The sequence below is a fragment of the Microcebus murinus genome, chromosome 8 (assembly GCF_040939455.1).
Source record: "Microcebus murinus isolate Inina chromosome 8, M.murinus_Inina_mat1.0, whole genome shotgun sequence".
NCBI lineage: Eukaryota > Metazoa > Chordata > Mammalia > Primates > Cheirogaleidae > Microcebus > Microcebus murinus.
In genome coordinates, this window is record NC_134111.1 from 109191638 (window position 1) to 109258291 (window position 66654).

The 66654-nt window shown below is 62.9% G+C and overlaps 11 non-coding genes and 6 pseudogenes across 11 annotated transcripts; all 17 read left to right on the forward strand.

Annotated features, from left to right (window-relative positions):
- The first annotated feature begins 1440 nt into the window (after positions 1 to 1440).
- Positions 1441 to 1559, forward strand: LOC142872561 (5S ribosomal RNA). The gene has a single exon (XR_012920818.1). It is a non-coding gene; the product is annotated as a 5S ribosomal RNA (ribosomal RNA).
- Positions 1560 to 5315: 3756 nt separating this feature from the next.
- LOC142872602 (uncharacterized) lies at positions 5316 to 5434 on the forward strand (annotated as a pseudogene).
- A 3800-nt stretch (positions 5435 to 9234) lies between these two features.
- LOC142872562 (5S ribosomal RNA) lies at positions 9235 to 9353 on the forward strand. The gene has a single exon (XR_012920819.1). It is a non-coding gene; the product is annotated as a 5S ribosomal RNA (ribosomal RNA).
- A 3767-nt stretch (positions 9354 to 13120) lies between these two features.
- LOC142872603 (uncharacterized) lies at positions 13121 to 13239 on the forward strand (annotated as a pseudogene).
- A 3800-nt stretch (positions 13240 to 17039) lies between these two features.
- Positions 17040 to 17158, forward strand: LOC142872563 (5S ribosomal RNA). Its single transcript, XR_012920820.1, has one exon. It is a non-coding gene; the product is annotated as a 5S ribosomal RNA (ribosomal RNA).
- Positions 17159 to 20925: 3767 nt separating this feature from the next.
- LOC142872604 (uncharacterized) lies at positions 20926 to 21044 on the forward strand (annotated as a pseudogene).
- A 3793-nt stretch (positions 21045 to 24837) lies between these two features.
- On the forward strand, positions 24838 to 24956 carry LOC142872564 (5S ribosomal RNA). The gene has a single exon (XR_012920821.1). It is a non-coding gene; the product is annotated as a 5S ribosomal RNA (ribosomal RNA).
- A 3786-nt stretch (positions 24957 to 28742) lies between these two features.
- LOC142872565 (5S ribosomal RNA) lies at positions 28743 to 28861 on the forward strand. The gene has a single exon (XR_012920822.1). It is a non-coding gene; the product is annotated as a 5S ribosomal RNA (ribosomal RNA).
- A 3759-nt stretch (positions 28862 to 32620) lies between these two features.
- On the forward strand, positions 32621 to 32739 carry LOC142872605 (uncharacterized; annotated as a pseudogene).
- Positions 32740 to 36534: 3795 nt separating this feature from the next.
- LOC142872566 (5S ribosomal RNA) lies at positions 36535 to 36653 on the forward strand. Its single transcript, XR_012920823.1, has one exon. It is a non-coding gene; the product is annotated as a 5S ribosomal RNA (ribosomal RNA).
- A 3782-nt stretch (positions 36654 to 40435) lies between these two features.
- Positions 40436 to 40554, forward strand: LOC142872568 (5S ribosomal RNA). The gene has a single exon (XR_012920825.1). It is a non-coding gene; the product is annotated as a 5S ribosomal RNA (ribosomal RNA).
- Positions 40555 to 44321: 3767 nt separating this feature from the next.
- Positions 44322 to 44440, forward strand: LOC142872606 (uncharacterized; annotated as a pseudogene).
- Positions 44441 to 48234: 3794 nt separating this feature from the next.
- On the forward strand, positions 48235 to 48353 carry LOC142872569 (5S ribosomal RNA). The gene has a single exon (XR_012920826.1). It is a non-coding gene; the product is annotated as a 5S ribosomal RNA (ribosomal RNA).
- Positions 48354 to 52139: 3786 nt separating this feature from the next.
- LOC142872570 (5S ribosomal RNA) lies at positions 52140 to 52258 on the forward strand. Its single transcript, XR_012920827.1, has one exon. It is a non-coding gene; the product is annotated as a 5S ribosomal RNA (ribosomal RNA).
- Positions 52259 to 56044: 3786 nt separating this feature from the next.
- LOC142872571 (5S ribosomal RNA) lies at positions 56045 to 56163 on the forward strand. The gene has a single exon (XR_012920828.1). It is a non-coding gene; the product is annotated as a 5S ribosomal RNA (ribosomal RNA).
- A 3765-nt stretch (positions 56164 to 59928) lies between these two features.
- LOC142872607 (uncharacterized) lies at positions 59929 to 60047 on the forward strand (annotated as a pseudogene).
- A 3797-nt stretch (positions 60048 to 63844) lies between these two features.
- LOC142872572 (5S ribosomal RNA) lies at positions 63845 to 63963 on the forward strand. Its single transcript, XR_012920829.1, has one exon. It is a non-coding gene; the product is annotated as a 5S ribosomal RNA (ribosomal RNA).
- The last annotated feature ends 2691 nt before the right edge of the window (positions 63964 to 66654 follow it).

Here is a 66654-nt window from a genome sequence, read left to right on the forward strand (position 1 = left end):
GCCCTGGGTCGGGCAGAGCCCCAGCGGGCCATGCCCACAACCTCTCTCAGCACCGGTCCCCCAGAAGGCTCCTTTGGGACCAGGATTCTCTTGCGGTGACTCTTTAAGGTCTGGCCCCTGGATGGAGGGGCACCAGGAGTAGAGGAGCAGGAAGGGGAAGGGGGTGGCCATGCGAGGGGACACTTTGAGGCCAAGTCCCAGCTTCAGCCTGATCCTCCTGGGAACCCCGCTCTGAGACAAGGAGCCGGGCTTCGCATTCCCACAGCAGCCAGTCGTGGGCTGAGGACACCTGGGGCGTTGGGAACTCCCTGGCTTCTCCTTGGTTTAACATCTAGAGCTGCTTGTGAATCGCGCCGCCACACACACCCGAGCGCAGGTGTCTTCCGCACAGACTGCGGGCCTCGCTCTTCTGAATGCCGCTAGCTCGCCACCCACCCACGGGTGAACCTGGTCAGGGTGCTTTCTCTAAGGGGCAGACTCTTTTCCGGGCGGGCTACCGGTGTCTCTGTTTGCTCGTTTCTTTCTTCCATTTCGGGAAAGGCTTCCTTGCTGGGTGTGGAAATCTCCTATGCCTTCCCTCGCCTATTCTGTCAGCTTTAAAATTCTCTTTCAGTTGCCACCCTCACAGATGGATTAGGAAACTCTTTCCGGTGCACTCATTAGTGAAATGACCTCCAGGAAGCTGGAATCCAATATCTAATGGCCGATTTTTAGCGAGTCCACACGCCAGGGTGGTCGGGGTCCAATGCAGCCCCGGCCAGGCCCAGGCCCCTTGGACTGGGCCACCGGAGGACACGGAGGAGGGTCCCGGCCCCCACGAAGCGGTGCCGGCAGTTCTCCACGGGCTTGGGCGTTTTCCAGAGGTAGGAGATGGAGGGGACTGATTTCTTCAGCGCCCCCCAAACCACGCCACCCCACCCCACCCATGGGACACATCCCCAGAGAGAGACGCCCCATACACTGGCTGTGCCCCAGCCCTGGCCCGGGGGAATAGGCGGCAGCCCACCCACAGGGCGAGGGGGGGGGGCGCAGCTGAAAGGGGTTGTGGGGGAGGGCGGCCCCTGGCTGGGGTCAAAGGGCGAGCGTCCCGCGCGTGCGCAGTCAGCGGCAGGCAGCGACGCGCTGGGGGTGGGCAGCGGGTAGGTGAAGGAGGCCGGGCGAGGAGACGAGGGGGGCTGGGAGGGCTCCACCTTGGCGAGTCCAGCCGTGGAGGCGCATCTTGTGTGAGTGTGAGTGAGTGTGAGTGTGTGTGTGTGTGTATAGAGAGACAGCCCCCCGCCCCGCCCCGCCCATCACCCCCGTCCCTGGGAGCCCGCGGGACCCGGCCGGCCGGAGAACTCAACCGGCCCGGCCCGGCGCGGGGCCTGGGGCGGGAGGCGGCGGCGGGGAAGCCCAGAGAGGCTCGGCTTCTTGAGCGGGGCAGGGGCGCCCTCCGCCGCCGTCTAGGGCCACACCACCCTGAACGCCCCCGATCTCGTCTGGTCTCGGAAGCTAAGCAGGGTCGGGCCTGGTTAGTACTTGGATGGGAGACCGCCTGGGAATACCGGGTGCCACAGGCTGCTGCTTTTTTTTTTTTTTTTTTTTTGCCTCTTGTTCTGTCCCCTTTCTGGGAGCGCGGCGGCGGCCCGGGGTGGGGGTCACCCCCACCCTCAGCGCCCGCGCGGTGCCTGGCGCCCCAGCCCGCACCGTGGGGCCTCCTCTTGTCCCAAGCCGCGACACCGCCGCCACGCGGCAGCATGCGTGGCATCTGGACTGTCAGGTCTCAGACCAAAGGTCTGCTCTGTGGGAACCGACACGCTGGAGGAAACCTTGAGAGTCTGAGAGGGGAGGGAGTTCCAGAAGAAGGTCAGGATGTCATTTTGAGGGAGTACGTGACCAGAACTCGTCCCGTTGCTTTTGGGGTTCTATGGGCTACACGCAGGAATCTTTGGTGGTGGCACCTGATGTTGGGGGATCCGGAGTCACACCCAGACCTGCTCCACAGGCCTCCTTTTACTTTTCTCTTCGGATTCATTATTTTTAAAAAGTGTCTCTTACCTCTAGGATTGCATTTTCTTTTCTCTCTCTCTTCAAGCAGATGATGGGAGTACAAGTATTCAGGTGACATGTGTTGCCCATGACCCCCTCCCGCCTGTGTTCTTTTTTTTTTTTTTTTTTTTGAGACAGAGTCTCGTTTTGCTGCCCAGGCTAGAGTGAGTGCCATGGCGTCAGCCCAGCTCACAGCAACCTCAATCTCCGGGCTCAAGCAATCCTGCTGCCTCAGCCTCCCGAGTAGTTGGGACTACAGGCATGCACCACCACGCCCGGCTGTGTTTTTCTATATATATTAGTTGGCCAATTAATTTCTCTCTATTTTTAGTGGAGACGGGGTCTCGCTCTTGCTCAGGCTGGTTTCGAACTCCTGACCTGGAGCAATCCGCCCGCCTCGGCCTCCCAGAGAGCTAGGATTACAGGCGTGAGCCACCGCGCCCGGCCCCCCCTGTGTTCTTATTCATATACCTCTCATGTTGTTCCAGCGTATTGTGGGGGTACCAATGTTAAGGTCGGGTGCCTTGCCCTCTCCAAGCCTCCCCCCCTCGGGTCAGAGCTTCAAGTGCGCCCATCCCCCAGTCGGTGCGCACCCACCCCATGCCTAATGGATGTGTATGCCCCTCCCCTCCCCCCACCCGCCCGACACCCACCCGATGAAGGTGATTCCTCTCTGTCCACTTAGGCGTCCATCCGTTCGTACCAATTTGCTGGTGAGCGCGCTCACGTGGTGCTCGTGTGTCCATTCTTGGGCTACCTGGCTTACTGGAACGGGTTCCAGCTCTGGCCAGGAGAACACGAGAGGCGCCCCCTCACCGCTGCTCCTCACAGCCGAATGGCACTCCGTGGTGTCCACGCGCCACATTTTATTGATGCACTCCTGGATGGATGGGCACTCGGGTCGCTTCCACGTCTTTGCGATTGTGAATTGTGCCCTAACTGTCACCCTAACCCTTACCCAGCCCCCGTCTCCTCTGCCCCTGCCTGACGCACTCCTCCCCGGCCAGGCCCGTCACTGTCCTGGGCCCCCGCCTGACCGGCTCCTCCCCGCCCGGCCTGTCACCGTCCTCTGCCCCTGCCTGACATGCTCCTTCCCGCCCGCCCGGCCTCTCACCGTCCTCGGCCCCTGCCTGACCGGCTCCTCCGTCGCCTGGGCCTTCCAAGGGCTTGGTGTGGACGCTGCTTCCAGGAAGCCCTCCAGAAACCCGGCAGCAGGGTGGCCGCAGCAGTCTCCAGCAGCCGTCCCTAAGTCGCGTGAGTGCGGGGGACGTGCCCCCGCTGTGCCGCGGGGGCCCAGCCTGGTGTCTTCCCTGAGGCCCTGCGGCTGCCGGCTGGGCTGCCGCTCCCCGCAAGGGGAGAGCCGCGGAGGTGGGGACCGCCTCCTGATGGGGACGTACACGCAGCTCTCCACGTCGGATTCCGGGGCTCTCTGTCCTGCCCGAAGGCCCAGCTGGCCTGCGGGTCCTTAGAGTGGCAAAAACATCCGAAAACTGAGATTGAGGGTCCGGTGGGTGTCTGCACTTTTGTGCTGGGCACCCCAGGGAGGCCCGGGGGCTGGCTGGACAACGTGGTCTGCTGGGCGGGGGGGTTGGAGGAGCAACTGATGCCCTTTGCACTTTGGGTAGCAAGAGTCTGAGGTGTCTCTGAGCCCTGTGCCCTGTGGGGGGGGGCCGGGGGGGAGGAGGAGGAGGAGGAGGAGGTGGGAAGGGCCGGGGCCTGCAGTCCTGTTCCCGGGGTGGCACGGCAAGTGGCTTCTTCCACAGGCTGCTTGGCCTGGGCTCCCTGCACCTGGGCCTTTGGAGGACCGGCCCTGTGCTTGCCAACACTTCCTGCAGGGACCCAGAGCTGGGAGGTGGCATCTCTCAGCCCTGGGTCGGGCAGAGCCCCAGCGGGCCATGCCCACAACCTCTCTCAGCACCGGTCCCCCAGAAGGCTCCTTTGGGACCAGGATTCTCTTGCGGTGACTCTTTAAGGTCTGGCCCCTGGATGGAGGGGCACCAGGAGTAGAGGAGCAGGAAGGGGAGGGGCGTGGCCGTGCGAGGGGACACTTTGAGGCCAAGTCCCAGCTTCAGCCTGATCCTCCTGGGAACCCCGCTCTGAGACAAGGAGCCGGGCTTCGCATTCCCACAGCAGCCAGTCGTGGGCTGAGGACACCTGGGGCGTTGGGAACTCCCTGGCTTCTCCTTGGTTTAACGTCTAGAGCTGCTTGTGAATCGCGCCGCCACACACACCCGAGCGCAGGTGTCTTCCGCACAGACTGCGGGCCTCGCTCTTCTGAATGCCGCTAGCTCGCCACCCACCCACGGGTGAACCTGGTCAGGGTGCTTTCTCTCGGGGGCAGACTCTTTTCCGGGCGGGCTACCGGTGTCTCTGTTTGCTCGTTTCTTCCTTCCATTTCGGGAAAGTCTTCCTTGCTGGGTGTGGAAATCTCCTATGCCTTCCCTCGCCTATTCTGTCAGCTTTAAAATTCTCTTTCAGTTGCCACCCTCACAGATGGATTAGGAAACTCTTTCCGGTGCACTCATTAGTGAAATGACCTCCAGGAAGCTGGAATCCAATATCTAATGGCTGATTTTTAGCCAGTCCACACGCCAGGGTGGTCGGGGTCCAATGCAGCCCCGGCCAGGCCCAGGCCCCTTGGACTGGGCCACAGGAGGACACGGAGGAGGGTCCCGTCCCCCACGAAGCGGTGCCGGCAGTTCTCCACGGGCTTGGGCGTTTTCCAGAGGTAGGAGATGGAGGGGACTGATTTCTTCAGCGCCCCCCAAACCACGCCACCCCACCCCACCCATGGGACACATCCCCAGAGAGAGACGCCCCATACACTGGCTGTGCCCCAGCCCTGGCCCGGGGGAATAGGCGGCAGCCCACCCACAGGGCGAGGGGGGGGCGCAGCTGAAAGGGGTTGTGGGGGAGGGCGGCCCCTGGCTAGGGTCAAAGGGCGAGCGTCCCGCGCGTGCGCAGTCAGCAGCAGGCAGCGACGCGCTGGGGGTGGGCAGCGGGTAGGTGAAGGAGGCCGGGCGAGGAGACGAGGGGGGCTGGGAGGGCTCCACCTTGGCGAGTCCAGCCGTGGAGGCGCATCTTGTGTGAGTGTGAGTGAGTGTGAGTGTGTGTGTGTGTGTATAGAGAGACAGCCCCCCGCCCCGCCCCGCCCCGCCCCGCCCATCACCCCCGTCCCGGCGAACTCAACCGGCCCGGCCCGGCGCGGGGCCTGGGGCGGGAGGCGGCGGCGGGGAAGCCCAGAGAGGCTCGGCTTCTCGAGCGGGGCAGGGGCGCCCTCCGCCGCCGTCTAGGGCCACACCACCCTGAACGCCCCCGATCTCGTCTGGTCTCGGAAGCTAAGCAGGGTCGGGCCTGGTTAGTTCTTGGATGGGAGACCGCCTGGGAATACCGGGTGCCACAGGCTGCTGCTTTTTTTTTTTTTTTTTTTTTTTTTTTGCCTCTTGTTCTGTCCCCTTTCTGGGAGCGCGGCGGCGGCCGGGGGTGGGGGTCACCCCCACCCTCAGCGCCCGCCCGCGGTGCCTGGCGCCCCAGCCCGCACCGTGGGGCCTCCTCTTGTCCCAAGCTGAGACACCGCCGCCACGCGGCAGCATGCGTGGCATCTGGACTGTCAGGTCTCAGACCAAAGGTCTGCTCTGTGGGAACCGACACGCTGGAGGAAACCTTGAGAGTCTGAGAGGGGAGGGAGTTCCAGAAGAAGGCCAGGATGTCATTTTGAGGGAGTATGTGACCAGAACTCGTCCCGTTGCTTTTGGGGTTCTATGGGCTACACGCAGGAATCTTTGGTGGTGGCACCTGATGTTGGGGGATCCGGAGTCACACCCAGACCTGCTCCACAGGCCTCCTTTTACTTTTCTCTTCGGATTCATTATTTTTAAAAAGTGTCTCTTACCTCTAGGATTGCATTTTCTTTTCTCTCTCTCTTCAAGCAGATGATGGGAGTACAAGTATTCAGGTGACATGTGTTGCCCGTGCCCCCCTCCCCCCTGTGTTCTTTTTTTTTTTTTTTTTTTTTGAGACAGAGTCTCGTTTTGCTGCCCAGGCTAGAGTGAGTGCCATGGCGTCAGCCTAGCTCACAGCAACCTCAATCTCCGGGCTCAAGCAATCCTGCTGCCTCAGCCTCCCGAGTAGTTGGGACTACAGGCATGCACCACCACGCCCGGCTGTGTTTTTCTATATATATTAGTTGGCCAATTAATTTCTCTCTATTTTTAGTGGAGACGGGGTCTCGCTCTTGCTCAGGCTGGTTTCGAACTCCTGACCTGGAGCAATCCGCCCGCCTCGGCCTCCCAGAGAGCTAGGATTACAGGCGTGAGCCACCGCGCCCGGCCCCCCCTGTGTTCTTATTCATATACCTCTCATGTTGTTCCAGCGTATTGTGGGGGTACCAATGTTAAGGTCGGGTGCCTTGCCCTCTCCAAGCCTCCCCCCTCGGGTCAGAGCTTCAAGTGCGCCCATCCCCCAGTCGGTGCGCACCCACCCCATGCCTAATGGATGTGTATGCCCCTCCCCTCCCCCCACCCGCCCGACACCCACCCGATGAAGGTGATTCCTCTCTGTCCACTTAGGCGTCCATCCGTTCGTACCAATTTGCTGGTGAGCGCGCTCACGTGGTGCTCGTGTGTCCATTCTTGGGCTACCTGGCTTACTGGAACGGGTTCCAGCTCTGGCCAGGAGAACACGAGAGGCGCCCCCTCACCGCTGCTCCTCACAGCCGAATGGCACTCCGTGGTGTCCACGCGCCACATTTTATTGATGCACTCCTGGATGGATGGGCACTCGGGTCGCTTCCACGTCTTTGCGATTGTGAATTGTGCCCTAACTGTCACCCTAACCCTTACCCAGCCCCCGTCTCCTCTGCCCCTGCCTGACGCACTCCTCCCCGGCCAGGCCCGTCACTGTCCTGGGCCCCCGCCTGACCGGCTCCTCCCCGCCCGGCCTGTCACCGTCCTCTGCCCCTGCCTGACATGCTCCTTCCCGCCCGCCCGGCCTCTCACCGTCCTCGGCCCCTGCCTGACCGGCTCCTCCGTCGCCTGGGCCTTCCAAGGGCTTGGTGTGGACGCTGCTTCCAGGAAGCCCTCCAGAAACCCGGCAGCAGGGTGGCCGCAGCAGTCTCCAGCAGCCGTCCCTAAGTCGCGTGAGTGCGGGGGACGTGCCCCCGCTGTGCCGCGGGGGCCCAGCCTGGTGTCTTCCCTGAGGCCCTGCGGCTGCCGGCTGGGCTGCCGCTCCCCGCAAGGGGAGAGCCGCGGAGGTGGGGACCGCCTCCTGATGGGGACGTACACGCAGCTCTCCACGTCGGATTCCGGGGCTCTCTGTCCTGCCCGAAGGCCCAGCTGGCCTGCGGGTCCTTAGAGTGGCAAAAACATCCGAAAACTGAGATTGAGGGTCCGGTGGGTGTCTGCACTTTTGTGCTGGGCACCCCAGGGAGGCCCGGGGGCTGGCTGGACAACGTGGTCTGCTGGGCGGGGGGAGGGGGGTTGGAGGAGCAACTGATGCCCTTTGCACTTTGGGTAGCAAGAGTCTGAGGTGTCTCTGAGCCCTGTGCCCTGTGGGGGGGGGGCGGGGGGGAGGAGGAGGAGGAGGAGGAGGAGGAGGAGGAGGTGGGAAGGGCCGGGGCCTGCAGTCCTGTTCCCGGGGTGGCACGGCAAGTGGCTTCTTCCACAGGCTGCTTGGCCTGGGCTCCCTGCACCTGGGCCTTTGGAGGACCGGCCCTGTGCTTGCCAACACTTCCTGCAGGGACCCAGAGCTGGGAGGTGGCATCTCTCAGCCCTGGGTCGGGCAGAGCCCCAGCGGGCCATGCCCACAACCTCTCTCAGCACCGGTCCCCCAGAAGGCTCCTTTGGGACCAGGATTCTCTTGCGGTGACTCTTTAAGGTCTGGCCCCTGGATGGAGGGGCACCAGGAGTAGAGGAGCAGGAAGGGGAAGGGGGTGGCCATGCGAGGGGACACTTTGAGGCCAAGTCCCAGCTTCAGCCTGATCCTCCTGGGAACCCCGCTCTGAGACAAGGAGCCGGGCTTCGCATTCCCACAGCAGCCAGTCGTGGGCTGAGGACACCTGGGGCGTTGGGAACTCCCTGGCTTCTCCTTGGTTTAACATCTAGAGCTGCTTGTGAATCGCGCCGCCACACACACCCGAGCGCAGGTGTCTTCCGCACAGACTGCGGGCCTCGCTCTTCTGAATGCCGCTAGCTCGCCACCCACCCACGGGTGAACCTGGTCAGGGTGCTTTCTCTAAGGGGCAGACTCTTTTCCGGGCGGGCTACCGGTGTCTCTGTTTGCTCGTTTCTTTCTTCCATTTCGGGAAAGGCTTCCTTGCTGGGTGTGGAAATCTCCTATGCCTTCCCTCGCCTATTCTGTCAGCTTTAAAATTCTCTTTCAGTTGCCACCCTCACAGATGGATTAGGAAACTCTTTCCGGTGCACTCATTAGTGAAATGACCTCCAGGAAGCTGGAATCCAATATCTAATGGCCGATTTTTAGCGAGTCCACACGCCAGGGTGGTCGGGGTCCAATGCAGCCCCGGCCAGGCCCAGGCCCCTTGGACTGGGCCACCGGAGGACACGGAGGAGGGTCCCGGCCCCCACGAAGCGGTGCCGGCAGTTCTCCACGGGCTTGGGCGTTTTCCAGAGGTAGGAGATGGAGGGGACTGATTTCTTCAGCGCCCCCCAAACCACGCCACCCCACCCCACCCATGGGACACATCCCCAGAGAGAGACGCCCCATACACTGGCTGTGCCCCAGCCCTGGCCCGGGGGAATAGGCGGCAGCCCACCCACAGGGCGAGGGGGGGGGGCGCAGCTGAAAGGGGTTGTGGGGGAGGGCGGCCCCTGGCTGGGGTCAAAGGGCGAGCGTCCCGCGCGTGCGCAGTCAGCGGCAGGCAGCGACGCGCTGGGGGTGGGCAGCGGGTAGGTGAAGGAGGCCGGGCGAGGAGACGAGGGGGGCTGGGAGGGCTCCACCTTGGCGAGTCCAGCCGTGGAGGCGCATCTTGTGTGAGTGTGAGTGAGTGTGAGTGTGTGTGTGTGTGTATAGAGAGACAGCCCCCCGCCCCGCCCCGCCCATCACCCCCGTCCCTGGGAGCCCGCGGGACCCGGCCGGCCGGAGAACTCAACCGGCCCGGCCCGGCGCGGGGCCTGGGGCGGGAGGCGGCGGCGGGGAAGCCCAGAGAGGCTCGGCTTCTTGAGCGGGGCAGGGGCGCCCTCCGCCGCCGTCTAGGGCCACACCACCCTGAACGCCCCCGATCTCGTCTGGTCTCGGAAGCTAAGCAGGGTCGGGCCTGGTTAGTACTTGGATGGGAGACCGCCTGGGAATACCGGGTGCCACAGGCTGCTGCTTTTTTTTTTTTTTTTTTTTTGCCTCTTGTTCTGTCCCCTTTCTGGGAGCGCGGCGGCGGCCCGGGGTGGGGGTCACCCCCACCCTCAGCGCCCGCGCGGTGCCTGGCGCCCCAGCCCGCACCGTGGGGCCTCCTCTTGTCCCAAGCCGCGACACCGCCGCCACGCGGCAGCATGCGTGGCATCTGGACTGTCAGGTCTCAGACCAAAGGTCTGCTCTGTGGGAACCGACACGCTGGAGGAAACCTTGAGAGTCTGAGAGGGGAGGGAGTTCCAGAAGAAGGCCAGGATGTCATTTTGAGGGAGTACGTGACCAGAACTCGTCCCGTTGCTTTTGGGGTTCTATGGGCTACACGCAGGAATCTTTGGTGGTGGCACCTGATGTTGGGGGATCCGGAGTCACACCCAGACCTGCTCCACAGGCCTCCTTTTACTTTTCTCTTCGGATTCATTATGTTTAAAAAGTGTCTCTTACCTCTAAGATTGCATTTTCTTTTCTCTCTCTCTTCAAGCAGATGATGGGAGTACAAGTATTCAGGTGACATGTGTTGCCCGTGCCCCCCTCCCCCCTGTGTTCTTTTTTTTTTTTTTTTTTTTTTGAGACAGAGTCTCGTTTTGCTGCCCAGGCTAGAGTGAGTGCCATGGCGTCAGCCCAGCTCACAGCAACCTCAATCTCCGGGCTCAAGCAATCCTGCTGCCTCAGCCTCCCGAGTAGTTGGGACTACAGGCATGCACCACCACGCCCGGCTGTGTTTTTCTATATATATTAGTTGGCCAATTAATTTCTCTCTATTTTTAGTAGAGACGGGGTCTCGCTCTTGCTCAGGCTGGTTTCGAACTCCTGACCTGGAGCAATCCGCCCGCCTCGGCCTCCCAGAGAGCTAGGATTACAGGCGTGAGCCACCGCGCCCGGCCCCCCCCTGTGTTCTTATTCATATACCTCTCATGTTGTTCCAGCGTATTGTGGGGATACCAATGTTAAGGTCGGGTGCCTTGCCCTCTCCAAGCCTCCCCCCTCGGGTCAGAGCTTCAAGTGCGCCCATCCCCCAGTCGGTGCGCACCCACCCCATGCCTAATGGATGTGTATGCCCCTCCCCTCCCCCCACCCGCCCGACACCCACCCGATGAAGGTGATTCCTCTCCGTCCACTTAGGCGTCCATCCGTTCGTACCAATTTGCTGGTGAGCGCGCTCACGTGGTGCTCGTGTGTCCATTCTTGGGATACTTGGCTTACTGGAACGGGTTCCAGCTCTGGCCAGGAGAACACGAGAGGCGCCCCCTCACCGCTGCTCCTCACAGCCGAATGGCACTCCGTGGTGTCCACGCGCCACATTTTATTGATGCACTCCTGGATGGATGGGCACTCGGGTCGCTTCCACGTCTTTGCGATTGTGAATTGTGCCCTAACTGTAACCCTAACCCTTACCCAGCCCGTCTCCTCTGCCCCTGCCTGACGCACTCCTCCCCGGCCAGGCCCGTCACTGTCCTGGGCCCCCGCCTGACCGGCTCCTCCCCGCCCGGCCGGTCACCGTCCTCTGCCCCTGCCTGACATGCTCCTTCCCGCCCGCCCGGCCTCTCACCGTCCTCGGCCCCTGCCTGACCGGCTCCTCCGTCGCCTGGGCCTTCCAAGGGCTTGGTGTGGACGCTGCTTCCAGGAAGCCCTCCAGAAACCCGGCAGCAGGGTGGCCGCAGCAGTCTCCAGCAGCCGTCCCTAAGTCGCGTGAGTGCGGGGGACGTGCCCCCGCTGTGCCGCGGGGGGGCCCAGCCTGGTGTCTTCCCTGAGGCCCTGGGGCTGCCGGCTGGGCTGCCGCTCCCCGCAAGGGGAGAGCCGCGGAGGTGGGGACCGCCTCCTGATGGGGACGTACACGCAGCTCTCCACGTCGGATTCCGGGGCTCTCTGTCCTGCCCGAAGGCCCAGCTGGCCTGCGGGTCCTTAGAGTGGCAAAAACATCCGAAAACTGAGATTGAGGGTCCGGTGGGTGTCTGCACTTTTGTGCTGGGCACCCCAGGGAGGCCCGGGGGCTGGCTGGACAACGTGGTCTGCTGGGCGGGGGGGTTGGAGGAGCAACTGATGCCCTTTGCACTTTGGGTAGCAAGAGTCTGAGGTGTCTCTGAGCCCTGTGCCCTGTGGGGGGGGGCCGGGGGGGAGGAGGAGGAGGAGGAGGAGGAGGAGGAGGTGGGAAGGGCCGGGGCCTGCAGTCCTGTTCCCGGGGTGGCACGGCAAGTGGCTTCTTCCACAGGCTGCTTGGCCTGGGCTCCCTGCACCTGGGCCTTTGGAGGACCGGCCCTGTGCTTGCCAACACTTCCTGCAGGGACCCAGAGCTGGGAGGTGGCATCTCTCAGCCCTGGGTCGGGCAGAGCCCCAGCGGGCCATGCCCACAACCTCTCTCAGCACCGGTCCCCCAGAAGGCTCCTTTGGGACCAGGATTCTCTTGCGGTGACTCTTTAAGGTCTGGCCCCTGGATGGAGGGGCACCAGGAGTAGAGGAGCAGGAAGGGGAAGGGCGTGGCCGTGCGAGGGGACACTTTGAGGCCAAGTCCCAGCTTCAGCCTGATCCTCCTGGGAACCCCGCTCTGAGACAAGGAGCCGGGCTTCGCATTCCCACAGCAGCCAGTCGTGGGCTGAGGACACCTGGGGCGTTGGGAACTCCCTGGCTTCTCCTTGGTTTAACGTCTAGAGCTGCTTGTGAATCGCGCCGCCACACACACCCGAGCGCAGGTGTCTTCCGCACAGACTGCGGGCCTCGCTCTTCTGAATGCCGCTAGCTCGCCACCCACCCACGGGTGAACCTGGTCAGGGTGCTTTCTCTCGGGGGCAGACTCTTTTCCGGGCGGGCTACCGGTGTCTCTGTTTGCTCGTTTCTTCCTTCCATTTCGGGAAAGTCTTCCTTGCTGGGTGTGGAAATCTCCTATGCCTTCCCTCGCCTATTCTGTCAGCTTTAAAATTCTCTTTCAGTTGCCACCCTCACAGATGGATTAGGAAACTCTTTCCGGTGCACTCATTAGTGAAATGACCTCCAGGAAGCTGGAATCCAATATCTAATGGCCGATTTTTAGCCAGTCCACACGCCAGGGTGGTCGGGGTCCAATGCAGCCCCGGCCAGGCCCAGGCCCCTTGGACTGGGCCACAGGAGGACACGGAGGAGGGTCCCGTCCCCCACGAAGCGGTGCCGGCAGTTCTCCACGGGCTTGGGCGTTTTCCAGAGGTAGGAGATGGAGGGGACTGATTTCTTCAGCGCCCCCCAAACCACGCCACCCCACCCCACCCATGGGACACATCCCCAGAGAGAGACGCCCCATACACTGGCTGTGCCCCAGCCCTGGCCCGGGGGAATAGGCGGCAGCCCACCCACAGGGCGAGGGGGGGGCGCAGCTGAAAGGGGTTGTGGGGGAGGGCGGCCCCTGGCTAGGGTCAAAGGGCGAGCGTCCCGCGCGTGCGCAGTCAGCAGCAGGCAGCGACGCGCTGGGGGTGGGCAGCGGGTAGGTGAAGGAGGCCGGGCGAGGAGACGAGGGGGGCTGGGAGGGCTCCACCTTGGCGAGTCCAGCCGTGGAGGCGCATCTTGTGTGAGTGTGAGTGAGTGTGAGTGTGTGTGTGTGTGTATAGAGAGACAGCCCCCCGCCCCGCCCCGCCCCGCCCCGCCCATCACCCCCGTCCCGGCGAACTCAACCGGCCCGGCCCGGCGCGGGGCCTGGGGCGGGAGGCGGCGGCGGGGAAGCCCAGAGAGGCTCGGCTTCTCGAGCGGGGCAGGGGCGCCCTCCGCCGCCGTCTAGGGCCACACCACCCTGAACGCCCCCGATCTCGTCTGGTCTCGGAAGCTAAGCAGGGTCGGGCCTGGTTAGTTCTTGGATGGGAGACCGCCTGGGAATACCGGGTGCCACAGGCTGCTGCTTTTTTTTTTTTTTTTTTTTTTTTTTTGCCTCTTGTTCTGTCCCCTTTCTGGGAGCGCGGCGGCGGCCGGGGGTGGGGGTCACCCCCACCCTCAGCGCCCGCCCGCGGTGCCTGGCGCCCCAGCCCGCACCGTGGGGCCTCCTCTTGTCCCAAGCTGAGACACCGCCGCCACGCGGCAGCATGCGTGGCATCTGGACTGTCAGGTCTCAGACCAAAGGTCTGCTCTGTGGGAACCGACACGCTGGAGGAAACCTTGAGAGTCTGAGAGGGGAGGGAGTTCCAGAAGAAGGCCAGGATGTCATTTTGAGGGAGTATGTGACCAGAACTCGTCCCGTTGCTTTTGGGGTTCTATGGGCTACACGCAGGAATCTTTGGTGGTGGCACCTGATGTTGGGGGATCCGGAGTCACACCCAGACCTGCTCCACAGGCCTCCTTTTACTTTTCTCTTCGGATTCATTATTTTTAAAAAGTGTCTCTTACCTCTAGGATTGCATTTTCTTTTCTCTCTCTCTTCAAGCAGATGATGGGAGTACAAGTATTCAGGTGACATGTGTTGCCCGTGCCCCCCTCCCCCCTGTGTTCTTTTTTTTTTTTTTTTTTTTTGAGACAGAGTCTCGTTTTGCTGCCCAGGCTAGAGTGAGTGCCATGGCGTCAGCCTAGCTCACAGCAACCTCAATCTCCGGGCTCAAGCAATCCTGCTGCCTCAGCCTCCCGAGTAGTTGGGACTACAGGCATGCACCACCACGCCCGGCTGTGTTTTTCTATATATATTAGTTGGCCAATTAATTTCTCTCTATTTTTAGTGGAGACGGGGTCTCGCTCTTGCTCAGGCTGGTTTCGAACTCCTGACCTGGAGCAATCCGCCCGCCTCGGCCTCCCAGAGAGCTAGGATTACAGGCGTGAGCCACCGCGCCCGGCCCCCCCTGTGTTCTTATTCATATACCTCTCATGTTGTTCCAGCGTATTGTGGGGGTACCAATGTTAAGGTCGGGTGCCTTGCCCTCTCCAAGCCTCCCCCCTCGGGTCAGAGCTTCAAGTGCGCCCATCCCCCAGTCGGTGCGCACCCACCCCATGCCTAATGGATGTGTATGCCCCTCCCCTCCCCCCACCCGCCCGACACCCACCCGATGAAGGTGATTCCTCTCTGTCCACTTAGGCGTCCATCCGTTCGTACCAATTTGCTGGTGAGCGCGCTCACGTGGTGCTCGTGTGTCCATTCTTGGGCTACCTGGCTTACTGGAACGGGTTCCAGCTCTGGCCAGGAGAACACGAGAGGCGCCCCCTCACCGCTGCTCCTCACAGCCGAATGGCACTCCGTGGTGTCCACGCGCCACATTTTATTGATGCACTCCTGGATGGATGGGCACTCGGGTCGCTTCCACGTCTTTGCGATTGTGAATTGTGCCCTAACTGTCACCCTAACCCTTACCCAGCCCCCGTCTCCTCTGCCCCTGCCTGACGCACTCCTCCCCGGCCAGGCCCGTCACTGTCCTGGGCCCCCGCCTGACCGGCTCCTCCCCGCCCGGCCTGTCACCGTCCTCTGCCCCTGCCTGACATGCTCCTTCCCGCCCGCCCGGCCTCTCACCGTCCTCGGCCCCTGCCTGACCGGCTCCTCCGTCGCCTGGGCCTTCCAAGGGCTTGGTGTGGACGCTGCTTCCAGGAAGCCCTCCAGAAACCCGGCAGCAGGGTGGCCGCAGCAGTCTCCAGCAGCCGTCCCTAAGTCGCGTGAGTGCGGGGGACGTGCCCCCGCTGTGCCGCGGGGGCCCAGCCTGGTGTCTTCCCTGAGGCCCTGCGGCTGCCGGCTGGGCTGCCGCTCCCCGCAAGGGGAGAGCCGCGGAGGTGGGGACCGCCTCCTGATGGGGACGTACACGCAGCTCTCCACGTCGGATTCCGGGGCTCTCTGTCCTGCCCGAAGGCCCAGCTGGCCTGCGGGTCCTTAGAGTGGCAAAAACATCCGAAAACTGAGATTGAGGGTCCGGTGGGTGTCTGCACTTTTGTGCTGGGCACCCCAGGGAGGCCCGGGGGCTGGCTGGACAACGTGGTCTGCTGGGCGGGGGGAGGGGGGTTGGAGGAGCAACTGATGCCCTTTGCACTTTGGGTAGCAAGAGTCTGAGGTGTCTCTGAGCCCTGTGCCCTGTGGGGGGGGGGCGGGGGGGAGGAGGAGGAGGAGGAGGAGGAGGAGGAGGAGGTGGGAAGGGCCGGGGCCTGCAGTCCTGTTCCCGGGGTGGCACGGCAAGTGGCTTCTTCCACAGGCTGCTTGGCCTGGGCTCCCTGCACCTGGGCCTTTGGAGGACCGGCCCTGTGCTTGCCAACACTTCCTGCAGGGACCCAGAGCTGGGAGGTGGCATCTCTCAGCCCTGGGTCGGGCAGAGCCCCAGCGGGCCATGCCCACAACCTCTCTCAGCACCGGTCCCCCAGAAGGCTCCTTTGGGACCAGGATTCTCTTGCGGTGACTCTTTAAGGTCTGGCCCCTGGATGGAGGGGCACCAGGAGTAGAGGAGCAGGAAGGGGAAGGGGGTGGCCATGCGAGGGGACACTTTGAGGCCAAGTCCCAGCTTCAGCCTGATCCTCCTGGGAACCCCGCTCTGAGACAAGGAGCCGGGCTTCGCATTCCCACAGCAGCCAGTCGTGGGCTGAGGACACCTGGGGCGTTGGGAACTCCCTGGCTTCTCCTTGGTTTAACATCTAGAGCTGCTTGTGAATCGCGCCGCCACACACACCCGAGCGCAGGTGTCTTCCGCACAGACTGCGGGCCTCGCTCTTCTGAATGCCGCTAGCTCGCCACCCACCCACGGGTGAACCTGGTCAGGGTGCTTTCTCTAAGGGGCAGACTCTTTTCCGGGCGGGCTACCGGTGTCTCTGTTTGCTCGTTTCTTTCTTCCATTTCGGGAAAGGCTTCCTTGCTGGGTGTGGAAATCTCCTATGCCTTCCCTCGCCTATTCTGTCAGCTTTAAAATTCTCTTTCAGTTGCCACCCTCACAGATGGATTAGGAAACTCTTTCCGGTGCACTCATTAGTGAAATGACCTCCAGGAAGCTGGAATCCAATATCTAATGGCCGATTTTTAGCGAGTCCACACGCCAGGGTGGTCGGGGTCCAATGCAGCCCCGGCCAGGCCCAGGCCCCTTGGACTGGGCCACCGGAGGACACGGAGGAGGGTCCCGGCCCCCACGAAGCGGTGCCGGCAGTTCTCCACGGGCTTGGGCGTTTTCCAGAGGTAGGAGATGGAGGGGACTGATTTCTTCAGCGCCCCCCAAACCACGCCACCCCACCCCACCCATGGGACACATCCCCAGAGAGAGACGCCCCATACACTGGCTGTGCCCCAGCCCTGGCCCGGGGGAATAGGCGGCAGCCCACCCACAGGGCGAGGGGGGGGGGCGCAGCTGAAAGGGGTTGTGGGGGAGGGCGGCCCCTGGCTGGGGTCAAAGGGCGAGCGTCCCGCGCGTGCGCAGTCAGCGGCAGGCAGCGACGCGCTGGGGGTGGGCAGCGGGTAGGTGAAGGAGGCCGGGCGAGGAGACGAGGGGGGCTGGGAGGGCTCCACCTTGGCGAGTCCAGCCGTGGAGGCGCATCTTGTGTGAGTGTGAGTGAGTGTGAGTGTGTGTGTGTGTGTATAGAGAGACAGCCCCCCGCCCCGCCCCGCCCATCACCCCCGTCCCTGGGAGCCCGCGGGACCCGGCCGGCCGGAGAACTCAACCGGCCCGGCCCGGCGCGGGGCCTGGGGCGGGAGGCGGCGGCGGGGAAGCCCAGAGAGGCTCGGCTTCTTGAGCGGGGCAGGGGCGCCCTCCGCCGCCGTCTAGGGCCACACCACCCTGAACGCCCCCGATCTCGTCTGGTCTCGGAAGCTAAGCAGGGTCGGGCCTGGTTAGTACTTGGATGGGAGACCGCCTGGGAATACCGGGTGCCACAGGCTGCTGCTTTTTTTTTTTTTTTTTTTTTGCCTCTTGTTCTGTCCCCTTTCTGGGAGCGCGGCGGCGGCCCGGGGTGGGGGTCACCCCCACCCTCAGCGCCCGCGCGGTGCCTGGCGCCCCAGCCCGCACCGTGGGGCCTCCTCTTGTCCCAAGCCGCGACACCGCCGCCACGCGGCAGCATGCGTGGCATCTGGACTGTCAGGTCTCAGACCAAAGGTCTGCTCTGTGGGAACCGACACGCTGGAGGAAACCTTGAGAGTCTGAGAGGGGAGGGAGTTCCAGAAGAAGGCCAGGATGTCATTTTGAGGGAGTACGTGACCAGAACTCGTCCCGTTGCTTTTGGGGTTCTATGGGCTACACGCAGGAATCTTTGGTGGTGGCACCTGATGTTGGGGGATCCGGAGTCACACCCAGACCTGCTCCACAGGCCTCCTTTTACTTTTCTCTTCGGATTCATTATGTTTAAAAAGTGTCTCTTACCTCTAAGATTGCATTTTCTTTTCTCTCTCTCTTCAAGCAGATGATGGGAGTACAAGTATTCAGGTGACATGTGTTGCCCGTGCCCCCCTCCCCCCTGTGTTCTTTTTTTTTTTTTTTTTTTTTTGAGACAGAGTCTCGTTTTGCTGCCCAGGCTAGAGTGAGTGCCATGGCGTCAGCCCAGCTCACAGCAACCTCAATCTCCGGGCTCAAGCAATCCTGCTGCCTCAGCCTCCCGAGTAGTTGGGACTACAGGCATGCACCACCACGCCCGGCTGTGTTTTTCTATATATATTAGTTGGCCAATTAATTTCTCTCTATTTTTAGTAGAGACGGGGTCTCGCTCTTGCTCAGGCTGGTTTCGAACTCCTGACCTGGAGCAATCCGCCCGCCTCGGCCTCCCAGAGAGCTAGGATTACAGGCGTGAGCCACCGCGCCCGGCCCCCCCCTGTGTTCTTATTCATATACCTCTCATGTTGTTCCAGCGTATTGTGGGGATACCAATGTTAAGGTCGGGTGCCTTGCCCTCTCCAAGCCTCCCCCCTCGGGTCAGAGCTTCAAGTGCGCCCATCCCCCAGTCGGTGCGCACCCACCCCATGCCTAATGGATGTGTATGCCCCTCCCCTCCCCCCACCCGCCCGACACCCACCCGATGAAGGTGATTCCTCTCCGTCCACTTAGGCGTCCATCCGTTCGTACCAATTTGCTGGTGAGCGCGCTCACGTGGTGCTCGTGTGTCCATTCTTGGGATACTTGGCTTACTGGAACGGGTTCCAGCTCTGGCCAGGAGAACACGAGAGGCGCCCCCTCACCGCTGCTCCTCACAGCCGAATGGCACTCCGTGGTGTCCACGCGCCACATTTTATTGATGCACTCCTGGATGGATGGGCACTCGGGTCGCTTCCACGTCTTTGCGATTGTGAATTGTGCCCTAACTGTAACCCTAACCCTTACCCAGCCCGTCTCCTCTGCCCCTGCCTGACGCACTCCTCCCCGGCCAGGCCCGTCACTGTCCTGGGCCCCCGCCTGACCGGCTCCTCCCCGCCCGGCCGGTCACCGTCCTCTGCCCCTGCCTGACATGCTCCTTCCCGCCCGCCCGGCCTCTCACCGTCCTCGGCCCCTGCCTGACCGGCTCCTCCGTCGCCTGGGCCTTCCAAGGGCTTGGTGTGGACGCTGCTTCCAGGAAGCCCTCCAGAAACCCGGCAGCAGGGTGGCCGCAGCAGTCTCCAGCAGCCGTCCCTAAGTCGCGTGAGTGCGGGGGACGTGCCCCCGCTGTGCCGCGGGGGGGCCCAGCCTGGTGTCTTCCCTGAGGCCCTGGGGCTGCCGGCTGGGCTGCCGCTCCCCGCAAGGGGAGAGCCGCGGAGGTGGGGACCGCCTCCTGATGGGGACGTACACGCAGCTCTCCACGTCGGATTCCGGGGCTCTCTGTCCTGCCCGAAGGCCCAGCTGGCCTGCGGGTCCTTAGAGTGGCAAAAACATCCGAAAACTGAGATTGAGGGTCCGGTGGGTGTCTGCACTTTTGTGCTGGGCACCCCAGGGAGGCCCGGGGGCTGGCTGGACAACGTGGTCTGCTGGGCGGGGGGGTTGGAGGAGCAACTGATGCCCTTTGCACTTTGGGTAGCAAGAGTCTGAGGTGTCTCTGAGCCCTGTGCCCTGTGGGGGGGGGCCGGGGGGGAGGAGGAGGAGGAGGAGGAGGAGGAGGAGGTGGGAAGGGCCGGGGCCTGCAGTCCTGTTCCCGGGGTGGCACGGCAAGTGGCTTCTTCCACAGGCTGCTTGGCCTGGGCTCCCTGCACCTGGGCCTTTGGAGGACCGGCCCTGTGCTTGCCAACACTTCCTGCAGGGACCCAGAGCTGGGAGGTGGCATCTCTCAGCCCTGGGTCGGGCAGAGCCCCAGCGGGCCATGCCCACAACCTCTCTCAGCACCGGTCCCCCAGAAGGCTCCTTTGGGACCAGGATTCTCTTGCGGTGACTCTTTAAGGTCTGGCCCCTGGATGGAGGGGCACCAGGAGTAGAGGAGCAGGAAGGGGAAGGGCGTGGCCGTGCGAGGGGACACTTTGAGGCCAAGTCCCAGCTTCAGCCTGATCCTCCTGGGAACCCCGCTCTGAGACAAGGAGCCGGGCTTCGCATTCCCACAGCAGCCAGTCGTGGGCTGAGGACACCTGGGGCGTTGGGAACTCCCTGGCTTCTCCTTGGTTTAACGTCTAGAGCTGCTTGTGAATCGCGCCGCCACACACACCCGAGCGCAGGTGTCTTCCGCACAGACTGCGGGCCTCGCTCTTCTGAATGCCGCTAGCTCGCCACCCACCCACGGGTGAACCTGGTCAGGGTGCTTTCTCTCGGGGGCAGACTCTTTTCCGGGCGGGCTACCGGTGTCTCTGTTTGCTCGTTTCTTCCTTCCATTTCGGGAAAGTCTTCCTTGCTGGGTGTGGAAATCTCCTATGCCTTCCCTCGCCTATTCTGTCAGCTTTAAAATTCTCTTTCAGTTGCCACCCTCACAGATGGATTAGGAAACTCTTTCCGGTGCACTCATTAGTGAAATGACCTCCAGGAAGCTGGAATCCAATATCTAATGGCCGATTTTTAGCCAGTCCACACGCCAGGGTGGTCGGGGTCCAATGCAGCCCCGGCCAGGCCCAGGCCCCTTGGACTGGGCCACAGGAGGACACGGAGGAGGGTCCCGTCCCCCACGAAGCGGTGCCGGCAGTTCTCCACGGGCTTGGGCGTTTTCCAGAGGTAGGAGATGGAGGGGACTGATTTCTTCAGCGCCCCCCAAACCACGCCACCCCACCCCACCCATGGGACACATCCCCAGAGAGAGACGCCCCATACACTGGCTGTGCCCCAGCCCTGGCCCGGGGGAATAGGCGGCAGCCCACCCACAGGGCGAGGGGGGGGCGCAGCTGAAAGGGGTTGTGGGGGAGGGCGGCCCCTGGCTAGGGTCAAAGGGCGAGCGTCCCGCGCGTGCGCAGTCAGCAGCAGGCAGCGACGCGCTGGGGGTGGGCAGCGGGTAGGTGAAGGAGGCCGGGCGAGGAGACGAGGGGGGCTGGGAGGGCTCCACCTTGGCGAGTCCAGCCGTGGAGGCGCATCTTGTGTGAGTGTGAGTGAGTGTGAGTGTGTGTGTGTGTGTATAGAGAGACAGCCCCCCGCCCCGCCCCGCCCCGCCCCGCCCATCACCCCCGTCCCGGCGAACTCAACCGGCCCGGCCCGGCGCGGGGCCTGGGGCGGGAGGCGGCGGCGGGGAAGCCCAGAGAGGCTCGGCTTCTCGAGCGGGGCAGGGGCGCCCTCCGCCGCCGTCTAGGGCCACACCACCCTGAACGCCCCCGATCTCGTCTGGTCTCGGAAGCTAAGCAGGGTCGGGCCTGGTTAGTTCTTGGATGGGAGACCGCCTGGGAATACCGGGTGCCACAGGCTGCTGCTTTTTTTTTTTTTTTTTTTTTTTTTTTGCCTCTTGTTCTGTCCCCTTTCTGGGAGCGCGGCGGCGGCCGGGGGTGGGGGTCACCCCCACCCTCAGCGCCCGCCCGCGGTGCCTGGCGCCCCAGCCCGCACCGTGGGGCCTCCTCTTGTCCCAAGCTGAGACACCGCCGCCACGCGGCAGCATGCGTGGCATCTGGACTGTCAGGTCTCAGACCAAAGGTCTGCTCTGTGGGAACCGACACGCTGGAGGAAACCTTGAGAGTCTGAGAGGGGAGGGAGTTCCAGAAGAAGGCCAGGATGTCATTTTGAGGGAGTATGTGACCAGAACTCGTCCCGTTGCTTTTGGGGTTCTATGGGCTACACGCAGGAATCTTTGGTGGTGGCACCTGATGTTGGGGGATCCGGAGTCACACCCAGACCTGCTCCACAGGCCTCCTTTTACTTTTCTCTTCGGATTCATTATTTTTAAAAAGTGTCTCTTACCTCTAGGATTGCATTTTCTTTTCTCTCTCTCTTCAAGCAGATGATGGGAGTACAAGTATTCAGGTGACATGTGTTGCCCGTGCCCCCCTCCCCCCTGTGTTCTTTTTTTTTTTTTTTTTTTTTGAGACAGAGTCTCGTTTTGCTGCCCAGGCTAGAGTGAGTGCCATGGCGTCAGCCTAGCTCACAGCAACCTCAATCTCCGGGCTCAAGCAATCCTGCTGCCTCAGCCTCCCGAGTAGTTGGGACTACAGGCATGCACCACCACGCCCGGCTGTGTTTTTCTATATATATTAGTTGGCCAATTAATTTCTCTCTATTTTTAGTGGAGACGGGGTCTCGCTCTTGCTCAGGCTGGTTTCGAACTCCTGACCTGGAGCAATCCGCCCGCCTCGGCCTCCCAGAGAGCTAGGATTACAGGCGTGAGCCACCGCGCCCGGCCCCCCCTGTGTTCTTATTCATATACCTCTCATGTTGTTCCAGCGTATTGTGGGGGTACCAATGTTAAGGTCGGGTGCCTTGCCCTCTCCAAGCCTCCCCCCTCGGGTCAGAGCTTCAAGTGCGCCCATCCCCCAGTCGGTGCGCACCCACCCCATGCCTAATGGATGTGTATGCCCCTCCCCTCCCCCCACCCGCCCGACACCCACCCGATGAAGGTGATTCCTCTCTGTCCACTTAGGCGTCCATCCGTTCGTACCAATTTGCTGGTGAGCGCGCTCACGTGGTGCTCGTGTGTCCATTCTTGGGCTACCTGGCTTACTGGAACGGGTTCCAGCTCTGGCCAGGAGAACACGAGAGGCGCCCCCTCACCGCTGCTCCTCACAGCCGAATGGCACTCCGTGGTGTCCACGCGCCACATTTTATTGATGCACTCCTGGATGGATGGGCACTCGGGTCGCTTCCACGTCTTTGCGATTGTGAATTGTGCCCTAACTGTCACCCTAACCCTTACCCAGCCCCCGTCTCCTCTGCCCCTGCCTGACGCACTCCTCCCCGGCCAGGCCCGTCACTGTCCTGGGCCCCCGCCTGACCGGCTCCTCCCCGCCCGGCCTGTCACCGTCCTCTGCCCCTGCCTGACATGCTCCTTCCCGCCCGCCCGGCCTCTCACCGTCCTCGGCCCCTGCCTGACCGGCTCCTCCGTCGCCTGGGCCTTCCAAGGGCTTGGTGTGGACGCTGCTTCCAGGAAGCCCTCCAGAAACCCGGCAGCAGGGTGGCCGCAGCAGTCTCCAGCAGCCGTCCCTAAGTCGCGTGAGTGCGGGGGACGTGCCCCCGCTGTGCCGCGGGGGCCCAGCCTGGTGTCTTCCCTGAGGCCCTGCGGCTGCCGGCTGGGCTGCCGCTCCCCGCAAGGGGAGAGCCGCGGAGGTGGGGACCGCCTCCTGATGGGGACGTACACGCAGCTCTCCACGTCGGATTCCGGGGCTCTCTGTCCTGCCCGAAGGCCCAGCTGGCCTGCGGGTCCTTAGAGTGGCAAAAACATCCGAAAACTGAGATTGAGGGTCCGGTGGGTGTCTGCACTTTTGTGCTGGGCACCCCAGGGAGGCCCGGGGGCTGGCTGGACAACGTGGTCTGCTGGGCGGGGGGAGGGGGGTTGGAGGAGCAACTGATGCCCTTTGCACTTTGGGTAGCAAGAGTCTGAGGTGTCTCTGAGCCCTGTGCCCTGTGGGGGGGGGGCGGGGGGGAGGAGGAGGAGGAGGAGGAGGAGGAGGTGGGAAGGGCCGGGGCCTGCAGTCCTGTTCCCGGGGTGGCACGGCAAGTGGCTTCTTCCACAGGCTGCTTGGCCTGGGCTCCCTGCACCTGGGCCTTTGGAGGACCGGCCCTGTGCTTGCCAACACTTCCTGCAGGGACCCAGAGCTGGGAGGTGGCATCTCTCAGCCCTGGGTCGGGCAGAGCCCCAGCGGGCCATGCCCACAACCTCTCTCAGCACCGGTCCCCCAGAAGGCTCCTTTGGGACCAGGATTCTCTTGCGGTGACTCTTTAAGGTCTGGCCCCTGGATGGAGGGGCACCAGGAGTAGAGGAGCAGGAAGGGGAAGGGGGTGGCCATGCGAGGGGACACTTTGAGGCCAAGTCCCAGCTTCAGCCTGATCCTCCTGGGAACCCCGCTCTGAGACAAGGAGCCGGGCTTCGCATTCCCACAGCAGCCAGTCGTGGGCTGAGGACACCTGGGGCGTTGGGAACTCCCTGGCTTCTCCTTGGTTTAACATCTAGAGCTGCTTGTGAATCGCGCCGCCACACACACCCGAGCGCAGGTGTCTTCCGCACAGACTGCGGGCCTCGCTCTTCTGAATGCCGCTAGCTCGCCACCCACCCACGGGTGAACCTGGTCAGGGTGCTTTCTCTAAGGGGCAGACTCTTTTCCGGGCGGGCTACCGGTGTCTCTGTTTGCTCGTTTCTTTCTTCCATTTCGGGAAAGGCTTCCTTGCTGGGTGTGGAAATCTCCTATGCCTTCCCTCGCCTATTCTGTCAGCTTTAAAATTCTCTTTCAGTTGCCACCCTCACAGATGGATTAGGAAACTCTTTCCGGTGCACTCATTAGTGAAATGACCTCCAGGAAGCTGGAATCCAATATCTAATGGCCGATTTTTAGCGAGTCCACACGCCAGGGTGGTCGGGGTCCAATGCAGCCCCGGCCAGGCCCAGGCCCCTTGGACTGGGCCACCGGAGGACACGGAGGAGGGTCCCGGCCCCCACGAAGCGGTGCCGGCAGTTCTCCACGGGCTTGGGCGTTTTCCAGAGGTAGGAGATGGAGGGGACTGATTTCTTCAGCGCCCCCCAAACCACGCCACCCCACCCCACCCATGGGACACATCCCCAGAGAGAGACGCCCCATACACTGGCTGTGCCCCAGCCCTGGCCCGGGGGAATAGGCGGCAGCCCACCCACAGGGCGAGGGGGGGGGCGCAGCTGAAAGGGGTTGTGGGGGAGGGCGGCCCCTGGCTGGGGTCAAAGGGCGAGCGTCCCGCGCGTGCGCAGTCAGCGGCAGGCAGCGACGCGCTGGGGGTGGGCAGCGGGTAGGTGAAGGAGGCCGGGCGAGGAGACGAGGGGGGCTGGGAGGGCTCCACCTTGGCGAGTCCAGCCGTGGAGGCGCATCTTGTGTGAGTGTGAGTGAGTGTGAGTGTGTGTGTGTGTGTATAGAGAGACAGCCCCCCGCCCCGCCCCGCCCATCACCCCCGTCCCTGGGAGCCCGCGGGACCCGGCCGGCCGGAGAACTCAACCGGCCCGGCCCGGCGCGGGGCCTGGGGCGGGAGGCGGCGGCGGGGAAGCCCAGAGAGGCTCGGCTTCTTGAGCGGGGCAGGGGCGCCCTCCGCCGCCGTCTAGGGCCACACCACCCTGAACGCCCCCGATCTCGTCTGGTCTCGGAAGCTAAGCAGGGTCGGGCCTGGTTAGTACTTGGATGGGAGACCGCCTGGGAATACCGGGTGCCACAGGCTGCTGCTTTTTTTTTTTTTTTTTTTTTGCCTCTTGTTCTGTCCCCTTTCTGGGAGCGCGGCGGCGGCCCGGGGTGGGGGTCACCCCCACCCTCAGCGCCCGCGCGGTGCCTGGCGCCCCAGCCCGCACCGTGGGGCCTCCTCTTGTCCCAAGCCGCGACACCGCCGCCACGCGGCAGCATGCGTGGCATCTGGACTGTCAGGTCTCAGACCAAAGGTCTGCTCTGTGGGAACCGACACGCTGGAGGAAACCTTGAGAGTCTGAGAGGGGAGGGAGTTCCAGAAGAAGGCCAGGATGTCATTTTGAGGGAGTACGTGACCAGAACTCGTCCCGTTGCTTTTGGGGTTCTATGGGCTACACGCAGGAATCTTTGGTGGTGGCACCTGATGTTGGGGGATCCGGAGTCACACCGAGACCTGCTCCACAGGCCTCCTTTTACTTTTCTCTTCGGATTCATTATGTTTAAAAAGTGTCTCTTACCTCTAAGATTGCATTTTCTTTTCTCTCTCTTTTCAAGCAGATGATGGGAGTACAAGTATTCAGGTGACATGTGTTGCCCGTGCCCCCCTCCCCCCTGTGTTCTTTTTTTTTTTTTTTTTTTTGAGACAGAGTCTCGTTTTGCTGCCCAGGCTAGAGTGAGTGCCATGGCGTCAGCCTAGCTCACAGCAACCTCAATCTCCGGGCTCAAGCAATCCTGCTGCCTCAGCCTCCCGAGTAGTTGGGACTACAGGCATGCACCACCACGCCCGGCTGTGTTTTTCTATATATATTAGTTGGCCAATTAATTTCTTTCTATTTTTAGTAGAGACGGGGTCTCGCTCTTGCTCAGGCTGGTTTCGAACTCCTGACCTGGAGCAATCCGCCCGCCTCGGCCTCCCAGAGAGCTAGGATTACAGGCGTGAGCCACCGCGCCCGGCCCCCCCCTGTGTTCTTATTCATATACCTCTCATGTTGTTCCAGCGTATTGTGGGGATACCAATGTTAAGGTCGGGTGCCTTGCCCTCTCCAAGCCTCCCCCCTCGGGTCAGAGCTTCAAGTGCGCCCATCCCCCAGTCGGTGCGCACCCACCCCATGCCTAATGGATGTGTATGCCCCTCCCCTCCCCCCACCCGCCCGACACCCACCCGATGAAGGTGATTCCTCTCCGTCCACTTAGGTGTCCATCCGTTCGTACCAATTTGCTGGTGAGCGGGCTCACGTGGTGCTCGTGTGTCCATTCTTGGGATACTTGGCTTACTGGAACGGGTTCCAGCTCTGGCCAGGAGAACACGAGAGGCGCCCTCTCACCGCTGCTCCTCACAGCCGAATGGCACTCCGTGGTGTCCACGCGCCACATTTTATTGATGCACTCCTGGATGGATGGGCACTCGGGTCGCTTCCACGTCTTTGCGATTGTGAATTGTGCCCTAACTGTCACCCTAACCCTTACCCAGCCCGTCTCCTCTGCCCCTGCCTGACGCACTCCTCCCCGGCCAGGCCCGTCACTGTCCTGGGCCCCCGCCTGACCGGCTCCTCCCCGCCCGGCCGGTCACCGTCCTCTGCCCCTGCCTGACATGCTCCTTCCCGCCCGCCCGGCCTCTCACCGTCCTCGGCCCCTGCCTGACCGGCTCCTCCGTCGCCTGGGCCTTCCAAGGGCTTGGTGTGGACGCTGCTTCCAGGAAGCCCTCCAGAAACCCGGCAGCAGGGTGGCCGCAGCAGTCTCCAGCAGCCGTCCCTAAGTCGCGTGAGTGCGGGGGACGTGCCCCCGCTGTGCCGCGGGGGGGCCCAGCCTGGTGTCTTCCCTGAGGCCCTGGGGCTGCCGGCTGGGCTGCCGCTCCCCGCAAGGGGAGAGCCGCGGAGGTGGGGACCGCCTCCTGATGGGGACGTACACGCAGCTCTCCACGTCGGATTCCGGGGCTCTCTGTCCTGCCCGAAGGCCCAGCTGGCCTGCGGGTCCTTAGAGTGGCAAAAACATCCGAAAACTGAGATTGAGGGTCCGGTGGGTGTCTGCACTTTTGTGCTGGGCACCCCAGGGAGGCCCGGGGGCTGGCTGGACAACGTGGTCTGCTGGGCGGGGGGAGGGGGGTTGGAGGAGCAACTGATGCCCTTTGCACTTTGGGTAGCAAGAGTCTGAGGTGTCTCTGAGCCCTGTGCCCTGTGGGGGGGGGGCGGGGGGGAGGAGGAGGAGGAGGAGGAGGAGGAGGTGGGAAGGGCCGGGGCCTGCAGTCCTGTTCCCGGGGTGGCACGGCAAGTGGCTTCTTCCACAGGCTGCTTGGCCTGGGCTCCCTGCACCTGGGCCTTTGGAGGACCGGCCCTGTGCTTGCCAACACTTCCTGCAGGGACCCAGAGCTGGGAGGTGGCATCTCTCAGCCCTGGGTCGGGCAGAGCCCCAGCGGGCCATGCCCACAACCTCTCTCAGCACCGGTCCCCCAGAAGGCTCCTTTGGGACCAGGATTCTCTTGCGGTGACTCTTTAAGGTCTGGCCCCTGGATGGAGGGGCACCAGGAGTAGAGGAGCAGGAAGGGGAAGGGGGTGGCCATGCGAGGGGACACTTTGAGGCCAAGTCCCAGCTTCAGCCTGATCCTCCTGGGAACCCCGCTCTGAGACAAGGAGCCGGGCTTCGCATTCCCACAGCAGCCAGTCGTGGGCTGAGGACACCTGGGGCGTTGGGAACTCCCTGGCTTCTCCTTGGTTTAACATCTAGAGCTGCTTGTGAATCGCGCCGCCACACACACCCGAGCGCAGGTGTCTTCCGCACAGACTGCGGGCCTCGCTCTTCTGAATGCCGCTAGCTCGCCACCCACCCACGGGTGAACCTGGTCAGGGTGCTTTCTCTAAGGGGCAGACTCTTTTCCGGGCGGGCTACCGGTGTCTCTGTTTGCTCGTTTCTTTCTTCCATTTCGGGAAAGGCTTCCTTGCTGGGTGTGGAAATCTCCTATGCCTTCCCTCGCCTATTCTGTCAGCTTTAAAATTCTCTTTCAGTTGCCACCCTCACAGATGGATTAGGAAACTCTTTCCGGTGCACTCATTAGTGAAATGACCTCCAGGAAGCTGGAATCCAATATCTAATGGCCGATTTTTAGCGAGTCCACACGCCAGGGTGGTCGGGGTCCAATGCAGCCCCGGCCAGGCCCAGGCCCCTTGGACTGGGCCACCGGAGGACACGGAGGAGGGTCCCGGCCCCCACGAAGCGGTGCCGGCAGTTCTCCACGGGCTTGGGCGTTTTCCAGAGGTAGGAGATGGAGGGGACTGATTTCTTCAGCGCCCCCCAAACCACGCCACCCCACCCCACCCATGGGACACATCCCCAGAGAGAGACGCCCCATACACTGGCTGTGCCCCAGCCCTGGCCCGGGGGAATAGGCGGCAGCCCACCCACAGGGCGAGGGGGGGGGGCGCAGCTGAAAGGGGTTGTGGGGGAGGGCGGCCCCTGGCTGGGGTCAAAGGGCGAGCGTCCCGCGCGTGCGCAGTCAGCGGCAGGCAGCGACGCGCTGGGGGTGGGCAGCGGGTAGGTGAAGGAGGCCGGGCGAGGAGACGAGGGGGGCTGGGAGGGCTCCACCTTGGCGAGTCCAGCCGTGGAGGCGCATCTTGTGTGAGTGTGAGTGAGTGTGAGTGTGTGTGTGTGTGTATAGAGAGACAGCCCCCCGCCCCGCCCCGCCCATCACCCCCGTCCCTGGGAGCCCGCGGGACCCGGCCGGCCGGAGAACTCAACCGGCCCGGCCCGGCGCGGGGCCTGGGGCGGGAGGCGGCGGCGGGGAAGCCCAGAGAGGCTCGGCTTCTTGAGCGGGGCAGGGGCGCCCTCCGCCGCCGTCTAGGGCCACACCACCCTGAACGCCCCCGATCTCGTCTGGTCTCGGAAGCTAAGCAGGGTCGGGCCTGGTTAGTACTTGGATGGGAGACCGCCTGGGAATACCGGGTGCCACAGGCTGCTGCTTTTTTTTTTTTTTTTTTTTTGCCTCTTGTTCTGTCCCCTTTCTGGGAGCGCGGCGGCGGCCCGGGGTGGGGGTCACCCCCACCCTCAGCGCCCGCGCGGTGCCTGGCGCCCCAGCCCGCACCGTGGGGCCTCCTCTTGTCCCAAGCCGCGACACCGCCGCCACGCGGCAGCATGCGTGGCATCTGGACTGTCAGGTCTCAGACCAAAGGTCTGCTCTGTGGGAACCGACACGCTGGAGGAAACCTTGAGAGTCTGAGAGGGGAGGGAGTTCCAGAAGAAGGCCAGGATGTCATTTTGAGGGAGTACGTGACCAGAACTCGTCCCGTTGCTTTTGGGGTTCTATGGGCTACACGCAGGAATCTTTGGTGGTGGCACCTGATGTTGGGGGATCCGGAGTCACACCCAGACCTGCTCCACAGGCCTCCTTTTACTTTTCTCTTCGGATTCATTATGTTTAAAAAGTGTCTCTTACCTCTAAGATTGCATTTTCTTTTCTCTCTCTTTTCAAGCAGATGATGGGAGTACAAGTATTCAGGTGACATGTGTTGCCCGTGCCCCCCTCCCCCCTGTGTTCTTTTTTTTTTTTTTTTTTTTTTGAGACAGAGTCTCGTTTTGCTGCCCAGGCTAGAGTGAGTGCCATGGCGTCAGCCTAGCTCACAGCAACCTCAATCTCCGGGCTCAAGCAATCCTGCTGCCTCAGCCTCCCGAGTAGTTGGGACTACAGGCATGCACCACCACGCCCGGCTGTGTTTTTCTATATATATTAGTTGGCCAATTAATTTCTTTCTATTTTTAGTAGAGACGGGGTCTCGCTCTTGCTCAGGCTGGTTTCGAACTCCTGACCTGGAGCAATCCGCCCGCCTCGGCCTCCCAGAGAGCTAGGATTACAGGCGTGAGCCACCGCGCCCGGCCCCCCCTGTGTTCTTATTCATATACCTCTCATGTTGTTCCAGCGTATTGTGGGGGTACCAATGTTAAGGTCGGGTGCCTTGCCCTCTCCAAGCCTCCCCCCTCGGGTCAGAGCTTCAAGTGCGCCCATCCCCCAGTCGGTGCGCACCCACCCCATGCCTAATGGATGTGTATGCCCCTCCCCTCCCCCCACCCGCCCGACACCCACCCGATGAAGGTGATTCCTCTCCGTCCACTTAGGTGTCCATCCGTTCGTACCAATTTGCTGGTGAGCGCGCTCACGTGGTGCTCGTGTGTCCATTCTTGGGATACTTGGCTTACTGGAACGGGTTCCAGCTCTGGCCAGGAGAACACGAGAGGCGCCCTCTCACCGCTGCTCCTCACAGCCGAATGGCACTCCGTGGTGTCCACGCGCCACATTTTATTGATGCACTCCTGGATGGATGGGCACTCGGGTCGCTTCCACGTCTTTGCGATTGTGAATTGTGCCCTAACTGTCACCCTAACCCTTACCCAGCCCGTCTCCTCTGCCCCTGCCTGACGCACTCCTCCCCGGCCAGGCCCGTCACTGTCCTGGGCCCCCGCCTGACCGGCTCCTCCCCGCCCGGCCGGTCACCGTCCTCTGCCCCTGCCTGACATGCTCCTTCCCGCCCGCCCGGCCTCTCACCGTCCTCGGTCCCTGCCTGACCGGCTCCTCCGTCGCCTGGGCCTTCCAAGGGCTTGGTGTGGACGCTGCTTCCAGGAAGCCCTCCAGAAACCCGGCAGCAGGGTGGCCGCAGCAGTCTCCAGCAGCCGTCCCTAAGTCGCGTGAGTGCGGGGGACGTGCCCCCGCTGTGCCGCGGGGGCCCAGCCTGGTGTCTTCCCTGAGGCCCTGCGGCTGCCGGCTGGGCTGCCGCTCCCCGCAAGGGGAGAGCCGCGGAGGTGGGGACCGCCTCCTGATGGGGACGTACACGCAGCTCTCCACGTCGGATTCCGGGGCTCTCTGTCCTGCCCGAAGGCCCAGCTGGCCTGCGGGTCCTTAGAGTGGCAAAAACATCCGAAAACTGAGATTGAGGGTCCGGTGGGTGTCTGCACTTTTGTGCTGGGCACCCCAGGGAGGCCCGGGGGCTGGCTGGACAACGTGGTCTGCTGGGCGGGGGGGTTGGAGGAGCAACTGATGCCCTTTGCACTTTGGGTAGCAAGAGTCTGAGGTGTCTCTGAGCCCTGTGCCCTGTGGGGGGGGGCCGGGGGGGAGGAGGAGGAGGAGGAGGAGGAGGAGGAGGTGGGAAGGGCCGGGGCCTGCAGTCCTGTTCCCGGGGTGGCACGGCAAGTGGCTTCTTCCACAGGCTGCTTGGCCTGGGCTCCCTGCACCTGGGCCTTTGGAGGACCGGCCCTGTGCTTGCCAACACTTCCTGCAGGGACCCAGAGCTGGGAGGTGGCATCTCTCAGCCCTGGGTCGGGCAGAGCCCCAGCGGGCCATGCCCACAACCTCTCTCAGCACCGGTCCCCCAGAAGGCTCCTTTGGGACCAGGATTCTCTTGCGGTGACTCTTTAAGGTCTGGCCCCTGGATGGAGGGGCACCAGGAGTAGAGGAGCAGGAAGGGGAAGGGGGTGGCCATGCGAGGGGACACTTTGAGGCCAAGTCCCAGCTTCAGCCTGATCCTCCTGGGAACCCCGCTCTGAGACAAGGAGCCGGGCTTCGCATTCCCACAGCAGCCAGTCGTGGGCTGAGGACACCTGGGGCGTTGGGAACTCCCTGGCTTCTCCTTGGTTTAACGTCTAGAGCTGCTTGTGAATCGCGCCGCCACACACACCCGAGCGCAGGTGTCTTCCGCACAGACTGCGGGCCTCGCTCTTCTGAATGCCGCTAGCTCGCCACCCACCCACGGGTGAACCTGGTCAGGGTGCTTTCTCTCGGGGGCAGACTCTTTTCCGGGCGGGCTACCGGTGTCTCTGTTTGCTCGTTTCTTCCTTCCATTTCGGGAAAGTCTTCCTTGCTGGGTGTGGAAATCTCCTATGCCTTCCCTCGCCTATTCTGTCAGCTTTAAAATTCTCTTTCAGTTGCCACCCTCACAGATGGATTAGGAAACTCTTTCCGGTGCACTCATTAGTGAAATGACCTCCAGGAAGCTGGAATCCAATATCTAATGGCCGATTTTTAGCCAGTCCACACGCCAGGGTGGTCGGGGTCCAATGCAGCCCCGGCCAGGCCCAGGCCCCTTGGACTGGGCCACAGGAGGACACGGAGGAGGGTCCCGTCCCCCACGAAGCGGTGCCGGCAGTTCTCCACGGGCTTGGGCGTTTTCCAGAGGTAGGAGATGGAGGGGACTGATTTCTTCAGCGCCCCCCAAACCACGCCACCCCACCCCACCCATGGGACACATCCCCAGAGAGAGACGCCCCATACACTGGCTGTGCCCCAGCCCTGGCCCGGGGGAATAGGCGGCAGCCCACCCACAGGGCGAGGGGGGGGCGCAGCTGAAAGGGGTTGTGGGGGAGGGCGGCCCCTGGCTAGGGTCAAAGGGCGAGCGTCCCGCGCGTGCGCAGTCAGCAGCAGGCAGCGACGCGCTGGGGGTGGGCAGCGGGTAGGTGAAGGAGGCCGGGCGAGGAGACGAGGGGGGCTGGGAGGGCTCCACCTTGGCGAGTCCAGCCGTGGAGGCGCATCTTGTGTGAGTGTGAGTGAGTGTGAGTGTGTGTGTGTGTGTATAGAGAGACAGCCCCCCGCCCCGCCCCGCCCCGCCCATCACCCCCGTCCCGGCGAACTCAACCGGCCCGGCCCGGCGCGGGGCCTGGGGCGGGAGGCGGCGGCGGGGAAGCCCAGAGAGGCTCGGCTTCTCGAGCGGGGCAGGGGCGCCCTCCGCCGCCGTCTAGGGCCACACCACCCTGAACGCCCCCGATCTCGTCTGGTCTCGGAAGCTAAGCAGGGTCGGGCCTGGTTAGTTCTTGGATGGGAGACCGCCTGGGAATACCGGGTGCCACAGGCTGCTGCTTTTTTTTTTTTTTTTTTTTTTTTTTTGCCTCTTGTTCTGTCCCCTTTCTGGGAGCGCGGCGGCGGCCGGGGGTGGGGGTCACCCCCACCCTCAGCGCCCGTCCGCGGTGCCTGGCGCCCCAGCCCGCACCGTGGGGCCTCCTCTTGTCCCAAGCCGCGACACCGCCGCCACGCGGCAGCATGCGTGGCATCTGGACTGTCAGGTCTCAGACCAAAGGTCTGCTCTGTGGGAACCGACACGCTGGAGGAAACCTTGAGAGTCTGAGAGGGGAGGGAGTTCCAGAAGAAGGCCAGGATGTCAATTTGAGGGAGTATGTGACCAGAACTCGTCCCGTTGCTTTTGGGGTTCTATGGGCTACACGCAGGAATCTTTGGTGGTGGCACCTGATGTTGGGGGATCCGGAGTCACACCCAGACCTGCTCCACAGGCCTCCTTTTACTTTTCTCTTCGGATTCATTATGTTTAAAAAGTGTCTCTTACCTCTAAGATTGCATTTTCTTTTCTCTCTCTTTTCAAGCAGATGATGGGAGTACAAGTATTCAGGTGACATGTGTTGCCCGTGCCCCCCTCCCCCCTGTGTTCTTTTTTTTTTTTTTTTTTTTTTGAGACAGAGTCTCGTTTTGCTGCCCAGGCTAGAGTGAGTGCCATGGCGTCAGCCTAGCTCACAGCAACCTCAATCTCCGGGCTCAAGCAATCCTGCTGCCTCAGCCTCCCGAGTAGTTGGGACTACAGGCATGCACCACCACGCCCGGCTGTGTTTTTCTATATATATTAGTTGGCCAATTAATTTCTTTCTATTTTTAGTAGAGACGGGGTCTCGCTCTTGCTCAGGCTGGTTTCGAACTCCTGACCTGGAGCAATCCGCCCGCCTCGGCCTCCCAGAGAGCTAGGATTACAGGCGTGAGCCACCGCGCCCGGCCCCCCCCTGTGTTCTTATTCATATACCTCTCATGTTGTTCCAGCGTATTGTGGGGATACCAATGTTAAGGTCGGGTGCCTTGCCCTCTCCAAGCCTCCCCCCTCGGGTCAGAGCTTCAAGTGCGCCCATCCCCCAGTCGGTGCGCACCCACCCCATGCCTAATGGATGTGTATGCCCCTCCCCTCCCCCCACCCGCCCGACACCCACCCGATGAAGGTGATTCCTCTCCGTCCACTTAGGTGTCCATCCGTTCGTACCAATTTGCTGGTGAGCGCGCTCACGTGGTGCTCGTGTGTCCATTCTTGGGATACTTGGCTTACTGGAACGGGTTCCAGCTCTGGCCAGGAGAACACGAGAGGCGCCCTCTCACCGCTGCTCCTCACAGCCGAATGGCACTCCGTGGTGTCCACGCGCCACATTTTATTGATGCACTCCTGGATGGATGGGCACTCGGGTCGCTTCCACGTCTTTGCGATTGTGAATTGTGCCCTAACTGTAACCCTAACCCTTACCCAGCCCGTCTCCTCTGCCCCTGCCTGACGCACTCCTCCCCGGCCAGGCCCGTCACTGTCCTGGGCCCCCGCCTGACCGGCTCCTCCCCGCCCGGCCGGTCACCGTCCTCTGCCCCTGCCTGACATGCTCCTTCCCGCCCGCCCGGCCTCTCACCGTCCTCGGCCCCTGCCTGACCGGCTCCTCCGTCGCCTGGGCCTTCCAAGGGCTTGGTGTGGACGCTGCTTCCAGGAAGCCCTCCAGAAACCCGGCAGCAGGGTGGCCGCAGCAGTCTCCAGCAGCCGTCCCTAAGTCGCGTGAGTGCGGGGGACGTGCCCCCGCTGTGCCGCGGGGGGGCCCAGCCTGGTGTCTTCCCTGAGGCCCTGGGGCTGCCGGCTGGGCTGCCGCTCCCCGCAAGGGGAGAGCCGCGGAGGTGGGGACCGCCTCCTGATGGGGACGTACACGCAGCTCTCCACGTCGGATTCCGGGGCTCTCTGTCCTGCCCGAAGGCCCAGCTGGCCTGCGGGTCCTTAGAGTGGCAAAAACATCCGAAAACTGAGATTGAGGGTCCGGTGGGTGTCTGCACTTTTGTGCTGGGCACCCCAGGGAGGCCCGGGGGCTGGCTGGACAACGTGGTCTGCTGGGCGGGGGGAGGGGGGTTGGAGGAGCAACTGATGCCCTTTGCACTTTGGGTAGCAAGAGTCTGAGGTGTCTCTGAGCCCTGTGCCCTGTGGGGGGGGGGCGGGGGGGAGGAGGAGGAGGAGGAGGAGGAGGAGGTGGGAAGGGCCGGGGCCTGCAGTCCTGTTCCCGGGGTGGCACGGCAAGTGGCTTCTTCCACAGGCTGCTTGGCCTGGGCTCCCTGCACCTGGGCCTTTGGAGGACCGGCCCTGTGCTTGCCAACACTTCCTGCAGGGACCCAGAGCTGGGAGGTGGCATCTCTCAGCCCTGGGTCGGGCAGAGCCCCAGCGGGCCATGCCCACAACCTCTCTCAGCACCGGTCCCCCAGAAGGCTCCTTTGGGACCAGGATTCTCTTGCGGTGACTCTTTAAGGTCTGGCCCCTGGATGGAGGGGCACCAGGAGTAGAGGAGCAGGAAGGGGAAGGGGGTGGCCATGCGAGGGGACACTTTGAGGCCAAGTCCCAGCTTCAGCCTGATCCTCCTGGGAACCCCGCTCTGAGACAAGGAGCCGGGCTTCGCATTCCCACAGCAGCCAGTCGTGGGCTGAGGACACCTGGGGCGTTGGGAACTCCCTGGCTTCTCCTTGGTTTAACATCTAGAGCTGCTTGTGAATCGCGCCGCCACACACACCCGAGCGCAGGTGTCTTCCGCACAGACTGCGGGCCTCGCTCTTCTGAATGCCGCTAGCTCGCCACCCACCCACGGGTGAACCTGGTCAGGGTGCTTTCTCTAAGGGGCAGACTCTTTTCCGGGCGGGCTACCGGTGTCTCTGTTTGCTCGTTTCTTTCTTCCATTTCGGGAAAGGCTTCCTTGCTGGGTGTGGAAATCTCCTATGCCTTCCCTCGCCTATTCTGTCAGCTTTAAAATTCTCTTTCAGTTGCCACCCTCACAGATGGATTAGGAAACTCTTTCCGGTGCACTCATTAGTGAAATGACCTCCAGGAAGCTGGAATCCAATATCTAATGGCCGATTTTTAGCGAGTCCACACGCCAGGGTGGTCGGGGTCCAATGCAGCCCCGGCCAGGCCCAGGCCCCTTGGACTGGGCCACCGGAGGACACGGAGGAGGGTCCCGGCCCCCACGAAGCGGTGCCGGCAGTTCTCCACGGGCTTGGGCGTTTTCCAGAGGTAGGAGATGGAGGGGACTGATTTCTTCAGCGCCCCCCAAACCACGCCACCCCACCCCACCCATGGGACACATCCCCAGAGAGAGACGCCCCATACACTGGCTGTGCCCCAGCCCTGGCCCGGGGGAATAGGCGGCAGCCCACCCACAGGGCGAGGGGGGGGGCGCAGCTGAAAGGGGTTGTGGGGGAGGGCGGCCCCTGGCTGGGGTCAAAGGGCGAGCGTCCCGCGCGTGCGCAGTCAGCGGCAGGCAGCGACGCGCTGGGGGTGGGCAGCGGGTAGGTGAAGGAGGCCGGGCGAGGAGACGAGGGGGGCTGGGAGGGCTCCACCTTGGCGAGTCCAGCCGTGGAGGCGCATCTTGTGTGAGTGTGAGTGAGTGTGAGTGTGTGTGTGTGTGTATAGAGAGACAGCCCCCCGCCCCGCCCCGCCCATCACCCCCGTCCCTGGGAGCCCGCGGGACCCGGCCGGCCGGAGAACTCAACCGGCCCGGCCCGGCGCGGGGCCTGGGGCGGGAGGCGGCGGCGGGGAAGCCCAGAGAGGCTCGGCTTCTTGAGCGGGGCAGGGGCGCCCTCCGCCGCCGTCTAGGGCCACACCACCCTGAACGCCCCCGATCTCGTCTGGTCTCGGAAGCTAAGCAGGGTCGGGCCTGGTTAGTACTTGGATGGGAGACCGCCTGGGAATACCGGGTGCCACAGGCTGCTGCTTTTTTTTTTTTTTTTTTTTTGCCTCTTGTTCTGTCCCCTTTCTGGGAGCGCGGCGGCGGCCCGGGGTGGGGGTCACCCCCACCCTCAGCGCCCGCGCGGTGCCTGGCGCCCCAGCCCGCACCGTGGGGCCTCCTCTTGTCCCAAGCCGCGACACCGCCGCCACGCGGCAGCATGCGTGGCATCTGGACTGTCAGGTCTCAGACCAAAGGTCTGCTCTGTGGGAACCGACACGCTGGAGGAAACCTTGAGAGTCTGAGAGGGGAGGGAGTTCCAGAAGAAGGCCAGGATGTCATTTTGAGGGAGTACGTGACCAGAACTCGTCCCGTTGCTTTTGGGGTTCTATGGGCTACACGCAGGAATCTTTGGTGGTGGCACCTGATGTTGGGGGATCCGGAGTCACACCCAGACCTGCTCCACAGGCCTCCTTTTACTTTTCTCTTCGGATTCATTATGTTTAAAAAGTGTCTCTTACCTCTAAGATTGCATTTTCTTTTCTCTCTCTTTTCAAGCAGATGATGGGAGTACAAGTATTCAGGTGACATGTGTTGCCCGTGCCCCCCTCCCCCCTGTGTTCTTTTTTTTTTTTTTTTTTTTTGAGACAGAGTCTCGTTTTGCTGCCCAGGCTAGAGTGAGTGCCATGGCGTCAGCCTAGCTCACAGCAACCTCAATCTCCGGGCTCAAGCAATCCTGCTGCCTCAGCCTCCCGAGTAGTTGGGACTACAGGCATGCACCACCACGCCCGGCTGTGTTTTTCTATATATATTAGTTGGCCAATTAATTTCTTTCTATTTTTAGTAGAGACGGGGTCTCGCTCTTGCTCAGGCTGGTTTCGAACTCCTGACCTGGAGCAATCCGCCCGCCTCGGCCTCCCAGAGAGCTAGGATTACAGGCGTGAGCCACCGCGCCCGGCCCCCCCCTGTGTTCTTATTCATATACCTCTCATGTTGTTCCAGCGTATTGTGGGGATACCAATGTTAAGGTCGGGTGCCTTGCCCTCTCCAAGCCTCCCCCCTCGGGTCAGAGCTTCAAGTGCGCCCATCCCCCAGTCGGTGCGCACCCACCCCATGCCTAATGGATGTGTATGCCCCTCCCCTCCCCCCACCCGCCCGACACCCACCCGATGAAGGTGATTCCTCTCCGTCCACTTAGGTGTCCATCCGTTCGTACCAATTTGCTGGTGAGCGCGCTCACGTGGTGCTCGTGTGTCCATTCTTGGGATACTTGGCTTACTGGAACGGGTTCCAGCTCTGGCCAGGAGAACACGAGAGGCGCCCTCTCACCGCTGCTCCTCACAGCCGAATGGCACTCCGTGGTGTCCACGCGCCACATTTTATTGATGCACTCCTGGATGGATGGGCACTCGGGTCGCTTCCACGTCTTTGCGATTGTGAATTGTGCCCTAACTGTAACCCTACCCCTTACCCAGCCCGTCTCCTCTGCCCCTGCCTGACGCACTCCTCCCCGGCCAGGCCCGTCACTGTCCTGGGCCCCCGCCTGACCGGCTCCTCCCCGCCCGGCCGGTCACCGTCCTCTGCCCCTGCCTGACATGCTCCTTCCCGCCCGCCCGGCCTCTCACCGTCCTCGGCCCCTGCCTGACCGGCTCCTCCGTCGCCTGGGCCTTCCAAGGGCTTGGTGTGGACGCTGCTTCCAGGAAGCCCTCCAGAAACCCGGCAGCAGGGTGGCCGCAGCAGTCTCCAGCAGCCGTCCCTAAGTCGCGTGAGTGCGGGGGACGTGCCCCCGCTGTGCCGCGGGGGGGCCCAGCCTGGTGTCTTCCCTGAGGCCCTGGGGCTGCCGGCTGGGCTGCCGCTCCCCGCAAGGGGAGAGCCGCGGAGGTGGGGACCGCCTCCTGATGGGGACGTACACGCAGCTCTCCACGTCGGATTCCGGGGCTCTCTGTCCTGCCCGAAGGCCCAGCTGGCCTGCGGGTCCTTAGAGTGGCAAAAACATCCGAAAACTGAGATTGAGGGTCCGGTGGGTGTCTGCACTTTTGTGCTGGGCACCCCAGGGAGGCCCGGGGGCTGGCTGGACAACGTGGTCTGCTGGGCGGGGGGGTTGGAGGAGCAACTGATGCCCTTTGCACTTTGGGTAGCAAGAGTCTGAGGTGTCTCTGAGCCCTGTGCCCTGTGGGGGGGGGCCGGGGGGGAGGAGGAGGAGGAGGAGGAGGAGGAGGAGGTGGGAAGGGCCGGGGCCTGCAGTCCTGTTCCCGGGGTGGCACGGCAAGTGGCTTCTTCCACAGGCTGCTTGGCCTGGGCTCCCTGCACCTGGGCCTTTGGAGGACCGGCCCTGTGCTTGCCAACACTTCCTGCAGGGACCCAGAGCTGGGAGGTGGCATCTCTCAGCCCTGGGTCGGGCAGAGCCCCAGCGGGCCATGCCCACAACCTCTCTCAGCACCGGTCCCCCAGAAGGCTCCTTTGGGACCAGGATTCTCTTGCGGTGACTCTTTAAGGTCTGGCCCCTGGATGGAGGGGCACCAGGAGTAGAGGAGCAGGAAGGGGAAGGGCGTGGCCGTGCGAGGGGACACTTTGAGGCCAAGTCCCAGCTTCAGCCTGATCCTCCTGGGAACCCCGCTCTGAGACAAGGAGCCGGGCTTCGCATTCCCACAGCAGCCAGTCGTGGGCTGAGGACACCTGGGGCGTTGGGAACTCCCTGGCTTCTCCTTGGTTTAACGTCTAGAGCTGCTTGTGAATCGCGCCGCCACACACACCCGAGCGCAGGTGTCTTCCGCACAGACTGCGGGCCTCGCTCTTCTGAATGCCGCTAGCTCGCCACCCACCCACGGGTGAACCTGGTCAGGGTGCTTTCTCTCGGGGGCAGACTCTTTTCCGGGCGGGCTACCGGTGTCTCTGTTTGCTCGTTTCTTCCTTCCATTTCGGGAAAGTCTTCCTTGCTGGGTGTGGAAATCTCCTATGCCTTCCCTCGCCTATTCTGTCAGCTTTAAAATTCTCTTTCAGTTGCCACCCTCACAGATGGATTAGGAAACTCTTTCCGGTGCACTCATTAGTGAAATGACCTCCAGGAAGCTGGAATCCAATATCTAATGGCCGATTTTTAGCCAGTCCACACGCCAGGGTGGTCGGGGTCCAATGCAGCCCCGGCCAGGCCCAGGCCCCTTGGACTGGGCCACAGGAGGACACGGAGGAGGGTCCCGTCCCCCACGAAGCGGTGCCGGCAGTTCTCCACGGGCTTGGGCGTTTTCCAGAGGTAGGAGATGGAGGGGACTGATTTCTTCAGCGCCCCCCAAACCACGCCACCCCACCCCACCCATGGGACACATCCCCAGAGAGAGACGCCCCATACACTGGCTGTGCCCCAGCCCTGGCCCGGGGGAATAGGCGGCAGCCCACCCACAGGGCGAGGGGGGGGCGCAGCTGAAAGGGGTTGTGGGGGAGGGCGGCCCCTGGCTAGGGTCAAAGGGCGAGCGTCCCGCGCGTGCGCAGTCAGCGGCAGGCAGCGACGCGCTGGGGGTGGGCAGCGGGTAGGTGAAGGAGGCCGGGCGAGGAGACGAGGGGGGCTGGGAGGGCTCCACCTTGGCGAGTCCAGCCGTGGAGGCGCATCTTGTGTGAGTGTGAGTGAGTGTGAGTGTGTGTGTGTGTGTATAGAGAGACAGCCCCCCGCCCCGCCCCGCCCATCACCCCCGTCCCTGGGAGCCCGCGGGACCCGGCCGGCCGGAGAACTCAACCGGCCCGGCCCGGCGCGGGGCCTGGGGCGGGAGGCGGCGGCGGGGAAGCCCAGAGAGGCTCGGCTTCTTGAGCGGGGCAGGGGCGCCCTCCGCCGCCGTCTAGGGCCACACCACCCTGAACGCCCCCGATCTCGTCTGGTCTCGGAAGCTAAGCAGGGTCGGGCCTGGTTAGTACTTGGATGGGAGACCGCCTGGGAATACCGGGTGCCACAGGCTGCTGCTTTTTTTTTTTTTTTTTTTTTGCCTCTTGTTCTGTCCCCTTTCTGGGAGCGCGGCGGCGGCCCGGGGTGGGGGTCACCCCCACCCTCAGCGCCCGCGCGGTGCCTGGCGCCCCAGCCCGCACCGTGGGGCCTCCTCTTGTCCCAAGCCGCGACACCGCCGCCACGCGGCAGCATGCGTGGCATCTGGACTGTCAGGTCTCAGACCAAAGGTCTGCTCTGTGGGAACCGACACGCTGGAGGAAACCTTGAGAGTCTGAGAGGGGAGGGAGTTCCAGAAGAAGGCCAGGATGTCATTTTGAGGGAGTACGTGACCAGAACTCGTCCCGTTGCTTTTGGGGTTCTATGGGCTACACGCAGGAATCTTTGGTGGTGGCACCTGATGTTGGGGGATCCGGAGTCACACCCAGACCTGCTCCACAGGCCTCCTTTTACTTTTCTCTTCGGATTCATTATGTTTAAAAAGTGTCTCTTACCTCTAAGATTGCATTTTCTTTTCTCTCTCTCTTCAAGCAGATGATGGGAGTACAAGTATTCAGGTGACATGTGTTGCCCGTGCCCCCCTCCCCCCTGTGTTCTTTTTTTTTTTTTTTTTTTTTTGAGACAGAGTCTCGTTTTGCTGCCCAGGCTAGAGTGAGTGCCATGGCGTCAGCCCAGCTCACAGCAACCTCAATCTCCGGGCTCAAGCAATCCTGCTGCCTCAGCCTCCCGAGTAGTTGGGACTACAGGCATGCACCACCACGCCCGGCTGTGTTTTTCTATATATATTAGTTGGCCAATTAATTTCTCTCTATTTTTAGTAGAGACGGGGTCTCGCTCTTGCTCAGGCTGGTTTCGAACTCCTGACCTGGAGCAATCCGCCCGCCTCGGCCTCCCAGAGAGCTAGGATTACAGGCGTGAGCCACCGCGCCCGGCCCCCCCCTGTGTTCTTATTCATATACCTCTCATGTTGTTCCAGCGTATTGTGGGGATACCAATGTTAAGGTCGGGTGCCTTGCCCTCTCCAAGCCTCCCCCCTCGGGTCAGAGCTTCAAGTGCGCCCATCCCCCAGTCGGTGCGCACCCACCCCATGCCTAATGGATGTGTATGCCCCTCCCCTCCCCCCACCCGCCCGACACCCACCCGATGAAGGTGATTCCTCTCCGTCCACTTAGGCGTCCATCCGTTCGTACCAATTTGCTGGTGAGCGCGCTCACGTGGTGCTCGTGTGTCCATTCTTGGGATACTTGGCTTACTGGAACGGGTTCCAGCTCTGGCCAGGAGAACACGAGAGGCGCCCCCTCACCGCTGCTCCTCACAGCCGAATGGCACTCCGTGGTGTCCACGCGCCACATTTTATTGATGCACTCCTGGATGGATGGGCACTCGGGTCGCTTCCACGTCTTTGCGATTGTGAATTGTGCCCTAACTGTAACCCTAACCCTTACCCAGCCCGTCTCCTCTGCCCCTGCCTGACGCACTCCTCCCCGGCCAGGCCCGTCACTGTCCTGGGCCCCCGCCTGACCGGCTCCTCCCCGCCCGGCCGGTCACCGTCCTCTGCCCCTGCCTGACATGCTCCTTCCCGCCCGCCCGGCCTCTCACCGTCCTCGGCCCCTGCCTGACCGGCTCCTCCGTCGCCTGGGCCTTCCAAGGGCTTGGTGTGGACGCTGCTTCCAGGAAGCCCTCCAGAAACCCGGCAGCAGGGTGGCCGCAGCAGTCTCCAGCAGCCGTCCATAAGTCGCGTGAGTGCGGGGGACGTGCCCCCGCTGTGCCGCGGGGGGGCCCAGCCTGGTGTCTTCCCTGAGGCCCTGGGGCTGCCGGCTGGGCTGCCGCTCCCCGCAAGGGGAGAGCCGCGGAGGTGGGGACCGCCTCCTGATGGGGACGTACACGCAGCTCTCCACGTCGGATTCCGGGGCTCTCTGTCCTGCCCGAAGGCCCAGCTGGCCTGCGGGTCCTTAGAGTGGCAAAAACATCCGAAAACTGAGATTGAGGGTCCGGTGGGTGTCTGCACTTTTGTGCTGGGCACCCCAGGGAGGCCCGGGGGCTGGCTGGACAACGTGGTCTGCTGGGCGGGGGGGTTGGAGGAGCAACTGATGCCCTTTGCACTTTGGGTAGCAAGAGTCTGAGGTGTCTCTGAGCCCTGTGCCCTGTGGGGGGGGGCCGGGGGGGAGGAGGAGGAGGAGGAGGAGGAGGAGGAGGTGGGAAGGGCCGGGGCCTGCAGTCCTGTTCCCGGGGTGGCACGGCAAGTGGCTTCTTCCACAGGCTGCTTGGCCTGGGCTCCCTGCACCTGGGCCTTTGGAGGACCGGCCCTGTGCTTGCCAACACTTCCTGCAGGGACCCAGAGCTGGGAGGTGGCATCTCTCAGCCCTGGGTCGGGCAGAGCCCCAGCGGGCCATGCCCACAACCTCTCTCAGCACCGGTCCCCCAGAAGGCTCCTTTGGGACCAGGATTCTCTTGCGGTGACTCTTTAAGGTCTGGCCCCTGGATGGAGGGGCACCAGGAGTAGAGGAGCAGGAAGGGGAAGGGCGTGGCCGTGCGAGGGGACACTTTGAGGCCAAGTCCCAGCTTCAGCCTGATCCTCCTGGGAACCCCGCTCTGAGACAAGGAGCCGGGCTTCGCATTCCCACAGCAGCCAGTCGTGGGCTGAGGACACCTGGGGCGTTGGGAACTCCCTGGCTTCTCCTTGGTTTAACGTCTAGAGCTGCTTGTGAATCGCGCCGCCACACACACCCGAGCGCAGGTGTCTTCCGCACAGACTGCGGGCCTCGCTCTTCTGAATGCCGCTAGCTCGCCACCCACCCACGGGTGAACCTGGTCAGGGTGCTTTCTCTCGGGGGCAGACTCTTTTCCGGGCGGGCTACCGGTGTCTCTGTTTGCTCGTTTCTTCCTTCCATTTCGGGAAAGTCTTCCTTGCTGGGTGTGGAAATCTCCTATGCCTTCCCTCGCCTATTCTGTCAGCTTTAAAATTCTCTTTCAGTTGCCACCCTCACAGATGGATTAGGAAACTCTTTCCGGTGCACTCATTAGTGAAATGACCTCCAGGAAGCTGGAATCCAATATCTAATGGCCGATTTTTAGCCAGTCCACACGCCAGGGTGGTCGGGGTCCAATGCAGCCCCGGCCAGGCCCAGGCCCCTTGGACTGGGCCACAGGAGGACACGGAGGAGGGTCCCGTCCCCCACGAAGCGGTGCCGGCAGTTCTCCACGGGCTTGGGCGTTTTCCAGAGGTAGGAGATGGAGGGGACTGATTTCTTCAGCGCCCCCCAAACCACGCCACCCCACCCCACCCATGGGACACATCCCCAGAGAGAGACGCCCCATACACTGGCTGTGCCCCAGCCCTGGCCCGGGGGAATAGGCGGCAGCCCACCCACAGGGCGAGGGGGGGGCGCAGCTGAAAGGGGTTGTGGGGGAGGGCGGCCCCTGGCTAGGGTCAAAGGGCGAGCGTCCCGCGCGTGCGCAGTCAGCAGCAGGCAGCGACGCGCTGGGGGTGGGCAGCGGGTAGGTGAAGGAGGCCGGGCGAGGAGACGAGGGGGGCTGGGAGGGCTCCACCTTGGCGAGTCCAGCCGTGGAGGCGCATCTTGTGTGAGTGTGAGTGAGTGTGAGTGTGTGTGTGTGTGTATAGAGAGACAGCCCCCCGCCCCGCCCCGCCCCGCCCCGCCCATCACCCCCGTCCCGGCGAACTCAACCGGCCCGGCCCGGCGCGGGGCCTGGGGCGGGAGGCGGCGGCGGGGAAGCCCAGAGAGGCTCGGCTTCTCGAGCGGGGCAGGGGCGCCCTCCGCCGCCGTCTAGGGCCACACCACCCTGAACGCCCCCGATCTCGTCTGGTCTCGGAAGCTAAGCAGGGTCGGGCCTGGTTAGTTCTTGGATGGGAGACCGCCTGGGAATACCGGGTGCCACAGGCTGCTGCTTTTTTTTTTTTTTTTTTTTTTTTTTTTGCCTCTTGTTCTGTCCCCTTTCTGGGAGCGCGGCGGCGGCCGGGGGTGGGGGTCACCCCCACCCTCAGCGCCCGCCCGCGGTGCCTGGCGCCCCAGCCCGCACCGTGGGGCCTCCTCTTGTCCCAAGCTGCGACACCGCCGCCACGCGGCAGCATGCGTGGCATCTGGACTGTCAGGTCTCAGACCAAAGGTCTGCTCTGTGGGAACCGACACGCTGGAGGAAACCTTGAGAGTCTGAGAGGGGAGGGAGTTCCAGAAGAAGGCCAGGATGTCATTTTGAGGGAGTATGTGACCAGAACTCGTCCCGTTGCTTTTGGGGTTCTATGGGCTACACGCAGGAATCTTTGGTGGTGGCACCTGATGTTGGGGGATCCGGAGTCACACCCAGACCTGCTCCACAGGCCTCCTTTTACTTTTCCCTTCGGATTCATTATTTTTAAAAAGTGTCTCTTACCTCTAGGATTGCATTTTCTTTTCTCTCTCTCTTCAAGCAGATGATGGGAGTACAAGTATTCAGGTGACATGTGTTGCCCGTGCCCCCCTCCCCCCTGTGTTCTTTTTTTTTTTTTTTTTTTTTGAGACAGAGTCTCGTTTTGCTGCCCAGGCTAGAGTGAGTGCCATGGCGTCAGCCTAGCTCACAGCAACCTCAATCTCCGGGCTCAAGCAATCCTGCTGCCTCAGCCTCCCGAGTAGTTGGGACTACAGGCATGCACCACCACGCCCGGCTGTGTTTTTCTATATATATTAGTTGGCCAATTAATTTCTCTCTATTTTTAGTGGAGACGGGGTCTCGCTCTTGCTCAGGCTGGTTTCGAACTCCTGACCTGGAGCAATCCGCCCGCCTCGGCCTCCCAGAGAGCTAGGATTACAGGCGTGAGCCACCGCGCCCGGCCCCCCCTGTGTTCTTATTCATATACCTCTCATGTTGTTCCAGCGTATTGTGGGGGTACCAATGTTAAGGTCGGGTGCCTTGCCCTCTCCAAGCCTCCCCCCTCGGGTCAGAGCTTCAAGTGCGCCCATCCCCCAGTCGGTGCGCACCCACCCCATGCCTAATGGATGTGTATGCCCCTCCCCTCCCCCCACCCGCCCGACACCCACCCGATGAAGGTGATTCCTCTCTGTCCACTTAGGCGTCCATCCGTTCGTACCAATTTGCTGGTGAGCGCGCTCACGTGGTGCTCGTGTGTCCATTCTTGGGCTACCTGGCTTACTGGAACGGGTTCCAGCTCTGGCCAGGAGAACACGAGAGGCGCCCCCTCACCGCTGCTCCTCACAGCCGAATGGCACTCCGTGGTGTCCACGCGCCACATTTTATTGATGCACTCCTGGATGGATGGGCACTCGGGTCGCTTCCACGTCTTTGCGATTGTGAATTGTGCCCTAACTGTCACCCTAACCCTTACCCAGCCCCCGTCTCCTCTGCCCCTGCCTGACGCACTCCTCCCCGGCCAGGCCCGTCACTGTCCTGGGCCCCCGCCTGACCGGCTCCTCCCCGCCCGGCCTGTCACCGTCCTCTGCCCCTGCCTGACATGCTCCTTCCCGCCCGCCCGGCCTCTCACCGTCCTCGGCCCCTGCCTGACCGGCTCCTCCGTCGCCTGGGCCTTCCAAGGGCTTGGTGTGGACGCTGCTTCCAGGAAGCCCTCCAGAAACCCGGCAGCAGGGTGGCCGCAGCAGTCTCCAGCAGCCGTCCCTAAGTCGCGTGAGTGCGGGGGACGTGCCCCCGCTGTGCCGCGGGGGCCCAGCCTGGTGTCTTCCCTGAGGCCCTGCGGCTGCCGGCTGGGCTGCCGCTCCCCGCAAGGGGAGAGCCGCGGAGGTGGGGACCGCCTCCTGATGGGGACGTACACGCAGCTCTCCACGTCGGATTCCGGGGCTCTCTGTCCTGCCCGAAGGCCCAGCTGGCCTGCGGGTCCTTAGAGTGGCAAAAACATCCGAAAACTGAGATTGAGGGTCCGGTGGGTGTCTGCACTTTTGTGCTGGGCACCCCAGGGAGGCCCGGGGGCTGGCTGGACAACGTGGTCTGCTGGGCGGGGGGAGGGGGGTTGGAGGAGCAACTGATGCCCTTTGCACTTTGGGTAGCAAGAGTCTGAGGTGTCTCTGAGCCCTGTGCCCTGTGGGGGGGGGGCGGGGGGGAGGAGGAGGAGGAGGAGGAGGAGGAGGTGGGAAGGGCCGGGGCCTGCAGTCCTGTTCCCGGGGTGGCACGGCAAGTGGCTTCTTCCACAGGCTGCTTGGCCTGGGCTCCCTGCACCTGGGCCTTTGGAGGACCGGCCCTGTGCTTGCCAACACTTCCTGCAGGGACCCAGAGCTGGGAGGTGGCATCTCTCAGCCCTGGGTCGGGCAGAGCCCCAGCGGGCCATGCCCACAACCTCTCTCAGCACCGGTCCCCCAGAAGGCTCCTTTGGGACCAGGATTCTCTTGCGGTGACTCTTTAAGGTCTGGCCCCTGGATGGAGGGGCACCAGGAGTAGAGGAGCAGGAAGGGGAAGGGGGTGGCCATGCGAGGGGACACTTTGAGGCCAAGTCCCAGCTTCAGCCTGATCCTCCTGGGAACCCCGCTCTGAGACAAGGAGCCGGGCTTCGCATTCCCACAGCAGCCAGTCGTGGGCTGAGGACACCTGGGGCGTTGGGAACTCCCTGGCTTCTCCTTGGTTTAACATCTAGAGCTGCTTGTGAATCGCGCCGCCACACACACCCGAGCGCAGGTGTCTTCCGCACAGACTGCGGGCCTCGCTCTTCTGAATGCCGCTAGCTCGCCACCCACCCACGGGTGAACCTGGTCAGGGTGCTTTCTCTAAGGGGCAGACTCTTTTCCGGGCGGGCTACCGGTGTCTCTGTTTGCTCGTTTCTTTCTTCCATTTCGGGAAAGGCTTCCTTGCTGGGTGTGGAAATCTCCTATGCCTTCCCTCGCCTATTCTGTCAGCTTTAAAATTCTCTTTCAGTTGCCACCCTCACAGATGGATTAGGAAACTCTTTCCGGTGCACTCATTAGTGAAATGACCTCCAGGAAGCTGGAATCCAATATCTAATGGCCGATTTTTAGCGAGTCCACACGCCAGGGTGGTCGGGGTCCAATGCAGCCCCGGCCAGGCCCAGGCCCCTTGGACTGGGCCACCGGAGGACACGGAGGAGGGTCCCGGCCCCCACGAAGCGGTGCCGGCAGTTCTCCACGGGCTTGGGCGTTTTCCAGAGGTAGGAGATGGAGGGGACTGATTTCTTCAGCGCCCCCCAAACCACGCCACCCCACCCCACCCATGGGACACATCCCCAGAGAGAGACGCCCCATACACTGGCTGTGCCCCAGCCCTGGCCCGGGGGAATAGGCGGCAGCCCACCCACAGGGCGAGGGGGGGGGCGCAGCTGAAAGGGGTTGTGGGGGAGGGCGGCCCCTGGCTGGGGTCAAAGGGCGAGCGTCCCGCGCGTGCGCAGTCAGCGGCAGGCAGCGACGCGCTGGGGGTGGGCAGCGGGTAGGTGAAGGAGGCCGGGCGAGGAGACGAGGGGGGCTGGGAGGGCTCCACCTTGGCGAGTCCAGCCGTGGAGGCGCATCTTGTGTGAGTGTGAGTGAGTGTGAGTGTGTGTGTGTGTGTATAGAGAGACAGCCCCCCGCCCCGCCCCGCCCATCACCCCCGTCCCTGGGAGCCCGCGGGACCCGGCCGGCCGGAGAACTCAACCGGCCCGGCCCGGCGCGGGGCCTGGGGCGGGAGGCGGCGGCGGGGAAGCCCAGAGAGGCTCGGCTTCTTGAGCGGGGCAGGGGCGCCCTCCGCCGCCGTCTAGGGCCACACCACCCTGAACGCCCCCGATCTCGTCTGGTCTCGGAAGCTAAGCAGGGTCGGGCCTGGTTAGTACTTGGATGGGAGACCGCCTGGGAATACCGGGTGCCACAGGCTGCTGCTTTTTTTTTTTTTTTTTTTTTGCCTCTTGTTCTGTCCCCTTTCTGGGAGCGCGGCGGCGGCCCGGGGTGGGGGTCACCCCCACCCTCAGCGCCCGCGCGGTGCCTGGCGCCCCAGCCCGCACCGTGGGGCCTCCTCTTGTCCCAAGCCGCGACACCGCCGCCACGCGGCAGCATGCGTGGCATCTGGACTGTCAGGTCTCAGACCAAAGGTCTGCTCTGTGGGAACCGACACGCTGGAGGAAACCTTGAGAGTCTGAGAGGGGAGGGAGTTCCAGAAGAAGGCCAGGATGTCATTTTGAGGGAGTACGTGACCAGAACTCGTCCCGTTGCTTTTGGGGTTCTATGGGCTACACGCAGGAATCTTTGGTGGTGGCACCTGATGTTGGGGGATCCGGAGTCACACCGAGACCTGCTCCACAGGCCTCCTTTTACTTTTCTCTTCGGATTCATTATGTTTAAAAAGTGTCTCTTACCTCTAAGATTGCATTTTCTTTTCTCTCTCTTTTCAAGCAGATGATGGGAGTACAAGTATTCAGGTGACATGTGTTGCCCGTGCCCCCCTCCCCCCTGTGTTCTTTTTTTTTTTTTTTTTTTTGAGACAGAGTCTCGTTTTGCTGCCCAGGCTAGAGTGAGTGCCATGGCGTCAGCCTAGCTCACAGCAACCTCAATCTCCGGGCTCAAGCAATCCTGCTGCCTCAGCCTCCCGAGTAGTTGGGACTACAGGCATGCACCACCACGCCCGGCTGTGTTTTTCTATATATATTAGTTGGCCAATTAATTTCTTTCTATTTTTAGTAGAGACGGGGTCTCGCTCTTGCTCAGGCTGGTTTCGAACTCCTGACCTGGAGCAATCCGCCCGCCTCGGCCTCCCAGAGAGCTAGGATTACAGGCGTGAGCCACCGCGCCCGGCCCCCCCCTGTGTTCTTATTCATATACCTCTCATGTTGTTCCAGCGTATTGTGGGGATACCAATGTTAAGGTCGGGTGCCTTGCCCTCTCCAAGCCTCCCCCCTCGGGTCAGAGCTTCAAGTGCGCCCATCCCCCAGTCGGTGCGCACCCACCCCATGCCTAATGGATGTGTATGCCCCTCCCCTCCCCCCACCCGCCCGACACCCACCCGATGAAGGTGATTCCTCTCCGTCCACTTAGGTGTCCATCCGTTCGTACCAATTTGCTGGTGAGCGGGCTCACGTGGTGCTCGTGTGTCCATTCTTGGGATACTTGGCTTACTGGAACGGGTTCCAGCTCTGGCCAGGAGAACACGAGAGGCGCCCTCTCACCGCTGCTCCTCACAGCCGAATGGCACTCCGTGGTGTCCACGCGCCACATTTTATTGATGCACTCCTGGATGGATGGGCACTCGGGTCGCTTCCACGTCTTTGCGATTGTGAATTGTGCCCTAACTGTCACCCTAACCCTTACCCAGCCCGTCTCCTCTGCCCCTGCCTGACGCACTCCTCCCCGGCCAGGCCCGTCACTGTCCTGGGCCCCCGCCTGACCGGCTCCTCCCCGCCCGGCCGGTCACCGTCCTCTGCCCCTGCCTGACATGCTCCTTCCCGCCCGCCCGGCCTCTCACCGTCCTCGGCCCCTGCCTGACCGGCTCCTCCGTCGCCTGGGCCTTCCAAGGGCTTGGTGTGGACGCTGCTTCCAGGAAGCCCTCCAGAAACCCGGCAGCAGGGTGGCCGCAGCAGTCTCCAGCAGCCGTCCCTAAGTCGCGTGAGTGCGGGGGACGTGCCCCCGCTGTGCCGCGGGGGGGCCCAGCCTGGTGTCTTCCCTGAGGCCCTGGGGCTGCCGGCTGGGCTGCCGCTCCCCGCAAGGGGAGAGCCGCGGAGGTGGGGACCGCCTCCTGATGGGGACGTACACGCAGCTCTCCACGTCGGATTCCGGGGCTCTCTGTCCTGCCCGAAGGCCCAGCTGGCCTGCGGGTCCTTAGAGTGGCAAAAACATCCGAAAACTGAGATTGAGGGTCCGGTGGGTGTCTGCACTTTTGTGCTGGGCACCCCAGGGAGGCCCGGGGGCTGGCTGGACAACGTGGTCTGCTGGGCGGGGGGAGGGGGGTTGGAGGAGCAACTGATGCCCTTTGCACTTTGGGTAGCAAGAGTCTGAGGTGTCTCTGAGCCCTGTGCCCTGTGGGGGGGGGGCGGGGGGGAGGAGGAGGAGGAGGAGGAGGAGGAGGTGGGAAGGGCCGGGGCCTGCAGTCCTGTTCCCGGGGTGGCACGGCAAGTGGCTTCTTCCACAGGCTGCTTGGCCTGGGCTCCCTGCACCTGGGCCTTTGGAGGACCGGCCCTGTGCTTGCCAACACTTCCTGCAGGGACCCAGAGCTGGGAGGTGGCATCTCTCAGCCCTGGGTCGGGCAGAGCCCCAGCGGGCCATGCCCACAACCTCTCTCAGCACCGGTCCCCCAGAAGGCTCCTTTGGGACCAGGATTCTCTTGCGGTGACTCTTTAAGGTCTGGCCCCTGGATGGAGGGGCACCAGGAGTAGAGGAGCAGGAAGGGGAAGGGGGTGGCCATGCGAGGGGACACTTTGAGGCCAAGTCCCAGCTTCAGCCTGATCCTCCTGGGAACCCCGCTCTGAGACAAGGAGCCGGGCTTCGCATTCCCACAGCAGCCAGTCGTGGGCTGAGGACACCTGGGGCGTTGGGAACTCCCTGGCTTCTCCTTGGTTTAACATCTAGAGCTGCTTGTGAATCGCGCCGCCACACACACCCGAGCGCAGGTGTCTTCCGCACAGACTGCGGGCCTCGCTCTTCTGAATGCCGCTAGCTCGCCACCCACCCACGGGTGAACCTGGTCAGGGTGCTTTCTCTAAGGGGCAGACTCTTTTCCGGGCGGGCTACCGGTGTCTCTGTTTGCTCGTTTCTTTCTTCCATTTCGGGAAAGGCTTCCTTGCTGGGTGTGGAAATCTCCTATGCCTTCCCTCGCCTATTCTGTCAGCTTTAAAATTCTCTTTCAGTTGCCACCCTCACAGATGGATTAGGAAACTCTTTCCGGTGCACTCATTAGTGAAATGACCTCCAGGAAGCTGGAATCCAATATCTAATGGCCGATTTTTAGCGAGTCCACACGCCAGGGTGGTCGGGGTCCAATGCAGCCCCGGCCAGGCCCAGGCCCCTTGGACTGGGCCACCGGAGGACACGGAGGAGGGTCCCGGCCCCCACGAAGCGGTGCCGGCAGTTCTCCACGGGCTTGGGCGTTTTCCAGAGGTAGGAGATGGAGGGGACTGATTTCTTCAGCGCCCCCCAAACCACGCCACCCCACCCCACCCATGGGACACATCCCCAGAGAGAGACGCCCCATACACTGGCTGTGCCCCAGCCCTGGCCCGGGGGAATAGGCGGCAGCCCACCCACAGGGCGAGGGGGGGGGGCGCAGCTGAAAGGGGTTGTGGGGGAGGGCGGCCCCTGGCTGGGGTCAAAGGGCGAGCGTCCCGCGCGTGCGCAGTCAGCGGCAGGCAGCGACGCGCTGGGGGTGGGCAGCGGGTAGGTGAAGGAGGCCGGGCGAGGAGACGAGGGGGGCTGGGAGGGCTCCACCTTGGCGAGTCCAGCCGTGGAGGCGCATCTTGTGTGAGTGTGAGTGAGTGTGAGTGTGTGTGTGTGTGTATAGAGAGACAGCCCCCCGCCCCGCCCCGCCCATCACCCCCGTCCCTGGGAGCCCGCGGGACCCGGCCGGCCGGAGAACTCAACCGGCCCGGCCCGGCGCGGGGCCTGGGGCGGGAGGCGGCGGCGGGGAAGCCCAGAGAGGCTCGGCTTCTTGAGCGGGGCAGGGGCGCCCTCCGCCGCCGTCTAGGGCCACACCACCCTGAACGCCCCCGATCTCGTCTGGTCTCGGAAGCTAAGCAGGGTCGGGCCTGGTTAGTACTTGGATGGGAGACCGCCTGGGAATACCGGGTGCCACAGGCTGCTGCTTTTTTTTTTTTTTTTTTTTTGCCTCTTGTTCTGTCCCCTTTCTGGGAGCGCGGCGGCGGCCCGGGGTGGGGGTCACCCCCACCCTCAGCGCCCGCGCGGTGCCTGGCGCCCCAGCCCGCACCGTGGGGCCTCCTCTTGTCCCAAGCCGCGACACCGCCGCCACGCGGCAGCATGCGTGGCATCTGGACTGTCAGGTCTCAGACCAAAGGTCTGCTCTGTGGGAACCGACACGCTGGAGGAAACCTTGAGAGTCTGAGAGGGGAGGGAGTTCCAGAAGAAGGCCAGGATGTCATTTTGAGGGAGTACGTGACCAGAACTCGTCCCGTTGCTTTTGGGGTTCTATGGGCTACACGCAGGAATCTTTGGTGGTGGCACCTGATGTTGGGGGATCCGGAGTCACACCGAGACCTGCTCCACAGGCCTCCTTTTACTTTTCTCTTCGGATTCATTATGTTTAAAAAGTGTCTCTTACCTCTAAGATTGCATTTTCTTTTCTCTCTCTTTTCAAGCAGATGATGGGAGTACAAGTATTCAGGTGACATGTGTTGCCCGTGCCCCCCTCCCCCCTGTGTTCTTTTTTTTTTTTTTTTTTTTGAGACAGAGTCTCGTTTTGCTGCCCAGGCTAGAGTGAGTGCCATGGCGTCAGCCTAGCTCACAGCAACCTCAATCTCCGGGCTCAAGCAATCCTGCTGCCTCAGCCTCCCGAGTAGTTGGGACTACAGGCATGCACCACCACGCCCGGCTGTGTTTTTCTATATATATTAGTTGGCCAATTAATTTCTTTCTATTTTTAGTAGAGACGGGGTCTCGCTCTTGCTCAGGCTGGTTTCGAACTCCTGACCTGGAGCAATCCGCCCGCCTCGGCCTCCCAGAGAGCTAGGATTACAGGCGTGAGCCACCGCGCCCGGCCCCCCCCTGTGTTCTTATTCATATACCTCTCATGTTGTTCCAGCGTATTGTGGGGATACCAATGTTAAGGTCGGGTGCCTTGCCCTCTCCAAGCCTCCCCCCTCGGGTCAGAGCTTCAAGTGCGCCCATCCCCCAGTCGGTGCGCACCCACCCCATGCCTAATGGATGTGTATGCCCCTCCCCTCCCCCCACCCGCCCGACACCCACCCGATGAAGGTGATTCCTCTCCGTCCACTTAGGTGTCCATCCGTTCGTACCAATTTGCTGGTGAGCGGGCTCACGTGGTGCTCGTGTGTCCATTCTTGGGATACTTGGCTTACTGGAACGGGTTCCAGCTCTGGCCAGGAGAACACGAGAGGCGCCCTCTCACCGCTGCTCCTCACAGCCGAATGGCACTCCGTGGTGTCCACGCGCCACATTTTATTGATGCACTCCTGGATGGATGGGCACTCGGGTCGCTTCCACGTCTTTGCGATTGTGAATTGTGCCCTAACTGTCACCCTAACCCTTACCCAGCCCGTCTCCTCTGCCCCTGCCTGACGCACTCCTCCCCGGCCAGGCCCGTCACTGTCCTGGGCCCCCGCCTGACCGGCTCCTCCCCGCCCGGCCGGTCACCGTCCTCTGCCCCTGCCTGACATGCTCCTTCCCGCCCGCCCGGCCTCTCACCGTCCTCGGCCCCTGCCTGACCGGCTCCTCCGTCGCCTGGGCCTTCCAAGGGCTTGGTGTGGACGCTGCTTCCAGGAAGCCCTCCAGAAACCCGGCAGCAGGGTGGCCGCAGCAGTCTCCAGCAGCCGTCCCTAAGTCGCGTGAGTGCGGGGGACGTGCCCCCGCTGTGCCGCGGGGGGGCCCAGCCTGGTGTCTTCCCTGAGGCCCTGGGGCTGCCGGCTGGGCTGCCGCTCCCCGCAAGGGGAGAGCCGCGGAGGTGGGGACCGCCTCCTGATGGGGACGTACACGCAGCTCTCCACGTCGGATTCCGGGGCTCTCTGTCCTGCCCGAAGGCCCAGCTGGCCTGCGGGTCCTTAGAGTGGCAAAAACATCCGAAAACTGAGATTGAGGGTCCGGTGGGTGTCTGCACTTTTGTGCTGGGCACCCCAGGGAGGCCCGGGGGCTGGCTGGACAACGTGGTCTGCTGGGCGGGGGGAGGGGGGTTGGAGGAGCAACTGATGCCCTTTGCACTTTGGGTAGCAAGAGTCTGAGGTGTCTCTGAGCCCTGTGCCCTGTGGGGGGGGGGCGGGGGGGAGGAGGAGGAGGAGGAGGAGGAGGAGGTGGGAAGGGCCGGGGCCTGCAGTCCTGTTCCCGGGGTGGCACGGCAAGTGGCTTCTTCCACAGGCTGCTTGGCCTGGGCTCCCTGCACCTGGGCCTTTGGAGGACCGGCCCTGTGCTTGCCAACACTTCCTGCAGGGACCCAGAGCTGGGAGGTGGCATCTCTCAGCCCTGGGTCGGGCAGAGCCCCAGCGGGCCATGCCCACAACCTCTCTCAGCACCGGTCCCCCAGAAGGCTCCTTTGGGACCAGGATTCTCTTGCGGTGACTCTTTAAGGTCTGGCCCCTGGATGGAGGGGCACCAGGAGTAGAGGAGCAGGAAGGGGAAGGGGGTGGCCATGCGAGGGGACACTTTGAGGCCAAGTCCCAGCTTCAGCCTGATCCTCCTGGGAACCCCGCTCTGAGACAAGGAGCCGGGCTTCGCATTCCCACAGCAGCCAGTCGTGGGCTGAGGACACCTGGGGCGTTGGGAACTCCCTGGCTTCTCCTTGGTTTAACATCTAGAGCTGCTTGTGAATCGCGCCGCCACACACACCCGAGCGCAGGTGTCTTCCGCACAGACTGCGGGCCTCGCTCTTCTGAATGCCGCTAGCTCGCCACCCACCCACGGGTGAACCTGGTCAGGGTGCTTTCTCTAAGGGGCAGACTCTTTTCCGGGCGGGCTACCGGTGTCTCTGTTTGCTCGTTTCTTTCTTCCATTTCGGGAAAGGCTTCCTTGCTGGGTGTGGAAATCTCCTATGCCTTCCCTCGCCTATTCTGTCAGCTTTAAAATTCTCTTTCAGTTGCCACCCTCACAGATGGATTAGGAAACTCTTTCCGGTGCACTCATTAGTGAAATGACCTCCAGGAAGCTGGAATCCAATATCTAATGGCCGATTTTTAGCGAGTCCACACGCCAGGGTGGTCGGGGTCCAATGCAGCCCCGGCCAGGCCCAGGCCCCTTGGACTGGGCCACCGGAGGACACGGAGGAGGGTCCCGGCCCCCACGAAGCGGTGCCGGCAGTTCTCCACGGGCTTGGGCGTTTTCCAGAGGTAGGAGATGGAGGGGACTGATTTCTTCAGCGCCCCCCAAACCACGCCACCCCACCCCACCCATGGGACACATCCCCAGAGAGAGACGCCCCATACACTGGCTGTGCCCCAGCCCTGGCCCGGGGGAATAGGCGGCAGCCCACCCACAGGGCGAGGGGGGGGGGCGCAGCTGAAAGGGGTTGTGGGGGAGGGCGGCCCCTGGCTGGGGTCAAAGGGCGAGCGTCCCGCGCGTGCGCAGTCAGCGGCAGGCAGCGACGCGCTGGGGGTGGGCAGCGGGTAGGTGAAGGAGGCCGGGCGAGGAGACGAGGGGGGCTGGGAGGGCTCCACCTTGGCGAGTCCAGCCGTGGAGGCGCATCTTGTGTGAGTGTGAGTGAGTGTGAGTGTGTGTGTGTGTGTATAGAGAGACAGCCCCCCGCCCCGCCCCGCCCATCACCCCCGTCCCTGGGAGCCCGCGGGACCCGGCCGGCCGGAGAACTCAACCGGCCCGGCCCGGCGCGGGGCCTGGGGCGGGAGGCGGCGGCGGGGAAGCCCAGAGAGGCTCGGCTTCTTGAGCGGGGCAGGGGCGCCCTCCGCCGCCGTCTAGGGCCACACCACCCTGAACGCCCCCGATCTCGTCTGGTCTCGGAAGCTAAGCAGGGTCGGGCCTGGTTAGTACTTGGATGGGAGACCGCCTGGGAATACCGGGTGCCACAGGCTGCTGCTTTTTTTTTTTTTTTTTTTTTGCCTCTTGTTCTGTCCCCTTTCTGGGAGCGCGGCGGCGGCCCGGGGTGGGGGTCACCCCCACCCTCAGCGCCCGCGCGGTGCCTGGCGCCCCAGCCCGCACCGTGGGGCCTCCTCTTGTCCCAAGCCGCGACACCGCCGCCACGCGGCAGCATGCGTGGCATCTGGACTGTCAGGTCTCAGACCAAAGGTCTGCTCTGTGGGAACCGACACGCTGGAGGAAACCTTGAGAGTCTGAGAGGGGAGGGAGTTCCAGAAGAAGGCCAGGATGTCATTTTGAGGGAGTACGTGACCAGAACTCGTCCCGTTGCTTTTGGGGTTCTATGGGCTACACGCAGGAATCTTTGGTGGTGGCACCTGATGTTGGGGGATCCGGAGTCACACCCAGACCTGCTCCACAGGCCTCCTTTTACTTTTCTCTTCGGATTCATTATGTTTAAAAAGTGTCTCTTACCTCTAAGATTGCATTTTCTTTTCTCTCTCTTTTCAAGCAGATGATGGGAGTACAAGTATTCAGGTGACATGTGTTGCCCGTGCCCCCCTCCCCCCTGTGTTCTTTTTTTTTTTTTTTTTTTTTTTGAGACAGAGTCTCGTTTTGCTGCCCAGGCTAGAGTGAGTGCCATGGCGTCAGCCTAGCTCACAGCAACCTCAATCTCCGGGCTCAAGCAATCCTGCTGCCTCAGCCTCCCGAGTAGTTGGGACTACAGGCATGCACCACCACGCCCGGCTGTGTTTTTCTATATATATTAGTTGGCCAATTAATTTCTTTCTATTTTTAGTAGAGACGGGGTCTCGCTCTTGCTCAGGCTGGTTTCGAACTCCTGACCTGGAGCAATCCGCCCGCCTCGGCCTCCCAGAGAGCTAGGATTACAGGCGTGAGCCACCGCGCCCGGCCCCCCCTGTGTTCTTATTCATATACCTCTCATGTTGTTCCAGCGTATTGTGGGGGTACCAATGTTAAGGTCGGGTGCCTTGCCCTCTCCAAGCCTCCCCCCTCGGGTCAGAGCTTCAAGTGCGCCCATCCCCCAGTCGGTGCGCACCCACCCCATGCCTAATGGATGTGTATGCCCCTCCCCTCCCCCCACCCGCCCGACACCCACCCGATGAAGGTGATTCCTCTCCGTCCACTTAGGTGTCCATCCGTTCGTACCAATTTGCTGGTGAGCGCGCTCACGTGGTGCTCGTGTGTCCATTCTTGGGATACTTGGCTTACTGGAACGGGTTCCAGCTCTGGCCAGGAGAACACGAGAGGCGCCCTCTCACCGCTGCTCCTCACAGCCGAATGGCACTCCGTGGTGTCCACGCGCCACATTTTATTGATGCACTCCTGGATGGATGGGCACTCGGGTCGCTTCCACGTCTTTGCGATTGTGAATTGTGCCCTAACTGTAACCCTAACCCTTACCCAGCCCGTCTCCTCTGCCCCTGCCTGACGCACTCCTCCCCGGCCAGGCCCGTCACTGTCCTGGGCCCCCGCCTGACCGGCTCCTCCCCGCCCGGCCGGTCACCGTCCTCTGCCCCTGCCTGACATGCTCCTTCCCGCCCGCCCGGCCTCTCACCGTCCTCGGTCCCTGCCTGACCGGCTCCTCCGTCGCCTGGGCCTTCCAAGGGCTTGGTGTGGACGCTGCTTCCAGGAAGCCCTCCAGAAACCCGGCAGCAGGGTGGCCGCAGCAGTCTCCAGCAGCCGTCCCTAAGTCGCGTGAGTGCGGGGGACGTGCCCCCGCTGTGCCGCGGGGGCCCAGCCTGGTGTCTTCCCTGAGGCCCTGCGGCTGCCGGCTGGGCTGCCGCTCCCCGCAAGGGGAGAGCCGCGGAGGTGGGGACCGCCTCCTGATGGGGACGTACACGCAGCTCTCCACGTCGGATTCCGGGGCTCTCTGTCCTGCCCGAAGGCCCAGCTGGCCTGCGGGTCCTTAGAGTGGCAAAAACATCCGAAAACTGAGATTGAGGGTCCGGTGGGTGTCTGCACTTTTGTGCTGGGCACCCCAGGGAGGCCCGGGGGCTGGCTGGACAACGTGGTCTGCTGGGCGGGGGGGTTGGAGGAGCAACTGATGCCCTTTGCACTTTGGGTAGCAAGAGTCTGAGGTGTCTCTGAGCCCTGTGCCCTGTGGGGGGGGGCCGGGGGGGAGGAGGAGGAGGAGGAGGAGGAGGAGGAGGTGGGAAGGGCCGGGGCCTGCAGTCCTGTTCCCGGGGTGGCACGGCAAGTGGCTTCTTCCACAGGCTGCTTGGCCTGGGCTCCCTGCACCTGGGCCTTTGGAGGACCGGCCCTGTGCTTGCCAACACTTCCTGCAGGGACCCAGAGCTGGGAGGTGGCATCTCTCAGCCCTGGGTCGGGCAGAGCCCCAGCGGGCCATGCCCACAACCTCTCTCAGCACCGGTCCCCCAGAAGGCTCCTTTGGGACCAGGATTCTCTTGCGGTGACTCTTTAAGGTCTGGCCCCTGGATGGAGGGGCACCAGGAGTAGAGGAGCAGGAAGGGGAAGGGGGTGGCCATGCGAGGGGACACTTTGAGGCCAAGTCCCAGCTTCAGCCTGATCCTCCTGGGAACCCCGCTCTGAGACAAGGAGCCGGGCTTCGCATTCCCACAGCAGCCAGTCGTGGGCTGAGGACACCTGGGGCGTTGGGAACTCCCTGGCTTCTCCTTGGTTTAACGTCTAGAGCTGCTTGTGAATCGCGCCGCCACACACACCCGAGCGCAGGTGTCTTCCGCACAGACTGCGGGCCTCGCTCTTCTGAATGCCGCTAGCTCGCCACCCACCCACGGGTGAACCTGGTCAGGGTGCTTTCTCTCGGGGGCAGACTCTTTTCCGGGCGGGCTACCGGTGTCTCTGTTTGCTCGTTTCTTCCTTCCATTTCGGGAAAGTCTTCCTTGCTGGGTGTGGAAATCTCCTATGCCTTCCCTCGCCTATTCTGTCAGCTTTAAAATTCTCTTTCAGTTGCCACCCTCACAGATGGATTAGGAAACTCTTTCCGGTGCACTCATTAGTGAAATGACCTCCAGGAAGCTGGAATCCAATATCTAATGGCCGATTTTTAGCCAGTCCACACGCCAGGGTGGTCGGGGTCCAATGCAGCCCCGGCCAGGCCCAGGCCCCTTGGACTGGGCCACAGGAGGACACGGAGGAGGGTCCCGTCCCCCACGAAGCGGTGCCGGCAGTTCTCCACGGGCTTGGGCGTTTTCCAGAGGTAGGAGATGGAGGGGACTGATTTCTTCAGCGCCCCCCAAACCACGCCACCCCACCCCACCCATGGGACACATCCCCAGAGAGAGACGCCCCATACACTGGCTGTGCCCCAGCCCTGGCCCGGGGGAATAGGCGGCAGCCCACCCACAGGGCGAGGGGGGGGCGCAGCTGAAAGGGGTTGTGGGGGAGGGCGGCCCCTGGCTAGGGTCAAAGGGCGAGCGTCCCGCGCGTGCGCAGTCAGCAGCAGGCAGCGACGCGCTGGGGGTGGGCAGCGGGTAGGTGAAGGAGGCCGGGCGAGGAGACGAGGGGGGCTGGGAGGGCTCCACCTTGGCGAGTCCAGCCGTGGAGGCGCATCTTGTGTGAGTGTGAGTGAGTGTGAGTGTGTGTGTGTGTGTATAGAGAGACAGCCCCCCGCCCCGCCCCGCCCCGCCCCGCCCATCACCCCCGTCCCGGCGAACTCAACCGGCCCGGCCCGGCGCGGGGCCTGGGGCGGGAGGCGGCGGCGGGGAAGCCCAGAGAGGCTCGGCTTCTCGAGCGGGGCAGGGGCGCCCTCCGCCGCCGTCTAGGGCCACACCACCCTGAACGCCCCCGATCTCGTCTGGTCTCGGAAGCTAAGCAGGGTCGGGCCTGGTTAGTTCTTGGATGGGAGACCGCCTGGGAATACCGGGTGCCACAGGCTGCTGCTTTTTTTTTTTTTTTTTTTTTTTTTTTGCCTCTTGTTCTGTCCCCTTTCTGGGAGCGCGGCGGCGGCCGGGGGTGGGGGTCACCCCCACCCTCAGCGCCCGCCCGCGGTGCCTGGCGCCCCAGCCCGCACCGTGGGGCCTCCTCTTGTCCCAAGCCGCGACACCGCCGCCACGCGGCAGCATGCGTGGCATCTGGACTGTCAGGTCTCAGACCAAAGGTCTGCTCTGTGGGAACCGACACGCTGGAGGAAACCTTGAGAGTCTGAGAGGGGAGGGAGTTCCAGAAGAAGGCCAGGATGTCAATTTGAGGGAGTATGTGACCAGAACTCGTCCCGTTGCTTTTGGGGTTCTATGGGCTACACGCAGGAATCTTTGGTGGTGGCACCTGATGTTGGGGGATCCGGAGTCACACCCAGACCTGCTCCACAGGCCTCCTTTTACTTTTCTCTTCGGATTCATTATGTTTAAAAAGTGTCTCTTACCTCTAAGATTGCATTTTCTTTTCTCTCTCTTTTCAAGCAGATGATGGGAGTACAAGTATTCAGGTGACATGTGTTGCCCGTGCCCCCCTCCCCCCTGTGTTCTTTTTTTTTTTTTTTTTTTTTTGAGACAGAGTCTCGTTTTGCTGCCCAGGCTAGAGTGAGTGCCATGGCGTCAGCCTAGCTCACAGCAACCTCAATCTCCGGGCTCAAGCAATCCTGCTGCCTCAGCCTCCCGAGTAGTTGGGACTACAGGCATGCACCACCACGCCCGGCTGTGTTTTTCTATATATATTAGTTGGCCAATTAATTTCTTTCTATTTTTAGTAGAGACGGGGTCTCGCTCTTGCTCAGGCTGGTTTCGAACTCCTGACCTGGAGCAATCCGCCCGCCTCGGCCTCCCAGAGAGCTAGGATTACAGGCGTGAGCCACCGCGCCCGGCCCCCCCCTGTGTTCTTATTCATATACCTCTCATGTTGTTCCAGCGTATTGTGGGGATACCAATGTTAAGGTCGGGTGCCTTGCCCTCTCCAAGCCTCCCCCCTCGGGTCAGAGCTTCAAGTGCGCCCATCCCCCAGTCGGTGCGCACCCACCCCATGCCTAATGGATGTGTATGCCCCTCCCCTCCCCCCACCCGCCCGACACCCACCCGATGAAGGTGATTCCTCTCCGTCCACTTAGGTGTCCATCCGTTCGTACCAATTTGCTGGTGAGCGCGCTCACGTGGTGCTCGTGTGTCCATTCTTGGGATACTTGGCTTACTGGAACGGGTTCCAGCTCTGGCCAGGAGAACACGAGAGGCGCCCTCTCACCGCTGCTCCTCACAGCCGAATGGCACTCCGTGGTGTCCACGCGCCACATTTTATTGATGCACTCCTGGATGGATGGGCACTCGGGTCGCTTCCACGTCTTTGCGATTGTGAATTGTGCCCTAACTGTAACCCTAACCCTTACCCAGCCCGTCTCCTCTGCCCCTGCCTGACGCACTCCTCCCCGGCCAGGCCCGTCACTGTCCTGGGCCCCCGCCTGACCGGCTCCTCCCCGCCCGGCCGGTCACCGTCCTCTGCCCCTGCCTGACATGCTCCTTCCCGCCCGCCCGGCCTCTCACCGTCCTCGGCCCCTGCCTGACCGGCTCCTCCGTCGCCTGGGCCTTCCAAGGGCTTGGTGTGGACGCTGCTTCCAGGAAGCCCTCCAGAAACCCGGCAGCAGGGTGGCCGCAGCAGTCTCCAGCAGCCGTCCCTAAGTCGCGTGAGTGCGGGGGACGTGCCCCCGCTGTGCCGCGGGGGGGCCCAGCCTGGTGTCTTCCCTGAGGCCCTGGGGCTGCCGGCTGGGCTGCCGCTCCCCGCAAGGGGAGAGCCGCGGAGGTGGGGACCGCCTCCTGATGGGGACGTACACGCAGCTCTCCACGTCGGATTCCGGGGCTCTCTGTCCTGCCCGAAGGCCCAGCTGGCCTGCGGGTCCTTAGAGTGGCAAAAACATCCGAAAACTGAGATTGAGGGTCCGGTGGGTGTCTGCACTTTTGTGCTGGGCACCCCAGGGAGGCCCGGGGGCTGGCTGGACAACGTGGTCTGCTGGGCGGGGGGAGGGGGGTTGGAGGAGCAACTGATGCCCTTTGCACTTTGGGTAGCAAGAGTCTGAGGTGTCTCTGAGCCCTGTGCCCTGTGGGGGGGGGGGCGGGGGGGAGGAGGAGGAGGAGGAGGAGGAGGAGGTGGGAAGGGCCGGGGCCTGCAGTCCTGTTCCCGGGGTGGCACGGCAAGTGGCTTCTTCCACAGGCTGCTTGGCCTGGGCTCCCTGCACCTGGGCCTTTGGAGGACCGGCCCTGTGCTTGCCAACACTTCCTGCAGGGACCCAGAGCTGGGAGGTGGCATCTCTCAGCCCTGGGTCGGGCAGAGCCCCAGCGGGCCATGCCCACAACCTCTCTCAGCACCGGTCCCCCAGAAGGCTCCTTTGGGACCAGGATTCTCTTGCGGTGACTCTTTAAGGTCTGGCCCCTGGATGGAGGGGCACCAGGAGTAGAGGAGCAGGAAGGGGAAGGGGGTGGCCATGCGAGGGGACACTTTGAGGCCAAGTCCCAGCTTCAGCCTGATCCTCCTGGGAACCCCGCTCTGAGACAAGGAGCCGGGCTTCGCATTCCCACAGCAGCCAGTCGTGGGCTGAGGACACCTGGGGCGTTGGGAACTCCCTGGCTTCTCCTTGGTTTAACATCTAGAGCTGCTTGTGAATCGCGCCGCCACACACACCCGAGCGCAGGTGTCTTCCGCACAGACTGCGGGCCTCGCTCTTCTGAATGCCGCTAGCTCGCCACCCACCCACGGGTGAACCTGGTCAGGGTGCTTTCTCTAAGGGGCAGACTCTTTTCCGGGCGGGCTACCGGTGTCTCTGTTTGCTCGTTTCTTTCTTCCATTTCGGGAAAGGCTTCCTTGCTGGGTGTGGAAATCTCCTATGCCTTCCCTCGCCTATTCTGTCAGCTTTAAAATTCTCTTTCAGTTGCCACCCTCACAGATGGATTAGGAAACTCTTTCCGGTGCACTCATTAGTGAAATGACCTCCAGGAAGCTGGAATCCAATATCTAATGGCCGATTTTTAGCGAGTCCACACGCCAGGGTGGTCGGGGTCCAATGCAGCCCCGGCCAGGCCCAGGCCCCTTGGACTGGGCCACCGGAGGACACGGAGGAGGGTCCCGGCCCCCACGAAGCGGTGCCGGCAGTTCTCCACGGGCTTGGGCGTTTTCCAGAGGTAGGAGATGGAGGGGACTGATTTCTTCAGCGCCCCCCAAACCACGCCACCCCACCCCACCCATGGGACACATCCCCAGAGAGAGACGCCCCATACACTGGCTGTGCCCCAGCCCTGGCCCGGGGGAATAGGCGGCAGCCCACCCACAGGGCGAGGGGGGGGGGCGCAGCTGAAAGGGGTTGTGGGGGAGGGCGGCCCCTGGCTGGGGTCAAAGGGCGAGCGTCCCGCGCGTGCGCAGTCAGCGGCAGGCAGCGACGCGCTGGGGGTGGGCAGCGGGTAGGTGAAGGAGGCCGGGCGAGGAGACGAGGGGGGCTGGGAGGGCTCCACCTTGGCGAGTCCAGCCGTGGAGGCGCATCTTGTGTGAGTGTGAGTGAGTGTGAGTGTGTGTGTGTGTGTATAGAGAGACAGCCCCCCGCCCCGCCCCGCCCATCACCCCCGTCCCTGGGAGCCCGCGGGACCCGGCCGGCCGGAGAACTCAACCGGCCCGGCCCGGCGCGGGGCCTGGGGCGGGAGGCGGCGGCGGGGAAGCCCAGAGAGGCTCGGCTTCTTGAGCGGGGCAGGGGCGCCCTCCGCCGCCGTCTAGGGCCACACCACCCTGAACGCCCCCGATCTCGTCTGGTCTCGGAAGCTAAGCAGGGTCGGGCCTGGTTAGTACTTGGATGGGAGACCGCCTGGGAATACCGGGTGCCACAGGCTGCTGCTTTTTTTTTTTTTTTTTTTTTGCCTCTTGTTCTGTCCCCTTTCTGGGAGCGCGGCGGCGGCCCGGGGTGGGGGTCACCCCCACCCTCAGCGCCCGCGCGGTGCCTGGCGCCCCAGCCCGCACCGTGGGGCCTCCTCTTGTCCCAAGCCGCGACACCGCCGCCACGCGGCAGCATGCGTGGCATCTGGACTGTCAGGTCTCAGACCAAAGGTCTGCTCTGTGGGAACCGACACGCTGGAGGAAACCTTGAGAGTCTGAGAGGGGAGGGAGTTCCAGAAGAAGGCCAGGATGTCATTTTGAGGGAGTACGTGACCAGAACTCGTCCCGTTGCTTTTGGGGTTCTATGGGCTACACGCAGGAATCTTTGGTGGTGGCACCTGATGTTGGGGGATCCGGAGTCACACCCAGACCTGCTCCACAGGCCTCCTTTTACTTTTCTCTTCGGATTCATTATGTTTAAAAAGTGTCTCTTACCTCTAAGATTGCATTTTCTTTTCTCTCTCTTTTCAAGCAGATGATGGGAGTACAAGTATTCAGGTGACATGTGTTGCCCGTGCCCCCCTCCCCCCTGTGTTCTTTTTTTTTTTTTTTTTTTTTGAGACAGAGTCTCGTTTTGCTGCCCAGGCTAGAGTGAGTGCCATGGCGTCAGCCTAGCTCACAGCAACCTCAATCTCCGGGCTCAAGCAATCCTGCTGCCTCAGCCTCCCGAGTAGTTGGGACTACAGGCATGCACCACCACGCCCGGCTGTGTTTTTCTATATATATTAGTTGGCCAATTAATTTCTTTCTATTTTTAGTAGAGACGGGGTCTCGCTCTTGCTCAGGCTGGTTTCGAACTCCTGACCTGGAGCAATCCGCCCGCCTCGGCCTCCCAGAGAGCTAGGATTACAGGCGTGAGCCACCGCGCCCGGCCCCCCCCTGTGTTCTTATTCATATACCTCTCATGTTGTTCCAGCGTATTGTGGGGATACCAATGTTAAGGTCGGGTGCCTTGCCCTCTCCAAGCCTCCCCCCTCGGGTCAGAGCTTCAAGTGCGCCCATCCCCCAGTCGGTGCGCACCCACCCCATGCCTAATGGATGTGTATGCCCCTCCCCTCCCCCCACCCGCCCGACACCCACCCGATGAAGGTGATTCCTCTCCGTCCACTTAGGTGTCCATCCGTTCGTACCAATTTGCTGGTGAGCGCGCTCACGTGGTGCTCGTGTGTCCATTCTTGGGATACTTGGCTTACTGGAACGGGTTCCAGCTCTGGCCAGGAGAACACGAGAGGCGCCCTCTCACCGCTGCTCCTCACAGCCGAATGGCACTCCGTGGTGTCCACGCGCCACATTTTATTGATGCACTCCTGGATGGATGGGCACTCGGGTCGCTTCCACGTCTTTGCGATTGTGAATTGTGCCCTAACTGTCACCCTAACCCTTACCCAGCCCGTCTCCTCTGCCCCTGCCTGACGCACTCCTCCCCGGCCAGGCCCGTCACTGTCCTGGGCCCCCGCCTGACCGGCTCCTCCCCGCCCGGCCGGTCACCGTCCTCTGCCCCTGCCTGACATGCTCCTTCCCGCCCGCCCGGCCTCTCACCGTCCTCGGCCCCTGCCTGACCGGCTCCTCCGTCGCCTGGGCCTTCCAAGGGCTTGGTGTGGACGCTGCTTCCAGGAAGCCCTCCAGAAACCCGGCAGCAGGGTGGCCGCAGCAGTCTCCAGCAGCCGTCCCTAAGTCGCGTGAGTGCGGGGGACGTGCCCCCGCTGTGCCGCGGGGGGGCCCAGCCTGGTGTCTTCCCTGAGGCCCTGGGGCTGCCGGCTGGGCTGCCGCTCCCCGCAAGGGGAGAGCCGCGGAGGTGGGGACCGCCTCCTGATGGGGACGTACACGCAGCTCTCCACGTCGGATTCCGGGGCTCTCTGTCCTGCCCGAAGGCCCAGCTGGCCTGCGGGTCCTTAGAGTGGCAAAAACATCCGAAAACTGAGATTGAGGGTCCGGTGGGTGTCTGCACTTTTGTGCTGGGCACCCCAGGGAGGCCCGGGGGCTGGCTGGACAACGTGGTCTGCTGGGCGGGGGGAGGGGGGTTGGAGGAGCAACTGATGCCCTTTGCACTTTGGGTAGCAAGAGTCTGAGGTGTCTCTGAGCCCTGTGCCCTGTGGGGGGGGGGCGGGGGGGAGGAGGAGGAGGAGGAGGAGGAGGAGGTGGGAAGGGCCGGGGCCTGCAGTCCTGTTCCCGGGGTGGCACGGCAAGTGGCTTCTTCCACAGGCTGCTTGGCCTGGGCTCCCTGCACCTGGGCCTTTGGAGGACCGGCCCTGTGCTTGCCAACACTTCCTGCAGGGACCCAGAGCTGGGAGGTGGCATCTCTCAGCCCTGGGTCGGGCAGAGCCCCAGCGGGCCATGCCCACAACCTCTCTCAGCACCGGTCCCCCAGAAGGCTCCTTTGGGACCAGGATTCTCTTGCGGTGACTCTTTAAGGTCTGGCCCCTGGATGGAGGGGCACCAGGAGTAGAGGAGCAGGAAGGGGAAGGGCGTGGCCATGCGAGGGGACACTTTGAGGCCAAGTCCCAGCTTCAGCCTGATCCTCCTGGGAACCCCGCTCTGAGACAAGGAGCCGGGCTTCGCATTCCCACAGCAGCCAGTCGTGGGCTGAGGACACCTGGGGCGTTGGGAACTCCCTGGCTTCTCCTTGGTTTAACATCTAGAGCTGCTTG